The sequence below is a fragment of the Lolium perenne genome, chromosome 4, assembly GCF_019359855.2.
Source record: "Lolium perenne isolate Kyuss_39 chromosome 4, Kyuss_2.0, whole genome shotgun sequence".
NCBI classification, from domain to species: domain Eukaryota; kingdom Viridiplantae; phylum Streptophyta; class Magnoliopsida; order Poales; family Poaceae; genus Lolium; species Lolium perenne.
The window spans coordinates 186,307,441-186,379,529 of NC_067247.2; the positions used below are offsets into that span (position 1 = coordinate 186,307,441).

At 43.3% G+C, this 72,089-nt stretch overlaps 1 protein-coding gene across 3 annotated transcripts; it reads right to left on the reverse strand.

Annotated features, from left to right (window-relative positions):
* Positions 1–27,794: 27,794 nt before the first annotated feature.
* On the reverse strand, positions 27,795–40,850 carry LOC127295414 (nuclear pore complex protein NUP107). 3 transcript variants are annotated; one of them, XR_007847813.2, is made up of 25 exons: positions 40,616–40,850; positions 39,507–39,874; positions 39,069–39,138; positions 38,605–38,720; positions 38,426–38,457; positions 38,199–38,324; positions 37,145–37,303; positions 36,690–36,782; positions 36,444–36,611; positions 36,169–36,267; positions 35,829–36,046; positions 35,699–35,756; positions 35,155–35,243; positions 34,935–35,075; positions 34,471–34,593; positions 33,962–34,060; positions 33,664–33,855; positions 33,180–33,348; positions 32,893–33,049; positions 29,409–29,611; positions 29,073–29,214; positions 28,821–28,981; positions 28,583–28,699; positions 28,357–28,500; positions 27,795–28,063 (listed from the first exon to the last, which is right to left on the reverse strand). XR_007847813.2 is itself a non-coding variant. In XM_051325357.2 (25 exons), the coding sequence occupies exons 1-24, from the start codon at positions 40,717–40,719 to the stop codon at positions 28,423–28,425; spliced, it is 3,273 nt and encodes a 1,090-aa protein (XP_051181317.1). In that variant the 5' UTR covers positions 40,720–40,850; the 3' UTR covers positions 27,795–28,063; positions 28,400–28,422. The 3 variants fall into 3 exon arrangements, 2 of the variants coding, with proteins under 2 accessions (XP_051181317.1, XP_051181315.1); XM_051325357.2 differs by having other exon boundaries at positions 28,400–28,500; positions 34,935–35,066; XM_051325355.2 differs by having other exon boundaries at positions 28,400–28,500.
* Positions 40,851–72,089: the final 31,239 nt, after the last annotated feature.

Below are 72,089 nucleotides of genomic sequence, written 5' to 3' on the forward strand. Positions count from 1 at the left end.
GCAAGAGAGGAGAGCATGGCAACCAATTAGATTAGGAATGCTTGCACAGTGGGTATAGCTGAACAACAACCAGCAATAGCACACGCCATCGCAGGCAAGCACAGCATAGTAGCAAAGCGTGAACATGAGCATGAGCATCAGTACAAGCTCAGAAACTAGAACTAGGTAATGGTAGCAGCAGCATACGCACACACAGTGGGTTAGGCGCAGCAGAGCTACTGGGGGAAGAAGAAGAGCAGGCTAGAATGAGAGAAAGGAGGGGAATCGGAAGAGGCGTACCTGGAGCAGCAGCACAAGGCGTGCCATGGCGGCACGGTGGCACGGGCCACCTACAGCAGCGCCAAGCCGCGCCTGGCCTGGCGACGCTGAGCGTGAGCGCCCCACGGCAGCACCACAGCAGCACCACGGCGGCGCCACAGCACCTGGAGCATCGGCGGCGACCAGATCGCCGGGGCACTCCACGCCAGGAGACCAGAGGAGAAGGGGGCGAAGCGAGCCAGCGGCGCAACACGAATCACCGCGGTGGATCTGAATCGCCGTCAAGTGGCGGTTCAGATGCGCCACATCTCACCGGCGGCGATGGCCGTAGTCGGCCGGAACAATTCGGCGAAGGGGCGGCGACGCGCGCGTCGCCAGAGCTCAAGGATTAGGGTTAGGACACGCGCGAGAGAGAAGGAGAGACTGAACGGGTTGGGCCGGACCAGGTGGGTCGGCCAAACCTGACCCTTTGGGCCACCTGACAGGTGGGACCCAGGGGCATTTAGGTCATTTCACAATTCATATAAATATAGAAACTTTGAAATTAAATAAGAAATGCTTAGAAGCTCAGAAAAATAAATTAAAAATATGAAAATGGATCAGCATAAAATTCTCTATTTAAATAAAATACTAAACATAATTTTTGAAGACAATTAAAAATAAATCTTATTTTGATGATTTAAATAATAATTTAAATCACACATACTATTTTCAATAATGAAAATAAGTCCATTAATACAAATGGACTATCAAAAACACCTTGACAATATCTCAAGGTTGTATTTACCCTAAATCGAGTATCTCTAAGATGTTCTTAGTATTTAACCTCTCATAAAATAACAACGACATCGGAAGGGGGAAAACAAACCCTAAAACTGGAATCATGCATAATTGCTTCTTTAACCATTGCCCTTATCGGACAATGATGCTATTTTTCAGAGACAGAGGACAAGGGTCAGTCCACACCTTCCAACTGCAAAACTTTGCAGTGTTCAGGCAAGTTCATCACTTGCGCATGTCATTCGAGTATTTCTATCAAATTACTTGCAAAGTATTATGGTTATCACTATTGCATAAAAATCAAAACCACTACTTTCATAACTATGAATATGACTATGTGGTGGGCAATGGAACCATGGATTGTGTTGATATGGTGGAGGTTCCATTGCACGGGTTATATCCATCTAGGATTAAACAACAAATGTCGCCAGTGATTCTTGTGCCGTAATACCCGTGTTAACCATAAGATCCGGAGTGGGACGGAGTAGTCAAAAGTGTTTCCACCTCTCGTTCATCAACGGATGCGCTTTACCGTAGTACACTTGTAATCCAAGGGGGCAAGCGGTGAGGCTGGGGAGTCCTAAGTCCCCACGGCATAGTCCGTAGTACACTTGTCGCCGAAGGAGCAAGCGGTGAGGCTGGGGAGTCCTAAGTCCCCACGGTATTGCGGTCTATGATGGGTTGCAGCTACCGGCGTAGGAGTGTATGGTAGAGCCCAGCACTGACATCGTGGTCGGGGTCCACCTTGAAATCTACAGGAACAATGGGACCGGCGTGGACCCAGGGTCGGGGCATGCAACAAAGGGTGGGTGTTCGAGGTAGCGGAGGAACATGATTGGCTAGACCTTATACCGGGCCTCACACCGAAGGAAGTGTGGACGGGAAAGCTGCCCGGTTGGCACCAAGGTTAAGATCTCTTATGGGTAAAGCAACACACCTCTGCAGAGTGTAAAGAACTGTGACCTGTCACTCCCTGTTCCGGGATAAGGAACTGCGAACGCGGTCGGAAAGGAGCTCCATGAAGTTCTAGTAAACCGGTGAAGGCTGACGGACATAGTTCTTTGGAATAAAAGCAATCTCTTAAAGAAATGTTTATCAAAACTTGCATTGGTATTAGACTTTCTAGTCTAATATCTTAGCTAGAGCATTAAACACCTCTTATCTATAATGAACTTGTTGAGTACGCTCGTACTCATACCACTCTTAAATCCCATGCTTAGATTGTCTGAATCGTCTGGAGGAGGACTACGACAACAATGAAGGGGCCGAGATCATCGGCTATGAAGAACCAGACCTCTCTGGAGGTATAGAAGGCGTAGACTACCTCATCGTCTACGGATCCGGGGAGGCTTCCGTAGGAGATCAAGCCTAGAGACATCCAGTAGTAGTAGTAACCGAGCAGCCCGAACTCTTACTATTTAGCTGCTCGAGGAAATAAATGTATAACTTAATGAGACTCTTATATTGTAAGCTAAGTTGGGTTCGCCTCGAACCCAGGAGTATTCCTCTTAGGACCCAAGAGGAGCTCCAAGATGGCATGTGTATGATATTTGTAATAATCAATGAATGAGTTATGGACCTGCTATGTTCTGTTGTACTACTCTGAGGGATGTAATATTTGCGGAATGGTACTTCGTGAATGTTATATCTATGACTGGCATACTACAACATGCAGTGGTATGCCGGGTCACCACAGTTGGTATCAGAGCAAAAGCTTTGACCTTAGGTTGGAACCTAGTAAATGGGACCAAACGTTAGGAGTCAAATAGGACTAGTAAAGAATTCTCTAAAAATATGGTGTATATTCAATTGAGAATACAACAATCATATGTTTTAGTGCGATAATTCTTTATTATCTCTATTATGATGCATTATTACTAATCTTATAATCTTTCTATTTCTACAGCCAACATGGCAAGTTCACGTCCAGGACGAAACGTGAAAGTGATGGATTCCACACTGAGTGAATACGAAGGAGGACTTGCAGATATTCTACGAGCCATGTTACTTGAATTTGGGTGTGATCCCCAGATCCAAGTAAAGAAATACATGTACTACGATGGTACTGTATTGGCCAAGTGTAGGGTAGGACTGCGACTTCCCGAATCTTTGGGAATGAGCGTAGTAATGCCAGCAGGGGAAGCCAGAACTATCAATATAGCCTACCATATAGCCATTATGAGAGCCATCACTGATATTCGGGAGCATAAGACGAAAGAGCTTATGGGTTCCGAATTTACCCACATTCCTCATATGCAGGAGGAAGAAGATCCCATGCTTAACCACTACAAATATGCAAAACGCAAACCAATAGCAGCTGCAAAATACATGGACAATAGCCGCAACTTCATATCATTACTCTTTCAGTTGAACCATCATCTGACGGGAGCAATTGATACGATGCTAGAGGAATTTAATGAAACCAAGGAGGAGATTAGGGGGAAAGAACCTATGGAGAATGTGGTGCACACACCAGCTTACTCAGCTGGTGACTACATTAGTATTGATCCTCTTGAGCGTGAAACTACACCTGTTACACCTGGGAACTATCTGGGAAGTTCCTATGGGGGATATGAGGGTGGAGAGGAATCCGGAAACAATCAGCGTTCCGTGACTCCTATAGAAAATTCCACGGGTTGGCGTTGGGGATCTGATACTGGAACCCATAGTGCTTCAGTGTATTATGACGGAGAGATGAATGATGACGCCACAACCCAGAACCAGAGTTATCCTAGTAATGAAGGAGTTGATGGAGGGTATCCGACACAGGTTGAGTCGGGTACGAGCGTTGGAAACACCTATGGTGGAGCTACAGGGGAGTACACCCGATGGGTGGACTATGATGCACTTAACGATCAGTTTGTGAACACTGATTTCTCCCTAGGATCATCATCTGATTCGGATTACCAGCCGACGGGGAGACCTTATGTTCCAGGGTCTATCAGGAGGACGACACGTTCGACCGGATGGAAGCCTGGGATGTACCGGGAGTGAAGATCGACTAGAGTCCACCAAGGGAGGCGAGGCTATGATACACAAGTACCACGTGTATTATAGTATGTAATATTTTTGTACATATACTTTAATAAGTGAGTTTGCATACTCACATCGACTTGAGTATTGTAATAAAACCACTTAAGTATGTATATACATGGTATATGTTTTGTATGATTTGGATTTGCTTTTTGATTTCCATTGCGTGACTAGTTCTGTGCACAAAGTTGAGCTCAGAAAACTTGCGCATGGAGTAATTATGAGTATCATCTTGTGTTGCAGAACTAGGGGGTTATGTCGGGAGCGTTAGGAGAGGAGACCGAAGCGCAGCGCATGGAGCGCGAAGCAAAACAAAAGGAAGAGGCTGAGGGAGCAGCCAGAGATCAGTTTCCACCACCACCACCACCCATGACGCAGCAGAATTTTGTTCAGTACATGCAGCTGGTAGAGGAGAGACAACGAATAACGTTGGAGCAGCAGAACAAATTCTTCCAAGAATTGCTGCAACAGAACAGGGTGGAGAGACCCGAGAATCCGGGAGTCACCTTAGCAGACTTCCAGAACACCAAGCCTATATCTTTCGCATACGCGCCCGAGCCAATGGACGCGGAAGATTGGCTTATGGATACTGAGCGAAAGCTCAATACCGTTGGATGTAACGACCAAGAGAAGGTTCGTTATGCTACCCACCTGCTGTGTGGACCTGCCGCATCCTGGTGGGACAATATAGTAGCCGTTTATCTGGCTGGAAAGGTATTTACCTGGGAGGAATTCGCAAGGAAGTTCAGGGAATCCAATGTCCCTGAAAGTATCGTGGAACTGAAGCGTCGAGAATTCGAAAGTCTCGAGCAGAAGTATAAGGCCATCCTGACCTATGTCAGGGAATTCTCAAAGCTGTCCAGGTATGCGGTTGAAGAAGTCAACACCGAGGACAAGAAGAAGAAGAGGTTTCTGAGGGGGTTAAGTCCCCAGTTCAAAGTACAGCTCCGTATGATGAGAGCAACAGAGTTCCAAGAGTTGGTGGATGCAGCCATCACTCTGGAAGATGATTTCAAACAACTGCAGGAGGAGAAAAGGAAGAAGGCCAAGTTTGAGCCTAAGCGGTTTGTTAGTAACAAGCCTAATACCAGCTTGAGTTTCAAGCCCAGATATAACAACAACAACAACAGCAACTACTATGGTAGTAGGAAGAATCAGGCATTTCAGACTGCAAATCAAATCGTTTGCAGGAGTTGTGGACTCACAGGGCATATCGCCAAGGATTGCAAGAAACCAAGGATTATATGCTTTGGTTGTCGTCAGGAGGGGCACATGATGAAAGACTGTCCCAATAAGAAGAATGGAGGAGGTCAGTCAGGAGGAGGAGGAAATCGAGGAGGAAACACCGGAGGGAACTGGAAGAATAAGAAGCCCTTCGGCAAGCTGAACTGCACTAGTCTGGAGGAGGTGGTCAACTCTGACCAGGCGGTGATAGGTACGCTCCAGATACTCACTCATCCTGGCAAAGTACTTTTTCATACTGGTGCAACTACATCATTCATTTCTCAACAATTCATTATCAAACATGGGATTAGTTGCACTAAGTTAGATACACCCATAACCATACTTTCTGCGGGGGTAACGATAGTAGTAACCCATACCAAACAAAAACAAGTCATTATGATCAATAAGTGCGCATTTGACGCGGACCTGTTCATTTTACCGATGAAGGACATTGATGTCATTCTTGGTATGAACTGGTTAGAAGCTAATGGAGCATTGATCGACTGTGTGAACAAGACGGTATCTTTGAAAAGCCCCGATGGAAGTAGAATGATCTACCAAGGCGACAAACATACACAGATTGAAGTTGAGCTACAGCTGAACAGCATGAAGGAAGTGAAATTGGAAGATATACCTGTAGTGAATGAATTCCAGGATGTGTTTCCTGCGGAATTACCTGGTATGCCACCAGATAGGGAGATAGAATTCACTATCGACCTAATTCCAGGAACAGCTCCGATTGCTAAGGCACCATATAAGATGGGGCCCAAGGAGTTGAAAGAACTTAAGGAGCAACTGGATGACTTGGAACAAAAAGGATTCATACAAGAGAGTGTTTCACCATGGGGATCACCTGTAATCTTCGTGGATAAAAGGGATGGAGGAAGAAGGATGTGCGGAGACTACAGGAATCTGAACAATGTCACAATTAAGAACAAGTATCCACTTCCAAGAATACAAGATCTATTCGATCAAGTTAGAGGCGCGGGAGTCTTTTCCAAAATTGATCTAAGATCCGGTTATCACCAGATAAAGATCAAGAAGGAAGACGTTCCGAAAACTGCCTTTGTCTCAAGGTATGGACATCATGAATACCTTGTAGTGCCTTTTGGATTAACCAATGCCCCAGCAATATTCATGAATCTCATGAATAAGATTTTCATGCCATATCTAGACAAGTTTGTCATCGTATTCATCGATGATATCTTGATATATTCCAAGAATAAGGCCGAACATGCTGAACATCTGAGGCTAGTGTTGCAAACACTAAGAGAACATCAACTCTATGCCAAATTCAGCAAGTGTGAATTTTGGCTAGATCAAGTGGAATTTCTTGGTCATGTCATTAGCAAAGATGGAATAGCTGTTAACCCGAGCAAGGTAGCAGCAGTTCTAGAATGGGAAGCACCCAAGACTGTCAAGGAGATCCGAGGATTCCTAGGAATGGCAGGATATTATCGGAGATTCATTGAAGGATTCTCCAAGATAGCAGGACCCATGACCAAGCTGTTAAGAAAGAACACACCATTCGTGTGGTCAGAGGAGTGTGAGAAGATTTTTCAAACTCTGAAGGAGAAACTCACCAAGGCACCGGTGTTAGCAGTTCCTGAAGTTGGCAAGGATTACACCGTATACTGTGACGCATCCAAGCACGGATTGGGTTGCGTACTCATGCAAGATCGGAAAGTGATATCTTATGGATCGAGGCAACTTAGACCTCATGAGGTGAACTATCCAACACATGATTTAGAGCTAGCAGCAGTTGTATTTGCACTCAAAATATGGAGACATTTCCTTTATGGAGCCAAGTGTGAGCTCTATACAGATCATAAGAGTCTCAAATATTTCTTCACTCAGAAAGAACTCAACATGAGGCAGAAAAGATGGCTTGAACTGATCAAGGATTATGATCTGACAATCAATTATACTCCAGGAAAGGCCAATGTTGTAGCAGATGCCTTGAGTAGGAAGAGCACCGGAGGAGTGGAACAAGAAATATCACCGGAATTGAGGAAGGAAATAAGTCAAGCCCAAATACAACTTTGGGAGAAGGAAGCTCATGAAGGACTATCGGCTTTACAAGTAGCCGATGAGCTAAATGTCAACCTGAAGAATGAGATAATGATGGGTCAGCTGGACGATCCATTCATCGTGGAGGAGATGAGAAGAATAGATGAGGGAAGACCATCAGAATTTCACCGCGGAGAATCTGGATCATTATGGTTCCAGAAGAGAATTTGTGTTCCGGATATTGCTGAAATCAAAGAAGTAATACTCCGGGAAGCCCATCAAACACCATACTCCATTCATCCGGGAAGTACAAAGATGTACATGGATCTAAAGGAGTTATTCTGGTGGAATAATATGAAGAGAGAGATAGCACAATATGTGGCGAAATGCCATACCTGCCAGAGAGTGAAGGCTGAACACCGCAGTCCTGGCAGAAAGTTACAACCTTTACCTATTCCAAGAGTGGAAATGGGAGGAAATAGGGATGGATTTCATCACCGGACTACCCATGACTAATAAAAAGAAGGACATGATATGGGTAATCGTGGACCGGTTGACCAAGAGTGCACACTTCTTAGCGGTAAATCAGCAGGATAAAGGAGAAAAACTCATCGATCTCTACATCAAAGAGATCGTGAGTAAGCATGGAGTGCCCAAGAAGATCGTGTCGGATCGAGGATCCGTGTTCACATCAGCATTCTGGAAGCAACTACACGAAGCTTTAGGATCCAAGTTGGACTATAGTACCGCTTATCATCCCTGCACCGGTGGACAAACCGAGAGAACCAACCAGATCTTAGAGGATATGCTCAGGGCTTGTGCTCTAGACTTCGGAGGATCATGGGAGGAGCACTTACCACTAGCAGAGTTCTCATACAATAATAGCTATCAAAGCAGCATCAAGATGGCACCATTTGAAGCTCTTTATGGAAGAAAGTGCAGATCACCGATATGTTGGTATGAAGCCGGAGCAAGCAAAGAGTTCAACCCTGATTATGTCAAGGAAAAGCAACAAATAATTGACATTATCAGAGATCGGCTCAAAATAGCCCAGAGCCGACAGAAAAGTTATGCCGATCAAAAGAGGAGAACATGGGAGCCACGAGTTGGAGACATGGTATACCTTAAGGTGAGCCCGATGAAAGGACTCCAGAGGTTTGGAGTGAAAGGAAAGCTAAGCCCTAGGTATATTGGACCTTTCAAGATTTTGAGTCAAAACCGAGGGTTAGCCTTCGAATTGGAATTACCGGGAAGGTTATCTCAGGTACACAACATATTTCATGTGTCGCAACTCAGAAAATGTTTGAAGACCCCAGATGAGCCAGTATCACATGAAGAGCTCGAGCTGCAACCAGACTTGACCTACATCGAGAAGCCAGCAAAGATTCTCGAGGAGAACTGGAAACAACTCAGGAATCGAGCCATAAAATACTGCAAGATACAATGGAAGCACCATCCCGAGAGGGAAGCTACCTGGGAAAAGGAGGAAGACCTGAGGAAAACATACCCCGAACTTTTCAGGTATTACAACCACAACTTCGGGACGAAGTTTTCTTTAAGGGGGAAAGGCTGTAATGTCCCAGGTTTAGAGACGATCGAGGGGTAGATTTTAGAAAGGGATGTGCATTGCATTGTAATTTACGGGGAAATTTCACGCTTTTAAACAAAAACTGCATCGAAGGGGGACAGGTTTCTCTCTCGACACCTTACAGGGTTAGGGTTTCGAGAGTGCGATGAACTTGTTTCTACTTATCTAAATTAGGGTTTCGAGAAGAGAGAAGGGATATTTCATTGAAATCTTAAGTTGCATGATTGAATTACAAGTGAAGTGGTTTGATTGAATTCAAACCTAATTTGAATTTGAATTTCAAATTCAAACATTAAATGATCATCACATAATTCAAATTTAAGATAATTTCCCAAACAATTATCATTAAGCAAGAACATTAGTTATACAACAATTAAATTAAGCTCATGGAGAGAAACTTGAGCTTTATTGATCAACACACACATAATACATTGTCTTTACAACATTCAGATTTGAATTATGGAATTACAACACATAACAAGAATTGAACAAAATAGAAAATGAAAAGAAAAGAAAATTACAATTTAATGTTCTATCCTAGCACTACAAGCTAATCTCCATTTAGCCTTGTACTTGATGATCTCCATGATCCTTGGAGCATCAGGTTGTTCCCTGCACACAAACACAAAGAAAATAAAAACAAGTGTTATGCCAAGTGGCATAGCCACTTGGCAGGTTAGAAATCAAATAGAATTGGAGAGGATATGAACAAGGTTCTGCCGAGCTGATCCTCTCACATCCAAGTGCAAAGTATCAGGTACACACACACACAGGCAGCTTACACAGCATGTGTGCATGCTAAACAAAGACACCAAAGACCGAGAGGAGTCACCAAATGAAATCACCACTGCTGTCGACCAGAGAGAGCAAGGGAGAAGCATATATAACCTTTTTTGAGCCAAACCCTAGCTGTTCCTCGGCAGCAACTCCACAAGGGTAAGCACACCAAGAACAGCAAGAACAGGTGAACAGCTAGAGCTGTTTCACCTATCCCATAATCACCAGAATCAAACCAAGCATCAAGCTTGCAATGAGGAGCAGGGCAAGCCAGGAAATCAACACAGCAGCTAAACCTCTACACCAACAACCTTTCTAGGAGCTGGAGTGAGGTATATCAAGCATCATGAGCAAACCATGGTTTTGCTCATAATTAAGCACACTCATGCATCACAAAAGCAAATAAGGGTAGGAAACCCTGGATATATCATCACTTGGTTGCTAAACCAATTGGTGCCAGCAAATACAACTAAGGCTAGAAGGAAATCAAGCCAGGGAACACTGGTTTTGACAACACAGTGTCACAACCAGAGAAATCCAACAAGGATTTGATCTCATGTAGCCATCCAGATCCACCAAGCACCTAATAGCCTAGCTAACCATCAGATTGATAGGCAGCATGTGCCTATCTTGTTTGTCAACACCAAAGCTACTGGTAATTCACCAAGTGATTGGCCAGTGAGCATCTATTCATCACAGAAAGCTAACACAGGTGGGAGCTACCCTAACAGCAATGAATTACTATCAGGGCTACCTCAAACACATCACAAAACCCCACAGTTAAGCTCAGCACATCTATCATTACCCAGATGGGTTCAAAAGAGAGCCAGGGTACCCAACAGAAGTTGGCATCCCTCTAACTCTACTAAATCAAATCTTATGATCATTACTGCTCAGCAGTTCACATCATTTATCCATCAAACAAAGCAAGGTAATACAGATAAATGAATTATACAAGTAACCAATTCATCAGAACCTTGCACATGATCCAGAGGATCACTGCAAGTAACAGATAAAGCTTGAGTAAGTCATAAACCTCACTAGCACAAGTATATGTGACACACAGATAACAGAATGAGCACCAGATAGGTATTGCCAGAAGCATAACAAACTAATCATCAAGCAAATGATGATCAGAAGCTCACCAGAGCTTGCTAACACTTAGTACAAATGGCTACAAGCAAGCATAGTATCAGAAATGAGCTAGTCACTGAAGATTTACACCAAAAATTATAACTGCATAAACAAATACCACAGTAATAATCATATGATTGTATCCAGAAGCACATCAAGGGCTTGATGAACCCTGGATCTTGCTAAACAGATAAATCACATACCAAGAATCACCGAATCATGCGATTACATCAACAAGAATGCTCAATTGAGCATACTCATGAATTTGAGCACAAGGAACAAGATACTAATGCTTCGGAACTTGCCAAATTGCAAGTAATGCACAGAAACTAAGCCAGAGCAGCAAACATGAACACACTTGATATCTAGCAAGCTCAGTAACAAGAACAGAGCCACAGAGAGGGAATTAAGCAAGAGAGGAGAGCATGGCAACCAATTAGATTAGGAATGCTTGCACAGGGGTATAGCTGAACAACAACCAGCAATAGCACACGCTTACTGCAGGCAAGCACAGCATAGTAGCAAAGCGTGAACATGAGCATGAGCATCGGTACAAGCTCGAAACTAGAACTAGGTCATGGTAGCAAGAAGCATACGCACACACGGTGGGTTAGGCGCAGCCAGAGCCTCTTGGGGGAAGAAGAAGAGCAGGCTAGAATGAGAGAAAGGAGGGGAATCGGAAGAGGCGTACCTGGAGCAGCAGCACAAGGCGTGCCATGGCGGCACGGCGGCACGGGCCACCTACGGCAGTGCCAAGCCGCGCCTGGCCTGGCGACGCTGAGCGTGAGCGCCCCACGGCAGCACCACAGCAGCACCACGGCGGCGCCACAGCACCTGGAGCGTCGGCGGCGACCAGATCGCCGGGGCACTCCACGCCAGGAGACCAGAGGCGAAGGGGGCGAAGCGAGCCAGCGGTGCAACACGAATCGCCGCGGTGGATCTGAATCGCCGTCAAGTGGCGGTTCAGATGCGCCACATCTCGCCGGCGGCGATGGCCGGAGTCGGCCGGAACAATTCGGCGAAGGGGCGGCGACGCGCGCGTCGCCCGAGCTCAAGGATTAGGGTTAGGACACGCGCGAGAGAGAAGGAGAGATTGAACGGGTTGGGCCGGACCAGGTGGGTCGGCCAAACCTGACCCTTTGGGCCACCTGACAGGTGGGGCCCAGGGGCATTTAGGTCACAATTCATAAAAATACAGAAACTTTGAAATTAAATAAGAAATGCTTAGAAGCTCAGAAAAATAAATTAAAAATATGAAAATGGATCAGCATAAAATTCTCTATTTAAATAAAATACTAAACATAATTTTTGAAGACAATTAAGAATAAATCTTATTTTGATGATTTAAATAATAATTTAAATCACACATACTATTTTCAATAATGAAAATAAGTCCATTAATACAAATGGACTATCAAAAACACCTTGACAATATCTCAAGGTTGTATTTACCCTAAATCGAGTATCTCTAAGATGTTCTTAGTATTTAACCTCTCATAAAATAACAACGACATCGGAAGGGGGAAAACAAACCCTAAAACTGGAATCATGCATAATTGCTTCTTTAACCATTGCCCTTATCGGACAATGATGCTATTTTTCAGACACAGAGGACAAGGGTCAGTCCACACCTTCCAACTGCAAAACTTTGCAGTGTTCAGGCAAGTTCATCACTTGCGCATGTCATTCGAGTATTTCTATCAAATTACTTGCAAAGTATTATGGTTATCACTATTGCATAAAAATCAAAACCACTACTTTCATAACTATGAATATGACTATGTGGTGGGCAATGGAACCATGGATTGTGTTGATATGGTGGAGGTTCCATTGCACGGGTTATATCCATCTAGGATTAAACAACAAATGTCGCCAGTGATTCTTGTGCCGTAATACCCGTGTTAACCATAAGATCCGGAGTGGGACGAAGTAGTCAAAAGTGTTTCCACCTCTCGTTCATCAACGGATGCGCTTTACCGTAGTACACTTGTAATCCAAGGGGGCAAGCGGTGAGGCTGGGGAGTCCTAAGTCCCCACGGCATAGTCCGTAGTACACTTGTCGCCCGAAGGAGCAAGCGGTGAGGCTGGGGAGTCCTAAGTCCCCACGGTATTGCGGTCTATGATGGGTTGCAGCTACCGGCGTAGGAGTGTATGGTAGAGCCCAAAGATCGACATCGTGGTCGGGGTCCACCTTGAAATCTACAGGAACAATGGGACCGGCGTGGACCCAGGGTCAGGGCATGCAACAAAGGGTGGGTGTTCGAGGTAGCGGAGGAACATGATTGGCTAGACCTTATACCGGGCCTCACACCGAAGGAAGTGTGGACGGGAAAGCTGCCCGGTTGGCACCAAGGTTAAGATCTCTTATGGGTAAAGCAACACACCTCTGCAGAGTGTAAAGAATCCGTGACTGTCACTCCTCGTTCGGGATAAGGAACTGCGAACGCGGCCGGAAAGGAGCTCCATGAAGTTCTAGTAAACCGGTGAAGGCTGACGGACATAGTTCTTTGGAATAAAAGCAATCTCTTAAAGAAATGTTTATCAAAACTTGCATTGGTATTAGACTTTCTGGTCTAATATCGTAGCTAGAGCATTAAACACCTCTTATCTATAATGAACTTGTTGAGTACGCTCGTACTCATACCACTCTTAAATCCCATGCTTAGATTGTCTGAATCGTCTGGAGGAGGACTACGACAACAATGAAGGGGCCGAGATCATCGGCTATGAAGAACCAGACCTCTCTGGAGGTATAGAAGGCGTAGACTACCTCATCGTCTACGGATCCGGGGAGGCTTCCGGAGGAGATCAAGCCTAGAGACATCCAGTAGTAGTAGTAACCGAGCAGCCCGAACTCCTACTATTTAGCTGCTCGAGGAAATAAATGTATAACTTAATGAGACTCTTATATTGTAAGCTAAGTTGGGTTCGCCTCGAACCCAGGAGTATTCCTCTTAGGACCCAAGAGGAGCTCCAAGATGACATGTGTATGATATTTGTAATAATCAATGAATGAGTTATGGACCTGCTATGTTCTGTTGTACTACTCTGAGGGATGTAATATTTGCGGAATGGTACTTCGTGAATGTTATATCAACGACTGGCATACTACAACATGCAGTGGTATGCCGGGTCACCACATCATCCAAGTACTCCTTCACCCCAGGTTTTTTGTTTATACAACACATCCAAATGAAACAGATGCTTCCTAGAGATGCATGTGTATGAAGCTGGCCATAGGTTGTCAGTAAAAACTTTACCCTTGAATTTCTTTGTAAAATTCTGTACCAAGTGTCGCATACATTCCCTATGCTCCACTCCAGGGAATACTGCTTCTACCGCAGTCTCCAAACCTTTGCAAGCGTCTGTGTGGATAACAAGTCCTGGTGGATGACCTATAAGGTCACGCAAATTCTGCAGAAACCAAGTCCAACTTTCCTGTGACTTGATACGTCTCCGACGTATCGATAATTTCTTATGTTCCATGCCACATTATTGATGATATCTACATGTTTTATGCATACTTTATGTCATATTTTTGCATTTTCCGGCACTAACCTATTAACGAGATGCCGAAGAGCCAGTTGCTGTTTTCTGCTGTTTTTGGTTTCAGAAATCCTAGTAAGGAAATATTCTCGGAATTGGACGAAATCAACGCCCAGGGGCCTATTTTCACACGAAGCTTCCAGAAGACCGGAGAGCTAACGAAGTGGGGCCACGAGGCGGCCAGACGATAGGGCGGCGCGGCCCAAGCCCTGGCCGCGCCACCCTATGGTGTGGGCCCCTCGTGACGCCCCTTGACCTGCCCTTCCGCCTACAAATAGCCTTCGTCGCGAAACCCCCAGTACCGAGAGCCACGATACGGAAAACCTTCCAGAGACGCCGCCGCCGCCAATCCCATCTCGGGGGATTCAGGAGATCGCCTCCGGCACCCTGCCGGAGAGGGGAATCATCTCCCGGAGGACTCTACGCCGCCATGGTCGCCTCCGGAGTGATGAGTGAGTAGTTCACCCCTGGACTATGGGTCCATAGCAGTAGCTAGATGGTCGTCTTCTCCTAATTGTGCTTCATTATCGGATCTTGTGAGCTGCCTAACATGATCAAGATCATCTATCTGTAATGCTATATGTTGTGTTTGTTGGGATCCGATGGATAGAGAATACTATGTTATGTTGATTATCAATTTATATCTATGTGTTGTTTATGATCTTGCATGCTCTCTGTTATTAGTAGAGGCTCTGGCCAAGTTTTTGCTAGTAACTCCAAGAGGGGGTATTTATGCTCGATAGTGGGTTCATGTCTCCGTGAATTTGGGGGAGTGACAGAAACCTCTAAGGTTATGGATGTACTGTTGCCACTAGGGATAAAACATTGATGCTATGTCCGAGGATGTAGTTATTGATTACATTACGCACCATACTTAATGCAATTGTCTGTTGTTTTCAACTTAATACTGGAAGGGGTTCGGATGATAACCTGAAGGTGGACTTTTTAGGCATAGATGAATGATGGATAGCGGTCTATGTACTTTGACGTAATGCCCAATTAAATCTCACAATACTCATCATATCATGTATGTGCATGGTCATGCCCTCTCTATTTGTCAATTGCCCAACTGTAATTTGTTCACCCAACATGCTATTTATCTTATGGGAGAGACACCTCTAGTGAACTGTGGACCCCGGTCCATTCTTTACATCTGAAATACAATCTACTGCAATTGTTCTACTGTTCTCTGCAAACAATCATCATCCACACTATACATCTAATCCTTTGTTACAGCAAGCCGGTGAGATTGACAACCTCACTGTTTCGTTGGGGCAAAGTACTTTGGTTGTGTTGTGCAGGTTCCACGTTGGCGCCGGAATCCCTGGTGTTGCGCCGCACTACATCTCGCCGCCATCAACCTTCAACGTGCTTCTTGGCTCCTACTGGTTCGATAAACCTTGGTTTCATACTGAGGGAAAACTTGCCGCTGTACGCATCACACCTTCCTCTTGGGGTTCCCAACGGTCGCGTGTTGTACGCGTATCAAGACTGTTTTCTGGCGCCGTTGCCGGGGAGATCAAGACACGCTGCAAGGGGAGTCTCCACATCGCAATCTTTTTACTTTGTTTTTGTCTTGCTTTACTTTATTTACTACTTTGTTTGCTGCACTAAATCAAAACACAAAAAAATTAGTTGCTAGTTTTACTTTACTTGCTATCTTATTTGCTATATTAAAAACACAAAAAAATTAGTACTTGCATTTACTTATTTCAACATGTTTCTTTTTAATTTCACTGTAAAAGATATACCTGTGGGACAAGGGTCTATAATTGGGGGAGATAATATAGAAGAATTTTTCACCCATGTTAGTATGCATGAAGATCTTAAAGATATACCCCTTGCAAAAGCTGTCCCTACTTATGAAGATGCCTCTATTTGTTTGGTACGCATGATGGAAGCTAGATTTATTAGTCTCAACCCCATGATACAACACATGTTTCTTACACTTTCTGATATGGAGAGGGGAGAGAAGAGAGATTTTGTTCTAAAAGTCTTAGTGCGAGAATTTGCGGATATAGCTAAAGAAGCTAGAAAAGTTTTTAGTAAGCATGATAGGCTTGGTATGATCACCGATTTTAAAAGAACACTTGAGAAGATGGATATGGATAGAATTAAGTATACTAATAATGTTAATAATGGTGGGGAGATTAAATCACCAATACCATGTAAGCTCCTAGCAATGCATGAGGCACTAGAAAATAATTATGCTTGGCTTGTTCCTGAAAATTTGTTTGATAAGAGTAGCAAGCCCAAGATTAATGAAAAGGGAGCCGCTGAAACTTATGTATCCAATATACTATGCATGGTTGAGAAAACTCCACACCCCGCTGTAGATGCATCGTCTCTCGATAACACTTGATATACAGTTTCTGCGCCTAGCTGAAAGGCGTTAAAGAAAAGCGCTTATGGGAGACAACCCATGTTTTTACTACAGTACCTTTATTTTTATTTTGAGTCTTGGAAGTTGTTTACTACTGTAGCAACCTCTTCTTATCTTAGTTTTGTCATTGTTGTGCCAAGTAAAGTCGTTGATAGTAAGGTTCATACTAGATTTGGATTACTGCGCAGAAACAGATTTCTTTGCTGTCACGAATCTGGGAAAAATTCTCTGTAGGTAACTCAGAAAATTATGCCAATTTACGTGAGTGATCCTCAGATATGTACGCAACTTTCATTCAATTTGAGAATTTTCATTTGAGCAAGTCTGGTGCCTCAATAAAATTCGTCTTTACGAACTGTTCTGTTTTGACAGATTCTGCCTTTTATTTCGCATTGCCTGTTTTGCTATGCTTGATGGATTTTTCGATTCCATTGACTTTCAGTAGCTTTGTGCAATGTCCAGAAATGTTAAGAATGATTATGTCACCTCTGAACATGTATATTTTGATTGTGCACTAACTCTCTAATGAGTTGTTTTGAGTTTGGTGTGGAGGAAGTTTTCAAGGATCAAGAGAGGGAGATGATACAACATGATCAAGGAGAGTGAAAGCTCTAAGCTTGGGGATGCCCCAGTGGTTCACCCCTGCATATATCAAGAAGACTCAAGCGTCTAAGCTTGGGGATGCCCAAGGCATCCCCTTCTTCATCGACAACATTATCAGGTTCCTCCCCTGAAACTATATTTTTATTCCATCACATCTTATGTGCTTTGCTTGGAGCGTCGGTTTGTTTTTGTTTTTGTTTTGTTTGAATAAAATGGATCCTAGCATTCTTTGTGTGGGAGAGAGACACGCTCCGCTGTTGCATATGGACAAATATGTCCTTAGGCTTTACTCATAGTATTCATGGCGAAGTTTCTTCTTCGTTAAATTGTTGTATGGTTGGAAACGGGAAATGTTGCATGTGGTAGTGTATAATAAAATACTTGTAGAACATTGAGCTTTGATAACTTGATTCTTTGCAAATGTTTTGAGGTATTTAGATGGTAAGGCTTGCTGGATAAATAAGTTAAAATTAGTAGTGGATTGTTGTCTTTAAGCTTGTGCCGTACTACAAACTCTATTTAAATAGTTGAAGGCGTAGTCGGACTTGATAGCTTTCCATGTCTGAGAGTTCATCATAATAACTAAGTTGTGCTGAAGGTCGAGGGAGCTAGCGGGGTACTTGTGCCACCGTGAACGGCCCTCCTTGGAGTAAATTTTAATCATGCTCTTAATGATGAACCTGCTAGTTGTTTGCAATAAGCTTGTGAGTTCTTTTTGACTAATGTTAAGCTACGGTTTTTGGCACTTCCACCATCCAAATTTGCTAGCCTCTTGATCTTGTGCATTGCCTTTTGCTCACATTGAGAATTGTGCATACTTCGCTAGTACATCCAAACCCGTGGGAGGACTTTCTCTTGTTCTCCTACACATAAGCCCATACATCTCCTCAAAACAGCCACCATACCTACCTACCACGGCATTTCCATAGTTGTTCCGAGATATATTGCCATGCAACATCCATTTTACATTACATGCCATGTTGTCATTTATTATTTATATATTGCTTTGCATGATCATATACAGCTGATGTGTGGTTTACTCATGTTACGCTAGATCATTGCACATCCTGCTACATTGGCAGAGGCATACAGTTTCATACATCATGTTTCATTCATTATGAGTTATTTGTACCAGAAAGTGTGTGTTGTCATATTAGGATGTTGCCCCTAAAAATGAAAAGAGCCATGGAGGCCATCAAAAAAAGAAAAAAAAAGAGAAAAGAAAGAAAAAAAAATGAAATGAAAAGAAAGAAAAAAAGAAAAAAAAAGAGAAGGAAAAAAAGAGAGAACAAAGATAAAGGGGGCAGCATTACTATCTTTTATCCACACTTGTGCTCATGTTTTAGCACCCGCATTATTCATAGTCATCATTTGTGCTCATGTTTAGCACCTACACTTCATATGAGAGAGTTTTCATGTTTTATTGGTATAACTATGTGGGGAATTTACACTATAGAACTTGGGTTGTATATTCCAATGATGAGCCTCCTCAAAAGTGCTCTAGGTCTTCGTGAGCAACCAAGTTGGATGCACCCCCACTAGTTCCATTGGAGAGCTTTCATACACATATAGCTCTATGTGCATCCGTTGCATGGCAATCACTACTCCTTGCATAGCTTCGATCATAAGGCTTCCTCTTGTCTAATGGTCATTTACAGCTTTGCAAGCCTTTCTTCCATTTGGCCTTCCAAACCCCCATTAACGTTCTTTATGCCATAACATCCTGGTGCTAATACCAAATGCTTGCGCTCACCGGTTGAGTAGACTTCGAAACAGTTGATTCATGACGTTCATATTTATGTTTACTTGACTGAATCCTTCTTATGTTGTGAAAATTTACTTGATGCTTGGAATGAAGGATAGAACTTCTATGCTGAATACTTAATACATCCTTAATGAACTTTGTACGGTTGCATGTCTTTAAAGCAATAGTTCATGAAAACTTCTAGCTTGTCTAACTCTTGCATTATCATCTCTTATATCAATATAGATACTTGGTTTGAATGATTTGATCTCAGCTCATATGCTTTACAATAGTATGATCAAGGTTATGATGGCATGTCACTCCAGAAAATATATTTGTTATCGTTTACCTGCTTGGGACGAGCAGAAACTAAGCTTGGGGATGCTGATACGTCTCCGACGTATCGATAATTTCTTATGTTCCATGCCACATTATTGATGATATCTACATGTTTTAAGCATACTTTATGTCATATTTATGCATTTTCCGGCACTAACCTATTAACGAGATGCCGAAGAGCCGATTCTTTGTTTCTGCTGTTTTTGGTTTCAGAAATCCTAGTAAGGAAATATTCTCGGAATTGGACGAAATCAACGCCCAGGGGCCTATTTTCACACGAAGCTTCCAGAAGACCGGAGAGCTAATGAAGTGGGGCCACGAGGCGGCCAGACGATAGGGCGGCGCGGCCCAAGCCCTGGCCGCGCCACCCTATGGTGTGGGCCCCTCGTGACGCCCCTTGACCTGCCCTTCCGCCTACAAATAGCCTTCATCGCGAAACCCCCAGTACCGAGAGCCACGATACGGAAAACCTTCCAGAGACGCCGCCGCCGCCAATCCCATCTCGGGGGATTCAGGAGATCGCCTCCGGCACCCTGCCGGAGAGGGGAATCATCTCCCGGAGGACTCTACGCCGCCATGGTCGCCTCCGGAGTGATGAGTGAGTAGTTCACCCCTGGACTATGGGTCCATAGCAGTAGCTAGATGGTCGTCTTCTCCTAATTGTGCTTCATTGTCGGATCTTGTGAGCTGCCTAACATGATCAAGATCATCTATCTGTAATGCTATATGTTGTGTTTGTTGGGATCCGGTGGATAGAGAATACTATGTTATGTTGATTATCAATTTATATCTATGTGTTGTTTATGATCTTGCATGCTCTCCGTTATTAGTAGAGGCTCTGGCCAAGTTTTTGCTAGTAACTCCAAGAGGGGGTATTTATGCTCGATAGTGGGTTCATGTCTCCGTGAATCTGGGGGAGTGACAGAAACCTCTAAGGTTATGGATGTACTGTTGCCACTAGGGATAAAACATTGATACTATGTCCGAGGATGTAGTTATTGATTACATTACGCACCATACTTAATGCAATTGTCTGTTGTTTTCAACTTAATACTGGAAGGGGTTCGGATGATAACCTGAAGGTGGACTTTTTAGGCATAGATGCATGTTGGATAGCGGTCTATGTACTTTGACGTAATGCCCAATTAAATCTCACAATACTCATCATTTCATGTATGTGCATGGTCATGCCCTCTCTATTTGTCAATTGCCCAACTGTAATTTGTTCACCCAACATGCTATTTATCTTATGGGAGAGACACCTCTAGTGAACTGTGGACCCCGGTCCATTCTTTACATCTGAAATACAATCTACTGCAATTGTTCTACTGTTCTCTGCAAACAATCATCATCCACACTATACATCTAATCCTTTGTTACAGCAAGCCGGTGAGATTGACAACCTCACTGTTTCGTTGGGGCAAAGTACTTTGGTTGTGTTGTGCAGGTTCCACGTTGGCGCCGGAATCCCTGGTGTTGTGCCGCACTACATCTCGCCGCCATCAACCTTCAACGTGCTTCTTGGCTCCTACTGGTTCGATAAACCTTGGTTTCACACTGAGGGAAAACTTGCCGCTGTACGCATCACACCTTCCTCTTGGGGTTCCCAACGGTCGCGTGCTGTACGCGTATCATGACTCAACCTCCAAAACCCCATAAGCAACAGGGAACATCCAATTATGTCCATCAACTGCAGTAGCAGCAACTAGCTGTCCTTTAAACCTGCCATGAAGAGCTGATGCATACACGGCCAAATAAGGCCTGCAACCTTCCAAAAAGCCTTTCCAGCAAGCTTTGAAACAAACAAAAGCCCTTCTAAAACATTCCTTGTGCATTACCTTCCCGCTTTTCAATTTGTAGGGAACTGTATGCTTGTCTATCGCTACAACACTGCCTGGACTAGCCATCTCCACTTCAGCTTTGAAAGTGTAAAGCAATTGAAAGCTTTCATTCCATGGACCATTGATCTTGTCAAGAGCCATTTCCTTTGCATAGAACATCCTCATGTAAGGTACTTCCATTTTATACTTCTCAACCACCTTTTTTACGAGTGCTGTTGGACAAAGTGAAGGATTTTCTCTCAGCCAATCTAGGATTATATCTGCCAACCACCTAGTCTTCGCTAGCTTTGTTTTCAGCTCTGGCTCTCCCCCTAGAGGTGGACACCTATGGATCTCCTTATTCTTCTTTATCTGAAACATAATGATAAGGGATGTCAGTAATAGATAACAAATTTTACACCGTGATCTAAATACACAACTGGTTGGCGTAGTACTGAACCAAGCGCCAGCGCATTGTGGATGCATGCAGCCTAAACCTACACCTTGGGTATGGGCATTTAATTGTGAACCTACCTGGCTCACTTTTAATAACCTCATAATTATTCTTAGTGAGAATGTGATATGTAGTAATTGCATTACGGCAGTCCATCATCGTTTGAAACACGGTGCCTTCTGCAAGCTTGGGATTCTCCCTGTTCCACTCAATTGTTGGCAAGTCTTCACCTTCATAATCGGCTAAAACGAGGCTGTCATCATTCTCATTCTTCTCTTCATCATCAGTGTCATCAAATCTGGCACCAAAAGCAATATCTTCCATGTATTGATCCTCCATTGCCTACTTACTGCATCGATCTACCAATTCAGGAAACATCAACTCATCCTCATCATCTTGAGGACACTGATCCTCAATGTCTGCATCGTCCTCCACATCGACCGTACGAATGATCTGGCTACCACTAGCACTGGGGACAGATGGTGCTGCTGTGGACCTACAAGGAGCGCCACGGCGCACACTATTAGCAAGAGGCAGCGGTAGAGAGACATGATGCCCGACCACCGATGATGCCCCAAAGACTGATGATGCCCGGCCTCGTCCACATGGATACGAATTTTACCGAACCGGCAAGAAGCATTCAAAGAAAAAAGAATTCCCAGGTCGTCTTCGGAAATTAGTGGAACAAATCTTCCCTCCGGGCTGTTGAAATATTCGAAATGAACTGCATCGAAAGAGCTCCAGCTGTACTTATCGCAGATGTTAGCTTTGAAATCCCTTAACGAGATGGTGGTTGCAACCACCGCAGGGAAGTCAAACCCAGTCTTACAGCGTTTAGAATCACGCGTAAATCTAGAATCCAGCCTAACCACCAGCCGAAAAGCGGTATTTGGATCCATCCTATTCGAAAAGCAACGCAGTTAGTTGAGCAACAACGATTGGCGCTCAAAAACTGCCTACTGTTAATTCACATAGGCAGACGATGCTTACCCAGATGGAATCCATGCGTTAGATCCCTCCGATTCCCAATCTTCTCCACGGCTGACGGGAATAGGCGGCACACCAGACGGAATTTCAAAGAGGACAGGGGTAGATCCAGATCTGGTGGAGGCGGAGCCCGGGGGTGGTGGTGGGGGCGGGGCCGGCTCGCCGGCGGACGACGCCATAAGGTAGGTGGGCAGGATGGCGTGGCGGCAGAGGGGCGGTGTGTGAGCTCCTCCAGTCTCGGGCGGAGGGGAAAGCTTTGGGTCAGCTCTTCCGGTCAATAGTCAACACATTTCGAAAGCAACGGTCAAGTCAAAACCACCGCGGCTCCCTAGCCGTCACCGGTAACGGAAGGCCTCTGACCTGACGGCAACCCTCCCGTCCGAGGCTCTGCGAGGGGTTTCAAACTAGAGGGAGGGGAAAACTGAGGAAAAGTTAATAGGCTGGGGAAAACTGAGTACAACTAACGAACCAGGAGCACGAAAATAGAAATCCCAAATTATTATTGATTGATTCATGATTGGGCTATTGCTTGTTCTCAAATTACTTGTATCTAGTCACCCTCTAGACTTTAAAGGTGTCCTAGAATTTTTGTTTTGCTATTCCATAAAGGACATGTTGAGTGCCACTTTGTTATGTTTACTCTATGCTCATAAACAAACAGTTGCTTTCAATGCCCTATTATTCATGATCCTTTGTTTGAGTTACTTCTCATGTTATAACATAGTTGCTAAGTTCTATTGAATTATATCTATCATGCCTATGTTTAGAGTACTTTGATCCCACCTCATAATGCTTTACATGCTTGATCAAGATCGTGTTGGCTGCATGTCATCTAAACAAACAAAAATTATCACTTACCTACTCGAGGACGAGCAGGAGTTAAGCTTGGGGATGCTTGATATGTCTCAAATGTATCTATAATTTTTTATGCTCCATGCTTGTTTTACACCAATTCATATATGTTTTGCTTACACTTCGATGCACTTTTATATGATTTTCGGCACTAACCTATTAACAAGATGCCACAGTGCAAGTTCTCTGTTTTCTGTTGTTTTTGTATTTCAGAAAAGTTGTACAGGAAATATTCTCAGAATTGGACGAAACAAAAGCCAAAGTCACTCCAAAGGGGAGTCGGAGAGGGGCAGCAGGGTGGCCACACCTACCCCTAGGCGCGGCCTAGCCCTAGCCCGCGCCTAGGGGTGGTGTGGGCCCCCCTGGCCTCCACCGACATGGCCCCTCCGCCTATTTATTCACGATCTCGGGAAAACCCTGGATACCCGAGCCTCCATCCACGAAAAGTTCCGTCGCGGCCGCCATCCAGAACCCATCTCGAGGGGTTCTAAAGATCTTCTCGGCACCCTGCCGGAGGGGGAAATCTTCGCCGGAGGCGTCTACATCGTCATGCCTTCCTCCGTAGTGATGTGTGAGTAGTTCATCCCTGGACTATGGGTCCGCAGTAGTAGCTAGATGGTTGTCTTCTCCAATTTGTGCTTCATTTATAGATCTTGTGATACCCTACATGATCAAGATCATCTTTATGTAATCCTACATGTTGTGTTTGCTGGGATCCGATGAATATTGTATACTATATTGAGGTCAATTATATATTCATGTCATATGTTATTTGTGATCTTGCATGCTCTCTGTTGCTAGTAGATACTCTGGCCAAGTAGATGCTTGTGACTCCAAGAGGGGGTATTTATGCTCGATAGTAGGTTCATGCCTCTAGTTTTCCGGAAGAGTTACAAGAACTTCTAAGATTGTAGATGTGTTGTTGCTACTAGGGAGAAAACAACAATGTTTTATCCGAGGGTAATTCTATTTTTTACTTTACACACATTGCTTAATGCAATAATCTGTTGCTTGGAACTTAATACTGAAAGGGGTTCGGACGATAACCGGAAGGTGGATTATTAGTCATAGACGCAGTTGGATTACGGTCTATGTATTATGTTGTAATGCCCAAACAAATCTCATAGTAATCATCTTGTCATGTATGGTCGATATTCTGTCAATTTTCCAGCTGTAATTTATTCACCCAACATGCTATTTATCTTTATGGAGAGACGCCTCTAGTGAACTGTGGACCCTGGTACTTTCTTTTACACTGATACAATCATCATGTTTTCTTTACTTACTGCAATTCATGTTCTTTTTAATTACTGCAAACATATCTTTCCACTCGATGCGTCTAATTCTTTGTGTTCAGCAAACCGGTGAGATTGACAGCCTCACTGTAAGTTGGGGCAAAGTACTTTGGTTGTGTTGTGTGCAGGTTTCACGTTGTTGCTGACGCCAGTAGTGCGTCCTGCCACTAGTCAGCTGATAACAACTTTAGAAGTCACGCATTTCTCCTACTGGTCGATTAAACCTTGGTTTCGTACTGAGGGAAAACTTGCTATTGTGCTCACCACACCTTCCTCTTGGGGTTTCCCAATCGCTTCCACAACAACGCTCAGCAATATTGTATGGCGCCATCACCGGAGCACCATCATCGGTTGATCCATAACTCGGATCATGCAATAACTTTAGGTCTAAGGATTCATTGATAGAGACATGCAAATGACGACTTTGCTCGTTGCGTCTCACGGTGGGTCAGTCTGACTCGCCAAACGCTTTAGCCAAGTCCGTGTAAGCTAGATTAGCACCACCATGCCCATAACAAGTGAAACGGAGTCATCAGCCGACTTGCACATTAGTCTAAGTCGTGTTTCCAAGACAACCTCGATGACTAAGGACAAAATATCTTGAACAACACAAGCATATAGTTCCACAACTGAATCACCTAATATATTCGATGATATATGCAAGAGTTCATACAAGTACAACCTTACTTTATGAATACATTACGAAATACACCATCCATGATTGTCTCTAGGGCATATTTCCAACACATCAATCATCCATGTAATGAACATTTCGTCGAGCAGGTGCAGTGCGTAGCCAATTCATACCGGGGTGGGGGTGGTTGGGGGTGGTGCGGAGTAGCGGGCGAGCTCGACTGCAAGGACGATGAAGGAGAAAGGAGGTGACAGTGATGGCGTGGTGTGGTTAGAGGCGACGGATCAATGCATGGGCGCGGTCGGTGGCGTCGAGGTCAAGCACGTGTGGCCGTCGAGAGATTGGGGAAATTGCTTCTCAGCACGTGGACTGAAATTTGGTTAAGTCCAAATAATGGCAGCGGGCCGCACAGACCTATGCTGCGAGTATTTGGCGCCCCATCGATCCTAAACTATTGGCAACGAGTGGCACCAAGGACACGCACCCCATAAGGACGTACTAGTCGTGTGTCCCTAGCAGCGCCCGCTACGGATAAGTTTCGTGCTCAGGCGCATCCGTGCCTCACATAATAGCCGCATGTCGTTGGCACGGGTACACTGCTAGTATGTCCGTACGCCAAACAAGAGCAACCGCGTGAATTTCAGATGGTCTGCTACCAATAAGCTTGCCTCTGTTGACTTTTCCCTACTAATGTTACTATGAGGCCCAATTTGCTTGTTCATATCTCATGTGTTATTTGATTGATGATTAAATCATGGACAACATGATCAAGGGATGGACCTACTGAACCATATGCATTGCACAAACGTAAATGGCGTGCAATGTACTAGGTTCACCAACTTCATCTCTGAGGTATGTGTTTACAATATAAGTATGATGCTCTAAATGTGTTCATTATGTTTCTGTTTTCTTGCAGTAGTCAATGATTAAATTCAATAGCACAATGTGAGCTAAGGATTATCTTATAATATGTAGTGTCATGCAAAAAAAATATTAGTATTGCATGCTCCCTGACCTTGCAGGATCGTATCTTGGCTTGTAGTCATGCTATGTAAATATGAAGGCTCCCAAGTATGACTTATGTGAGATGCTTTGTGTCGATGATTACAATAATAATCCAGAATCTAGGGGAAGGAGATCTCCACAGACCTTGTTCTATGTGCAAGCACATTGCTTGTGCACTAGACTTGGTCTGGGGATAATCTCTTTGCTTTGTGGGTGCTATTTTATATGACGCACCAACTTAGTAATGTATGAGGGAGGCCAATGATTAACCTATGGCACTTGATAATGACAATGTTGGTGCAAGCACATTATGGTTCCTATGACACCATCTTAACCAGTGTATGTGCAACATGTGTGTGAGGCTCTTGCTTTTTTGTATAGGCTATAGATATTGGCGCTCATGCGGAGGCTCCTAGCGTGTGGTCGAACAAGAGGCCACGAGAAAGGCTGGCCAACGTTGGCCACTTTCACGATGAGGAGGGTCTGGAGTACTTCATCAAGGTGGTCTTCAAGCCTACCATGGGTATGTGTCCAGTCCCTAAGGTCTTCTTACCATGGTTCCCTAAGGCCTTCTTACCGTGGTTCAAGAAGATCCCTTCGACGATCACCATGATCTTCAAGCTTATCATAGGCATGTGTCCAATCCCTACAGCCTTCTTACCATAGTTCGAGAAGATTCCTTAGACGATCACCCTAAAGACAAACACTAGATGCAAGTGGGACGTGAAAACCAGGTATATTGATGGCAAAAGCGTATTCGGTTACAGTGGGCAATCTTTGCTATTGCCCATGATCAAAGGGTTGGCTACTTGGTCACATCCACAATGAATCTCCATGCATCTTCCAAGCGGTCATCTTTGACTACTCATCTGTGAGGTGATGACAAGGTACCCGCACTATGGAGATGCCACTAGGAGGATTGTCTGCACTCTGGAGATGCCACTAGGAGGATCGTGGAAGACAGTGGTCATCGCTTACTTTCGTACTCGTACGTGAACTCTGTCCAATTTGGCACTCTGCTAAGTTAACTCAGTGATCATCGCTTTCTTTCGTATGTCCAATTTGGCACTCTGCTAAGTTAACTACTATATACAACGATTGGTATTAATTGTGAACTTATCATTCAAATACGATAGTCTGCAAAGTTATCGTTCTAGTATGCTTCCTTGTGTGCTTTTCTTAGTGTCTGGTAACCTCACCTCTTGTAAGAAGAGGTTAGTATACTCCCGCTTGTGGTGACAACCAAATAGCTGGAGCTGAAATCCCCACATGTCCCAATAAAAAACTTTGAGCAGCAACCAAAGGAAGTGCAAAATTTGGCCTGGAGCTCATTTTGGACGGGCACGCCCTTATACAGTAGATCATTACGATAAAGACGAACTGAAGTGAGTTCATTCTCATCTGCTGCTGTTATCAGCTGAGAGTAACAGACTTGCAGTCAGAGATAACACCTATACAGAAAATTTCATCTACCCTTTTTCCCACAGGGTCGTAATACATTACAGCTAGTTCTTGGCCACACAACAGATAGTATGCCATGTTGAGACTATCAAATCCTGGCTTCTCATTCAAGTCAGCAAGTAGAGCATGTCTGATTCTGCATGTACAAGAAAAGAAAAAACGAAAACTGTCAGTTTTTTTTTCACCAATTAGAAAGCAGTAGTAAAGCAGCATGGTAAGGGTCAGATAAGTTGAGAAGCATAAGCATTGTGCAGTCAGCATCATTCTACATAAATAATAATATTAGCTCTGTTCCAAAATATAAGCCTTTTTTAGAAAGCTAAACTCTAGCTCTCTAAAAAAAGGCTTATATTTGGAACGGATGTAGTAATAAATATATGCTGCATAATACAATTTGCAAGCAGGAGTACATAATGTGCTTCAGCATACCCATTCCACTAGGAACTGGTGAATAAGATATCAGGTGTCACACCTGATAATGTAAACTCAGATGAATTAGCCATCAGTAGGTATCTGCTCTTCCTCAAGCTCCATTTTACATATGAAGCACTCCCTCTCAAAGATCAGAAACTCCTGAGTAACACATTAAAGATATTTGCTGATGTCAGGAAACTCTACAGTTACCAGATGAACAAACTAAAGAACGTAAAGTAACCTGTATCTGCTGCTGGCTGAACAAATGGATCATTCCGGAATCTGATGAAGCAACCAACTCAATGAGTTTATCACAATGATCTAGAGAATCGCCTGCTTCAGAAAGGGAGATAGATGCCTGCAAAATATTCTCGTCAGATATCAATACACCATGTATACTGAAGCAGCAAATTAGTGACTGTTTCGTCTATAACTCAATCTAGTAACCAGATACTTGTAGAATCTATTTACAAGATCACCTGCATGGATCGTAGAATAGTTTCTGGTAGACAGCATCTCCGACAGAGCCCTCGGATGATATAAGCAGCAGTACTTTCAACTGAACCATGACCATCAGAATACCAAGCATCAAGTCGTGAAATTTCCATCGAAACTCCAGGCTGAAACCGATTGAGTTCACCTATCACGGTAAATCATTATAACTATCACATGAAATAGTCTTTACATTCGAAAGAGAGCTGAATCGTACTATCACTTAAAATTGTAGATACCTTTAAACCCAGCGGCCATTATTGCAGCAAGAAGACCTCCATCATTGGCTTCATGAAGTCCAAACCCATCACCTTCTGTTGCTAAGCAGCGAAGCGCGACTTCAATACAACAAGGATCTTTAGACGAGACCTTGACATCAACCTGTCCATGAACTGTACAGTCAGAAGTTGCAGAAGTAGCCATGACAATCTATTACTAGAAATTGAATGAAACTTTGAATACTCCATCATATAATCCCCTACAGTCCATAATAAATGATGAATAACAGGCCAAAGATTCTATATGTTGAAGTGTAACATGCAAGCAGAATTTGGGAGAAGAGAAATGAACTCAACCTTGAGCTGGCGATGCAGCACCTCCTCTTCGCTAACAGTTGAATAAAGTGCGCTTGTAAGAGCCGTGCATGACGTTGCATCTGGTGGCATGCATTCTCCAGACGGTAGACAGAGTATTGCAGTTGCATGCAACTCAAGGAAAACAAGCTCTGACGACTCAAATGGACTAATCTCGACAGCATTTAGCCATGGTCTTTCCTCCCCTGATTACCGAAACAAATAATATATATTAAACGCTGCCAAAGACATTCTAGAAATAGCCTACTCATGCTATCACAAGTTTTGCAGTTAAAGAAAAATATTTGTAGTCTAATGCACCACGATGAAATCTATACCTAATAATAAAGAAAATAAGGCTTCTTGTTCGTCCGTCAGAATTTGCCCCTGTTTTTCGCTGAAATTACAGGACATGCCACCGCCAAGTCATAAAAACGCTTCATCCGACCTGTTCCCTTCGTCCCCGCCTCTCCTGGGCCTGGCCCAATCCACAACCCGAACAAACTTTGATAAGCTACTTCCGCAACAGGCGGCCGCCCCTCGATCTCCCACCCCACGCTCGAACCAACACGAGTTCTTACCGAACTCCACTACTGAATCAAAATCAGAATTGATTCTTTCCCTGTGCACGAGAACACGACCATATATAGCCAGCAAATAGATCGCACAAATTCGCTGGATTTCGTCCACATAAACTCGAAATCGAGTTTCCAACACCCGCCCAGGATCCCCATCCTACGGCGCCGCCGCCCCAGCCCCCCGTCGATCCGTGCTTTCTTAACGCACTTCGCCGATCAGATTTAGTCAAAAAAAAAAAGAGATGGGAAGATCGGGAGAAACCGAGGCAATTTTAGCCCAAATCTACGCAGATGAGGCACAAATAATCGCCATTATCCACCCAGCATCCTGCTCGGCCGCGGCAAGCACGCAAACGACCATGTACTGGCAGGAGGGGATCATCACGACGGTTGGAAGAAGACGGGAATGACTTAACACAACTCCCTGGGTCAATTCTTCGGCCATATCCTTAGATGCTCGAAAGAGATCGTTGAGAATTGATGTACACATAGAATAGAAGCAGAGAAAGGACTGACCAAGTAAAAAAATAAGGATCGTGTGCTCGTGGCCGGCTGTGGTTCTCACCTAATCACATGGCTAAAGAATGAATGGTAAGAAAATAAGAAGAAATCTTGGGCGGTGGAGTTACATGACTATCGATTTAACCAGCGACGGAGCTGTTTGTTAATCTGCCGTGATGCCGATCTTTGACAACAACCTGACCGGGATCGCCGATAAACACCGCGGCACCTTCAAGCTTGCCTGATATGATGGTCCAGCATCGCCGCCTGCCGGGCGCCTATCCGCTCCGTGGCTGCTCTACAAGGCACATGCGTAGGAGCGGCTACACTTGACCTAGGCGCACCATAAGGAACGAGGTCGTCATGGAATGTCAGGAGGAGTACCCAGCCATGGGGTTTAGAGACCTCCCGACAGCCGCCTTCCTATCCTACGCGGCATTCGGCAAGTCGCGCGTGCAGGTGTCTACACGGAGCAGCGGCACCTAATACCTCGACAAGGTGAACAGCTGACCATGGAGTCGTCCGCCCGAACAGCTTATGCCTTATGGGTCACGGTGGTATCGATGAGCAGGAGGGCAAGGGCCAGGAGACAGATGAGGAACCGGACGACGTCCCTGGCCACCTGCACGATATCTACGTGAAGCTTCAGGTGGCGCTCCCAGCTGTATTGGTTGCCATTGTAAGCTTCAGGTGGCACTCGCAGCTGTATTGGTTGCCATTGTTGAAAACAAGAAACAGACATAGCGACCGATGACAGCAACATCCATCACGATGCCAAATACTGAAGCGGTAAAACGATATAAATCTAAGTCTGTAAAGTCCAAGGCGCTTTCATGAAAGATTAGATTCAACCTCATCTAAACAGGGCATTGAAGTTTACTAATACATCAATGCATGATAATTGTTCTTGGTAACCAAAATTGTGTTGAGGATTTTTTTTTTATTCCAGTCCTTCAAACCCTATCCATTGAAAGGAATTTTTTTAAATCTATATATTGATTATGTTTAAAAGTGTTACTGCATCAAATATAGTTGATGATGGTTCTTAGTATTATTCATGTATCATATGATGTATTGAACATATATTCAGATAGCTAGGTGGTAGAAACGATTTAAAGTACTCCTGGAGAGCAACACAAACACCAAGGCCCACTTCCACAGCATCACCAGCTCCTCCACGACGAGTTTCTATGCTGGCGTATATGCCCGCCCGCACGGATGCGAAGGGTCAAGCGCTGTCTAGGCTATGCTGATCAAAGCGACCGTTGCAGCAACACAAAGATGGAATTCGCCGGGACTTGGATCACTGCTTCATCACCCCACCGGTGTCGCTGTCAACGACTCCTTCGACCAGGCGAGTGGATCCACGGTACAGTACAACGCAGGCGTCATGGAGGATGCGGACTTCTTCAAAAGAGAGGACGCTCTAACTCAGTCCCGTTCTAGCAGCACCTACAGCTTGTACTGAGTGTTGATGTTTTTCTACCGGCCTAATGCAACGTGGGTGTGTTGGTGTGATCTTCATTTACTTCAGCTGATAATTAACTATATGGGTCCACAATTGCTATACCATGGAGAATTTCTGGCAGAAGCGCATTTTCATTCGCCTCGGATGTAATCCATAAATTCACTATTTCCTACTGACCGCCAGTACACCGTGTGAGACGTTCAATGTGAACTGATCAGATTTTTTGTTTTATTCAAACAAGCACTACTAAAAGGGCTATTGATGGTTTTCGACATGTGCGGAGAACCCAAATTAACTAGGAACAAGAATTAAGTTTTCTTTTTTTCATTGCCTTGTGGATTAAGACTTTTTGAATAACTGAAATAGTACGCAGTGAGATGGATAGGTCCATGATGTTCATCAATTCTTTGTTCAGTTCGTGGGAAGGCTATTTAACGGCTGCGAAATTTTGTTGGGCTCTTCAATGCAATTATTTTTATCTACATGCATATCTTTACTTTATTGCACACTGTTGGTGTAATGTATATAATCAGAATGATGCATCATTTAGGTTTAAAAAAAAGTAAATGGCCAGGATTCATTGGGAAGCATGATCTGATGGCCAATGTCTCAAATCTATGTGAGAAGCCCATGGGGATGCATCATATATACCCCTTGGATGCAATATTCTCTAGCTAATTTTAGTGCCATTTTGGTGGGTCTTGAATTTTTGGTGCAAATGAAATCGTCCCAATTGTTTTAGTTTAACTTTTTCATAGAGACCTTGAGATCTGTTTATGACATTTAGCGAACGGATGCTATTAAATTGAGCATATTATGTAGTCATGTTTTCAATCACCCGTAGCAACGCACGGGCAAATTTACTAGTGAATATTTAATTGTTCTTCAGGAAAATACAGAGGCTTTGTGTGTTGATGAAGCAAGGAAAGTTTTAACTTACTGAGTAATAACAAGAAAGCCAGCTCCAGTGTTTGTGTCGCTGCAGCAACAGCTTGATCCTTTTCTTCTGCTGAAAGCATGTCAGGAGGAACAGAAGAATTCTCCATCTCACATCTAAGCCAACCCCGGTAAGTTGCATCCAGGGAGTAATATTCATGCTGTTTCGCCACAATACAGCGATACTTTGTCAAGAAACTAACGTACTAAGTAAATTCAAAGCGGGAATAAAAGTACTAACAGCATTAAGAGAAGATGCACATCACATTAGGACAAAAGCAGAGATCTTACCCAATCTTCAAACTCTTGTAAGTTATCAGATATCTCTTGATCTTCCAGCGAAAAGTTCTCCTTTTGTTTCAATGGTTCAGCAAGGATGGCAAGCAATTTATGTGGTCCTATTGGTAGTTCAGAGCCTCTCCTCATTGATATCAGGGAAAACTCTCTAAATAGTGTGTTGCTGATGATACAAAAATTAACTATAAGTTCCATGGATACGAAGTAAAAAGGGAATAAATGAGTATTATTTCAACAACGTAAGTTCCACACCCATAAAGTAAGAAATATAAATTAGTACTATTTTCAATGAAAGGAAAATTCAAAGAGTGAGCAACAGAGACTAAAGGGTATTGTTCAATGAATATGGTATTTCAGCAACGAATATACAGATGGACTGCAAGAAGATGAACAAAAGCGTTTGTTTCAAGACCATGCAGGACTGCGTGTATGGTAAACAAAGTTTTCTATGGCACAAGGATAAATTTAATATATTTACCTATGCATCAATGCCCGCATCAGAAGCTTCCCTGTGATCATCTGAAAGCCTGGAATTGAGGATGGCGGGGTAAAGCAAAGCCACTGAATGACCATTGCCTTGTGAAGTGCTTGCACATGATGCCGTTCCGCAACATCGGAAAAATCTTCATTGTACTTGTTGGGTTTCGTTTCCCGAGATCTTGAAAGAACTCTGCATTAAATTAAAAACTTGTCTGAAAATTTCCATAAATGAGATGGGCTAAATATCTGAAATTTGGTGTATTCCAATGTTATATGTAACCCGACAATTACCAAACCTCTCAATTATCTCTTCAAAACAGGCCTTGGACACATCTCCAGACGAGAATGGCAGATATTCCACAGCAGAGAGGAAAAGCTTGTACATGGTATGCAAGCTGCGGTATAATAAATTTAAGTAAGGCCAGCTAACTCAAGTCTTGGAATTGAGCAAAATAAATCATTGGCAATAGCAAGTTTGAGAATGTTTTGTGTGAAACAAAAAAAAAAAAATTCCAGTACTCAATTTTGAAGGATAAACATATAGTTCGGAATGCAAATATTTTTACTAACTATAGTATTTCTATAGAGAGATCATAATTCTAAGATTAAATATAGGATTTGAAGACACATAGCTAGCAAATTATAATCCACCAGAAATATGGAGAACAAACATGAACAGCCAATAACATTTAACATACATTGTGCACTAATATGTCACAAGATGAACAACCGAATGGAACTGCCAATATTGTGACATTTCCCAGACTACAAAACATTAAAGGGTATAAGCATATGATAGCAATACCTGCTATTTAACCTTAGTTCCATCATTTCCACAAACAAATCGATGCAAACATCACGTTCAAGCTGAGAGGCATACACTCCAACTAACTCTTCTTGCTGCTCTGAAAATAAGTACCTCACATACCTGGAACGAATCATTAGTTTTTTTACTATTTCAGAGATAAAAGTACATTGAAAAGCAAGGTGCCAACATTCTGGAGAAAGATAACAATAAAAGATTCTACTGAAGATAATGGTTTAAAATGTATGTAAGACAACAGTAGAAACATAGGATTAAGCCCTTGACATGATGAAAAGAAAGAATGCTATATATGCAACAGAGTATTGTGACAATTATTAAGTTAGCCATCACCAAACAAAGTTGATATTTCAAACCAAACAGATACAATTGGAACATTGGATGAGGTCCAAGAGAATAAAAAAGAACCACACAAAAACTTAGTATTTCAATGAAACAATACTTACATGTTGATAATGAGATCACCAACAGTAACCAGCTTCTCCTCCAACTCATCTTCCATTTCCTCGCTGAATAAGTATCTCATGACAAGAACAATATGTGCCCCAAAACGTATCATCTCAGGATCATCACGGGACCTAAGTGGGCTAAGAAGTTATACAAACGTTAGATGGTAAGAAAATAAAGTGTTTGGAGTTATCTCCATTAAAGTCATAAAAGCAATACCTCGAAACGTTTTGATCCTCCTCAGAGGGTGATATCCATGACCATAGAAGGTCAAGAAGATGAGCTACATTTCCACTCATGAGATTCATCTACCGAATAAACAAACATGAAATGGTTAGACAAGCAATCATAAATTCAATTGGATAATGATTGAACTATTGGGTCCATGGAATGCGAATATTTGAAACATGTGTGTACTCCAGATTTCCACTTATTATTGACATGAATCACCAGAATGATCGATAAATTATTGAGTAACAAAGATGTTACATATTTCATTAATATGAATAGAGATAACAAAGATGACATCATAATGCTTAGGTTTTTGAACAACAGTCTACAAAATTGAAAAACATCTCTAAACTCTAGACTAGTCAGCAAACTGACAAATTGTACAATAACAGAAATTGCTCCCAGTTTTCAGCTACACGATGTCAAACAATATTGGTAGCTGCACTAATCTAAATTATGTTAGAACTTAGTAGACAAAATGCATAAGGAATAAGGAGTAAGTTATTCTTCATTTCTTGGAAATGTAAATTACCTCAATTTGTCGATGCTGCTCCCGACATGCTCGAGAAACAGTTTCATGCACAAGGTCACTGCATCACAAGTGAGACGTCAAATAAGTAGACAAGCAGTGGATACAAGGAAGTACTGAATAATGTTCATACCTTGAGTGGAGTTTCTGCAAAAGTGCAGTTATATCACGAGGTTGCTGATCAAGAACAAGGTATGGCCAATTTTCTGGGCCCACTGAACTGAGCATAGGTTGGGTTCCATTCATATCATCATCATACTGTTTCTCTTCTTGTCTGCTGGTATGGTATTGAGATAATTCCAGATCCACTTGAACATCCAGCCAAGATTTTGCCATTGCCCAACAAGCTGACTATGAGATGGGAAGGAACAGGATGCATCACATGGAGGTACCACAACAGCATCAAAGAAGAGAATATAACATAAAATCAAATTAAAAGACGGGCTTAGGAACGAGTTGAATAAGCAGCATACCTCCCAGTCAGTACAGATTGGCAAGGTACGCTTCAAGTTACTACACTGTATAGCATATACAGCCATCTCATACCGGCCACCATCGTGTTCAGCAATTTTCTGCAATAGCATTAATGATTTGGAGTTAAGTTTAACAACTTGAGTATTGGCTACATACACAAACATACGGAGTAACTGAATTTAAAGAAAGACAGAACAGTTGTAACATACCAAACCACATTAAATATAACTGCAAAGAAGCATTTCAACAACATGAGTACAGTACGAGAGTTCACCTCTGAAGCACAATAAGATGCCCATTTCCAAAGACGCCACTGACGTCCAATACCACTTTCCAATTCAATGGCTTGTAATGTTCTAGCCTGTCCATTGCTGAGCATGGCCTCCAGGGAAGGAAACATATCTACGCCACCAAAGGGGCAAAGAGTGGCAGCTCTCCATGCCTTTAATATACCCAAGGCGTATCACAAATAAGTAGAGACGATATAGCATAAGAAATAGGCCTATACAAGCTGACCTACCTGTCCAGCAGACCGGCACAATTCACATGCCTCTTCTAATCTCCCAGCCCTCAAGAGAGTCCAGATATCTTCTAAAAGCAATTCATCTTGCTTCTGCTTACACAGCAAGGAAAAGTGAATTATGGTTTTACTTAGGCAAATTTTAGTTACTTCACCAGAAATACTTGATGAGAAGGGATCTTTAGAACAAAAAAAAGAGAACCGATTTGTCTTCTTTGTAATGCTGTTAGTCCACAGTACTTTTTGCTTTCATTTAGTTGAGAAGTAAACTTCAAAGGTCAGGTAATGAGATTAAAAGGTGAACGTTGCTGTGCTATCACACGAAGAGTATCAAAAGGCCGAACGGAACCAATTATAATGCATATTTGCAACATTTACATATTGTAACAAATGATTAGCACCTTTCTGAAAGGATCTTTACACTGTATTTGAGAATGATAGCAATGATAGCCTACCTTGTCATCAGGAAGAAGTTGGGCTCCTTCACGAGTTGGAGCATCAAAATCCACATGCTTCACTATATTAGAATCGTTGTTCTTTCTTTTTAAGTACCTCTGCGTACGATGCCAAACACCAGAACTTGGTAGATATGAACCAACATGAGATCCTCTCACCTACAAAACAGAAATAAACAGCAAAACAGTACGTGTCATCAATTTGCTTGTGAGTAGTTAAAAGATCACCTATTTATTAAATACTAAATTACTCTCTGGCTCATTCTGTGATTAATACCAAACCAAGGCAATTCAAGGGAGATAAACAACTACTATTAAAATTAAGACGGTAAGGGCAATCCTTATAAGGGCCAATAAAGAAAGCCAGGACTATTTTATGAAACAGCCATGTCTACATGAGAATTACTCCTCCGCCAAGCTTTATTAGACATCTTTCATTTTGGCTACTGTCCAGAATTCAGGGAAGGCACTTCTTTCCTTATATTTTTGTTCATTTTTCTTACCTCCTGGGGGGATGACATTAACGTTATTCGAGTTCGGAAGAAAAAGTTGGAACTAAACTCGCAAGCACTTAGCCTTTACTACCCCTGCCCTGGCTGCCTGCATTCTGGGTTCGATGCCCCTCATGCAGTGCCTGGAGGCAGTATTAAACTAGTACACTAATTGTGGTGCATGCTATGCATATTCTTTCAGGTATTACTTGATGCTGCTGGAGTTAATTGATTAGGATGGCGTAGAAAACAGTTGAAGTGAATGCAATGAGAAGGATTAACTAGGAGTAGTTTAGATAATTCTAGTATCATATTGGTCTGTGCCTTACATTCCTGGATTGAGGGAGCACATTGTAGCTTAATAATATTCAACTCAAATACTTATGTTAAAATATCATGTGGAGATGCATCTCTTTATTTTCCTCTAATCATGGAACTTCCTATATAACTTAAGGCTGGCTCCTCCACTCCATCAATCATGTGCCACTACAGGAATACAGAATTTAGAACAGGAAATAGAAAAGACTGAAGTCCTAATTAAAAACCAGCATTGGCTCTCTTACCTTTTTCTCCAAATCAAGAGCTTCCGAAGCAAGTCCTTCAAGCCAAAGCACAATCCGAAGACACAATTGTGCTGTGAGATCTGTTGCAACATACCGGCAAGCCTCCTGATGGGATGTAGTTGGTGACTGTAAACAGAAAATATCATCCTTTAGATGAAACTACATACAAAAGAACAAAGCGCACGCAAAAAAAATTTAATATATTCACAATTAGAACTGCAGCTTACCACAAATAGCTCTCCAGGAAGCTCCTCATTTGCTGTGATGTAGCACATAGAACATGAAATATCATACAGGATACAACAAAAAGTTTAAGAAAACGAAAATTGATTACAGCCACTGTTGCTGCAAGGTGAAAGGATATATATAACAATATATTTAAGTGATTCATCATAAAAGCTATTACCTTTCCCATAGAGATACCAAAGAAGTGACCAAGAAGCAGCTTCATCCAGTAACAGTTGTGCTTTTTGCTGCATAAGTTTATCTTCTGCCATCCGAAGCTTTCCTGTGGCAGCATACCTGAAAATTCAAAGCCTTAGCCGCATAATCCCATATTGGCATCCAACCTATGGTACATGCCCAGGACCACGTTACTATTGTTTCTTTCTCCTCCTAAATATTTACCTTTTCTACTTTTCCCAATAAATGATTAGCTACAAAAGGATTCATGCATCTACTACATTGGAAAAAAAGTACTTGGAGCATAAGAACCATGCATCTTTGTGAAAAATAATGGTTGTAATGTGTAGCAGGAAAGTTTGATGTGGCAAAGAGCTGCATCTAGGAGTTGGTGAGAAGTAGAATCTATCCAATCACAGAAAGTTATACAATGGAAGATATTACTACTAGTGTAAGGCAATATAAAACCTTATCGACTCTGAAGCGTTTCTGCATGTCCTCTCAAACTGTAAAATCACATCTGGGAAGGGCATCAATCCTGCAACAAAAGAACATATCCGTTTACATAATTGACACCTTGAAAATCTAATCAGCTGGAATGACAGTAGAGGGGATTAGATTACTATATGTCATGCAAATCAAGGATACAACTACATATTATGGATTCATCGAATTCAGGTTTCAGGTCACCAACCAAAAGTGCACTTTTCTGGAGTGATATTAATCTAGTTGGTAATAAATAGATCATCATGCTTCTGTGCTGTCAGGAAACAGAAGAAGGAAAATAGCAAACTTTGTAAAGCGAACTGACAGCATGACTCAAGCACCCACTACTTCACAGTTAGCTAGCAAAGAGCATGATAGATAATAAGGATGTCACTAGCCAAATTACATTGCTACACTGACCTTGTATCGCAGAATCAAGAAGGGATGCAAACACTGTAAAAGTTGTTTCTCCTTGTTGTAGCATATCGCCCTCCATCTTGACCGGATTCATAGACGACCTCACCGGCTTTCTACCAGAAACGAAGCCTGCATCTGGTGCAGAACCGCCATCCAACGATGTCCTTCTTTTCGCTGATCCAAAGAGTTTTGATCCATCGAAACCGTCAATGTCAGAATAATCAGCAGCCTCCTGCTTGATTTCCTCAAGGAGTAGACCAGCGTTGGGCCGCCTAGGCATGCTGCTACCATCATGCAACACCCTTGCTTCTGAGAATCTGGAGACTGAGGTCCCCAACAGCGGGGAGTCATTTGAAGAAGATAGTCTCTTTCTGCATAAGTTGCAAAAGAAAATCAGCTAGTGTAGAAACTACTCCCAGTAGAAGTACCAAAGTAGCACGTTCTCGCATTTGACACAAGTAGGTTACATTAACCCTTCCATGCATCTTTTAGGTGCAGTAAGTATCCCGCCATACACAAAAAGGAACTTGGTGAAAATATATGAGCTAGAGTGCAAGTCCAGGCATCAGGCAGTTGCAAGCACATAGGGGGTGATTCTGTGGTCGCAAACACCACATACACTTATTGTGCATTGCCATGTGATGCCACCAATTGGGTTGTCTAATCTCTAGAGTGTTCCTGGCCACCACATAACCGAGTCTCGACCATGTCATGCTTCACAGCTCCATTCAATTAAATGGTCACATCAGAACAGAGCTACTCTAGTAAAATATTTGAAAATTACGAACAGTAAGTAGCATATGGCATGATTCAGTAGCATACTTGAGAACGTGACACAATTCTCCAATCACAACGGAATATTTGAAAATTGATGCCCAGGTGAGACGAGCAGCAAGTAGCATATGGGCTGACACAGTGACGTATCAACCCCATTTGTTCTAGCAGCTAAGAATCAACGACTGAATTCTATCGACTTCTCCGCTCACACTCGCTCCATTCCCCCACTGGATTCCTGGCGAGCCACGACGCTCACCTCGAAGCCTGTACCGAACCATCCCAACCAGCCAACGCCGGCGTACGAGGTCGAGATGCGGAAGGGGAACATTTCTCACCTGTAGCGGCGGTACTCCTCCCGGAGGCGGGAGGACTCCGGGTCCAAGTAGCCCGGCGTCGACGACGGCGGCCGCCGCGGGGACGACGACTGGTCCACGTCCATGGACGGGCGCGGCGCGGCGCGGATCGGTTGGCGCCGGAGCTTTGGTCCGTCCTCCAATGGCTGCGCAAACCCTAGCGGCGAGCGCCAAACCCTCCCTGATATTTTTTTCCCCTCCTGTTTTTCGGGGTAGAGTGGAGTTCCTGTTCGAAATTTTCCCAATTTGACCCCTTCATTTTATGGGCCTAGCGTATGAGAGAGGCCCAGTGAGGCCTTGTTCGTTTTTTCCGGATTGAATCCACGGATCAATCCCGATTCATCCCTCTCAGCTCCCGGCATAAGAGCATCTCCACTCGTCTCCCCGACGAGGCCCCCGAGCGACGTTTTTTCCATCCGGACGGCGAAATTCGGTCCAGTCGCGCCCCCGGTTCCTCGTTTCCGTCCGGATTTGGCCCTTCATCCATCCGGCGAGCCCACGCCATCCCCGGCCCCCCGAGGACCTATCGGGGACTCCGGACGAGTGAAAAGCGGGGAAGGGCCCGATCTGTCGGTGACTCGACACACGAACCCTGATACGTCTCCAACGTATCCATAATTTCTGATGTTCCATGCTTGTTTTATGACAATACCTACATGTTTTGTTCGCACTTTATAATGATTTCATGCATTTTCCGGAACTAACCTATTAACAAGATGCCGAAGTGTCAGTTCCTGTTTTCTGCTGTTTTTGGTTCTAGAAAGGCTGTTCGGGCAATATTCTCGGAATTCGACGAAACGAAGACCAAACATCATAATTCACCGAGACGGACCAGGACACCGAAGGAGAGTCGGAGGGGAGGCCTGGGGCCCCCACACCATAGGGTCGCGCGGGCTCAGCCCTGGCCGCGCCGGCCTATGGGGAGGGCGCCCTGGTGCCCCTCCTGCGCCGCCTCTTCGCCTATATAAGCCCTTTCGACCTAAAAACGCGATACGGATTGACGAAACTCCAGAAAGACTCCAGGGGCGTCACCGCCATCGCGAAACTCCAATTCGGGGGACAGAATCTCTGTTCCGGCACGCTGCCGGGACGGGGAAGTGCCACCGGAAGCCATCTCCATCGACGCCACCGCCTCCATCATGCTCCGTGAGTAGTTCCCCCATGGACTACGGGTTCTAGCAGTAGCTAGTTGGTACTCTCTATCCCATGTACTTCAATACAATGATCTCATGAGCTGCCTTACATGATTGAGATCCATCTGATGTAATAGGTGTTGTGTTTGTTGGGATCCGATGGATGATACATTATGATTAGTCTATCTATAAAGTTTGTGAAGTTATTGTTGCTGCAATCTTGTTATGCTTAATGCTTGTCACTAGGGCCCAAGTGGCATGATCTTAGATTTAGGCTCTATACTTATTGCTTAGATTATATCTACAAGTTGTATGCACATGTCTATGTCCGGAACCAAAGGCCCCAAAGTGACAGAAATTGGGACAACTGGAGGGGAAGGCGTAGGTATGAGGATCACATGTTTTCACCAAGTGTTAATGCTTTGCCCCGGTGCTCTATTAAAAGGAGTACCTTAATAGCCAGTAGATTCCCTTGAGGCCCGGCTGCCACCGGTTGGTAGGACAAAAGATGTTGTACAAGTTTCTCATTGCGAGCACGTATGACTATATATGGAAAACATGCCTACATAATTAATAATCTTGATGTTCTATCTTAATGCTATTTCAATCCTATCAATTGCCCAACTGTAATTTGTTCACCCAACACTTGTCACTTGTTATTGGAGAGTTACCACTAGTGTAGATCGCTGGGAACCCTGGTCCATCTCTCATCATCATATACTCGTTCTATATGTCATTGGAAGTAGTATCAACTATTTTCTGGTGTCATCGCCTCTGTGTTATTGCTACCGCTGTTGTGTTAATGTTACTATTGCTCTCATATTACTGCTACTTTCACATCACCCCTGTTACTAGTGCTTTTCCAGGTGCAGCTGAATTGACAACTCAGTTGTTAAGGCTTATAAGTATTCTTTACCTCCCCTTGTGTCGAAACAATAAATTTGGGTTTTACTTCCCTCGAAGACTGTTGCGATCCCCTATACTTGTGCGTTATCAAACCCCACCGCCACCTCGCTCAAAATCTCCCCCACCCCTCGTAACTCTCTCGCCGCCGGCACCACCCCGTCGGCTTGTTTCCCAGATTTCGCCGTCCCTCCTTCCCCACCTGCCTATATTCCGCCGTCTTTCGACGACGGCCTATCTGGCTGCTCCTCCGCCGGCCTGTTTTCCGACTTTGGCCTACTCCTCGTCGCTCGCGGCTCGGGTTGCCTCGACCACGCCCGTCAGGTGTTCGTCCATTTGCCTCGCCGGCCATGGACTCAGACGAAGAGGAGGAGCAGATGTTCGTCGAGCTTATGCAAGAAGAGATGGCAGCAGCCGCCCAAGACGAGGAGCACATGATGATCCTCGGTTGCTTGTCAAGCATGTACGCCGGACTGGCAACTGGTCGACGTGGTGGGTCGGCACCAGGTCGCCGGAAGTGCAAGCCGAGACAGCGAATGGAGGGCTACTGCATGTTGTACGCCGACTACTTCGCCGACAATCCATTGCACGGTGAGAGTGTTTTCCGGCGTCGTTTCAGGATGAGCAGAAAGCTATTTCTGCAAATTGTGTATGCCATCCGAGACTTTGATCCCTACTTCAGATGCAAGGCGGATTGCACTGGTTTGGTAGGATTTTCGTCACTGCAGAAGTGCACAGTGGCTATGAGGATGCTGGCGTATGGAGCTCCCGGTGATAGTGCAGATGACTATCTTCGGATGGCGGAGTCCACCGCCCTTGATTATTTCTACTGGTTCTGCAGGGCCGTCATAGTAGTGTTCGGGGACTATTACTTGAGATCACCCACTGTCGAATACACTCAGAGGATCCTTGCAACAAATGAAGCTAGGGGTTTTCCAGGGATGCTTGGAAGCATTGACTGCATGCATTGGCAATGGAAGAACTGTCCGTTTGCGTGGCAGGAAATGTACAAGGGTCACAAAAAAGGCTTCACTGTGATACTTGAAGCAGTGGCTACCCATGATCTCTGGATTTGGCACTCTTTCTTTGGTATGCCTGGATCCAACAATGACATCAACGTCCTAAACTGCTCCCCGGTCTTTTCCAAGCTTGTTGAGGGTCATGCTCCCCCGGTGGACTATGTGATCAATGGTCGGCACTACAACAAAGGATACTACCTTGAAGACGGTATCTATCCAAAGTGGGCAACATTTGTGAAGACTATCTCGAACCCTAGCACCCCCAAACTTTGCGAGTTTGTCAAGAAACAAGAAGCTTGCCGAAAAGACGTCGAGCGTGCATTTGGTGTCCTCCAGCAGAGATTTGCTGTCGTCCGGTTCCCCGCTATGACTTGGTCCAAAGATCAGATGTGGGAGGTGATGAACTGCTGTGTGTGCCTACACAATATGATTATTGAAAATGAGCGAAAGCATCCGGTTCCTCTGGCTGAGCAAGAAGCACCATATGAGAGAGAGGGTCCTCTTGCACAGCCTAATCACCAGGTGCCTCCATCATGGGCCGCCTTCATTGCTATGTGATACGTCTCCAACGTATCCATAATTTTTGATGTTCCATGCTTGTTTTATGACAATACCTACATGTTTTGTTCACACTTTATGATGATTTTATGTGTTTTCGGAACTAACCTATTGACGAGATGCCGAAGTGCCAGTTGCTGTTTTCTGCTGTTTTTGGTTTCAGAAATCCTACAAAGGAAATATTCTCGGAATCGGACGAAATCAACGCCCAACATCTTATTTTTCCCGGAAGCTTCCAGAAAGTCAAAGGGGGACCAGAGGGGAGCCCTGGGGGCCCCACACGTGTGGGCGGCGTGGCCCAGGGGGGGCACGCCCCCCTAGTGTGAGGAGGCCTCGTGGCCCCTCCGACTCCGCCTCTTCGCCTATAAGTTGCCTCCTGGCCTAAAACATCGAGACGATTGACGAAACACCAGAAAACCTTCCAGAGCCACCGCCATCGCGAAACTCCAATTCGGGGGACAGAAGTCTCTGTTCCGGCACCCTGCCGGGACGGGGAATTGCCCCCTGAAGGCATCTCCACCGCCATCTCCACCGCCATCGCTGTCTCCATGATGAGGAGGGAGTAATTCACCCCCGGGGCTGAGGGCTCTGATACGTCTCCGACGTATCGATAATTTCTTATGTTCCATGCCACATTATTGATGATATCTACATGTTTTATGCACACTTTATGTCATATTTATGCATTTTCCGGCACTAACCTATTAACGAGATGCCGAAGAGCCGATTCTTGTTTTCTCGTTTTTGGTTTCAGAAATCGTAGTAAGGAAATATTCTCGGAATTGGACGAAATCAACGCCCAGGGGCCTATTTTCACACGAAGCTTCCAGAAGACCGAAGATGATACGAAGTGGGGCCACGAGGTGGCCACACAGCAGGGCGGCGCGGCCTGGCCCTTGGCCGCGCGGCCCTAGCGTGTGGGCCCCTCGTGGCGCCCCCTGACCTACCCTTCCGCCTACATAAGCCTTCGTCGATAATAACTCCAGTACCGAGAGCCACGATACGGAAAACCTTTCAGAGACGCCGTCGCCACCAATCCCATCTCGGGGGATTCAGGAGATCGCCTCCGGCACCCTGCCGGAGAGGGGAATCATCTCCCGGAGGACTCTTCACCGCCATGGTCGCCTCCGGAGTGATGAGTGAGTAGTTCACCCCTGGACTATGGGTCCATAGCAGTAGCTAGATGGTCGTCTTCTCCTAATTGTGCTTCATTGTCGGATCTTGTGAGCTGCCTAACATGATCAAGATCATCTATCTGTAATGCTATATGTTGTGTTTGTTGGGATCCGATGGATAGAGAATACTATGCTATGTTGATTATCAATCTATTACCTATCTGTTGTTTATGATCTTGCATGCTCTCCGTTATTAGTAGAGGCTCTGGCCAAGTTTTTACTCTTAACTCCAAGAGGGAGTATTTATGCTCGATAGTGGGTTCATGCCTCCATTAAATGGGACAAAGGACAGAAAGTTCTAAGGTTGTGGATGTGCTGTTGCCACTAGGGATAAAACATTGATGCTATGTTCGAGGATGTAGTTATTGATTACATTACGCACCATACTTAATGCAATTGTCTGTTGTTTGCAACTTAATACTGGAAGGGGTTCGGATGATAACCTGAAGGTGGACTTTTTAGGCATAGATGCATGCTGGATAGCGGTCTATGTACTTTGTCGTAATGCCCAATTAAATCTCACAATACTCATCATATCATGTATGTGCATTGTCATGCCCTCTTTATTTGCCAATTGCCCAACTGTAATTTGTTCACCCAACATGCTTATTCTTATGGGAGAGACACCACTAGTGAACTGTGGACCCCGGTCCATTCTTTTAATCGAATACAATCTACTGCAATACTTGTTCTACTGTTTTCTGCAAACAATCATCATCCACACTATACATCTAATCCTTTGTTACAGCAAGCCGGTGAGATTGACAACCTCACTGTTTCGTTGGGGCAAAGTACTTTGGTTGTGTTGTGCAGGTTCCACGTTGGCGCCGGAATCCCTGGTGTTGCGCCGCACTACATGTCGCCGCCATCAACCTTCAACGTGCTTCTTGGCTCCTACTGGTTCGATAAACCTTGGTTTCTTACTGAGGGAAAACTTGACGCTGTACGCATCACACCTTCCTCTTGGGGTTCCCAACGGACGCGTGCTGTACGCGTATCAGGCTCTACCGTAGCTATGTGGTTCATCTCTCTCTTTGTGATCTAGTTGAATATCATCTATGTGCTACTCTAGTGATGTTATTAAAGTAGTCTATTCCTCCTCCATGATGTAATGTTGACAGTGTGTGCATCATGAAGTACTTGGTATATGCTATGATTGTGATCTCTTGTAGATTATGAAGTTAACTATTACTATGATGGTATTGATGTGATTTATTCCCCCTTTCATAGTCTGACGGTGACAGTGTGCATGCTATGTTAGTACTCGGTATAATTGCGTTGGTTTATCATGCACTCTAAGGTTATTTAAATATGAACATCGAATGTTGTGGAGCTTGTTAACTCCGACATTGAGGTGCTCTTGTAGCCCTACACAATTAATGGTGTTTGTCATCCAACAAGAGAGTGTAGAGTGGTTTTATTATGTGATCATTGTTGAGAGTGTCCACTAGTGAAAGTAGGATCCCTAGGCCTTGTTTCCACACATCGAATCTCCGTTTGTTTACTGTTCTGTTGCATCTTTACTCGCTGCCATATTTTATTCAGATTGCTATTACCACTCATATTCATCCATACCACTTGTATTTCACTATCTCTTCGCCGAACTAGTGCACCTATACATCTGACAAGTGTATTAGGTGTGTTGGGGACACAAGAGACTTCTTGTATAGTGATTGCAGGGTTGCTTGAGAGGGATATCTTTGACCTCTTCCTCCCTGAGTTCGATAAACCTTGGGTGATCCACTTAAGGGAAAACTTGTCAACATTCTACAAACCTCTGCTCTTGGAGGCCCAACATTGTCTACAGGAAAAGAAGTGTGAGTAGACATCAAGCTATTTTCTGGCGCCGTTGCCGGGGAGGAAAGGTAAAAGGCACTCACACTCCGGTCCCAGGTAACTAAGTTATTTTCTGGTGCCGTTGTAAGTGCTCGAAGCTATTTCCTTTAGATCCTGCAATTGCATCTTTTTGTTTATTGTTTTACACTAGTAAGGCATAATGGAAAACAACTGTGAGCTTTTTAATTTATTTCCTAAGTTAAGACATGAATTGTGTGATGCGAAAATTAAAAAACCTATGGAACCTTATTTGCATGCTAGTAGCAATGTTATTAGTATGAACGCAATCACTGCTAATGCTATGGAGAAGTCTAAGCTTGGGGAAGCTAGTTTTTATGATCTTTTTAGCTTCCCATCTTTAGGGGAGAAAATTTGCTCTGATAATACTTTATCCCCCATATGCGATAACTCTAATGGTGCTTGTGATATTTTAAATCCACCTACTGCAAGTACTGCTTTCGAGATACCCATGAAAATTATTGAACGTGTTATGGATAACCACTATGAAGGGGATGGAACTGTCCATCCTGGAGATCATTTACTGTTTTTGCATGAATTATGCGGGTTATTCAAGTGTGCAGGTATCTCTATGGATGAAGTGAGGAAGAAACTATTCTCTATTTCGTTGTCTGGTAAAGCGGCGCATTGGTATAAATTGCTAAAGAATAGTCATTCTCTTGGTTGGGAGGAAATTGTACCTCTCTTTTATTCTAAATTTTATCCTCCTCGTGAAGTGCATACTGATAGAAACTACATTTATAACTTTTATCCTCGTGATGGAGAGAGTATTTCCCAAGCATGGGAGAGATTGAAGTCACTAATGCTCAAATGTCCCATTCATGAGCTCCCCCGTAATGTTATTATTAATAATTTTTATGCAAGGCTTTCAGGACACCACAAGGACTATCTAGATGCCTGTTTGGAGGGATCTTTCACAAGCAAGGAGGTTGAAGCCAGGTGGGATCTTCTTGATCGGATTGAGGAGAACGCTGAAGATTGGGAGAACGACAAAGGTAAAGAGTCAGGTATAAATTATGATTATGAATGCATTGAAACTTTTATGGACACTGGTAAATTTCGAAATATGAGTGCTACCTATGGTCTTGACTCTCAAGTTGCTGCGAATCTTTATAAAGCTTTTGCCTCTCATTTTGAATTGCCTAGGAAGAATTTTGATAAGTATCATGAACCTTTTAAAGAGTCTTGCATGAAGGATGAAATTGTTGTTAATGATTGCAATAAACATGCTCAAACTCCTAAGAATGCTATTTCCTATAAGCATGTTAATTTTTGTGGAATGCATAGACCTTGTGGAATTAATCAAATCGAAGATGAATATTGTATCCATCATATTAATGAAAAAACTAGAAAGTGGTCTAGGGCTCTAGATGATCTTGGTAAAAAAGTGTGTGCCCTCTATCCTTTTATTTGTGAACTTTGCCATAGAGTGGGTCATTTTAATTTCCAATGCTCCTCCAATGATTATTTGAACCCCATGAATGCTGCAAATTTGTATTGTGATGACGAAATTACTCCTAATCAGCATGATGAACTTACTTTATTTTTGTGGTGTGAAGAGTTATCAAGAAAAATCTCTTTGTTACATATGAGTGATCTTGATATTGATGATGTCCTGCATGGGTGTTTTTCTTATTGCATTGATAATTGCCGTAAATACTTACATACAAAATATTTTAGAAGATGACACCTTTCCAAAATATGATAGGACCCCTGTGTGTTTTGAACTTATTAATGAAAAGGAGGAATCCTCCCAAGTTTCTTCTATTGTTTCTGGAAATAAATCAGGTTATGTGGAGAAGCCTCCCTTCAAGCCTCTTCCTCCTGAAGAAGGGAACGAGGAGAAGGAAGAGAAGAAGGAGATGAAGGGAACGAAGAAGAAGAAGAAGAAGAAGAAGAAGAAGAAGAGGGGGGATAAAGAGAAAGAGGTAACGGCATATCCCCGCGTGAATGAGATAACCATAGGTAACCGTAAGTATGTTGCTCCTAATGACTATTATGATAATGAATCTGAATACAATGATCTTCCTATGCCCTTTACATACATTAGTGATCATGATTTGAAAGAGCACACTACTTTTGATATTGCAAATATCTGGGAAACTAATTCTGAAAATGATGATGTTAATAATTGCCATAGTATCAGTACTATCCATGCTTCCTCCCATAATGATATAGAAAGCTCTAAGCTTGGGGATGGGGTGTTTGAAAATCCTTTTGCTACTGATCATTATATGTTTGATACATCTCCTTCTAGTAACAAGGATGGTATGGTCACAGATGAACCTACTGTGAAAGATAACTATTCTATTTCTTATGATGACACTATGCCTCCGACCTTTGATGATTATTATAAAGAATGCTATGATATAGGTTATAACTATCCTTATGAAACTTGTCATAGTTATGATTGGATTGCCAAAAACAATTCCCTTAATACGCAACTTTCATTCAATTTGAGCATTTTCATCTAAGCAAGTCTGGTGCCTCTAAAAAAATTCGTCTTTTGACAGATTCTGCCTTTTATTTCGCATTGTCTGCTTTGCTATGTTTGATGGATTTCTTTGTTCCATTAACTTCCAGTAGCTTTGGGCAATGTCCAGAAGTGTTAAGAATGATTGTGTCACCTTTGAACATGTGAATCTTGATTATGCACTAACCCTCTAATGATTTTGTTTTGAGTTTGGTGTGGAGGAAGTTTTCAAGGGTCAAGAGAGGAGGATGATATATGATCAAGGAGAGTGAAAGCTCTAAGCTTGGGGATGCCCCGTGGTTCATCCCTGCATATTTCAAGAAGACTCAAGCATCTAAGCTTGGGGATGCCCAAGGCATCCCCTTCTTCATTGACAAAATTATCAGGTTCCTCTAGTGAAACTATATTTTTATTCCGTCACATCTTATGTGCTTTACTTGGAGCGTGTGTGTGCTTTTATTTTAGTTTTTTATTTTCATTCTCTGAATAAATGCTTGTGTGGGAGAGAGACATGCTCCACTGGTTCATATGAAGACATGTGTTCTTAGCTCTTAATGTTCATGGCGAAGGTTGAAACTGCTTCATTAATTGTTATATGGTTGGAAACAGAAAATGCTACATGTGGTAAATGGTATAATGTCTTGAATAATTTGATACTTGGCAATTGTTGTGCTCATGACTAAGCTCTTGCATCATATACTTTGCACCTATTAGTGAAGAAATACATAGAGCTTGCTAAAATTTGGTTTGCATGATTGGTCTCTCTAAGGTCTAGATATTTTCTGGTAAGGATTTGAGCAACAAGGAAGACAGTGTAGAGTCTTATAATGCTTGCAATATGTCCTTATGTGAGTTTTGCTGTACCCGTTCATACTTGTGTTTGCTTCAAACAACCTTGCTAGCCTAAGCCTTGTATTGAGAGGGATTACTTCTCATGCATCCAAAATCCTTGAGCCAAAAACTATGCCATTTGTGTCCACCATACCTACCTATTATGTGGTATTTCTCTGCCATTCCAAAGTAAATTGCTTGTGTGCTACCTTTAAAATTCTATTCTTTGTCTTTGCAATATATAGCTCATGGGAAAAATAGCTTAAAAACTATTGTGGTATTGAATATGTACTTATGTATCTTATTTCTTATTAAGTTGCTTGTTGAGCGATAACCATGTTTCTGGGGATGCCATCAACTATCCATTGTTGAATATCATGTGAGTTGCTATGCATGTTCGTCTTGTCTGGAGTAAGGGTGATTTATCATGAGTTGAATGGTTTGAGCATGCATATTGTTAGAGAAGAACATTGGGCCGCTAACTAAAACCATGATCCATGGTGGAAGTTTCAGTTTTGGACAACAATCCTCAATCTCTTATGAGAATATTATTTGTTGTTGAATGCTTATGCATTAAAGAGGAGTCCATTATCTGTTGTCTATGTTGTCCCGGTATGGATGTCTAAGTTGAGAATAATCAAAAGCGAGAAATCCAATGCGAGCTTTCTCCTTAGACCTTTGTACAGGCGGCATAGAGGTACCCCTTTGTGATACTTGGTTAAAACATATGTATTGCGTTGATAATCCATGTAAATCCGAACTAATTAGGACAAGGTGCGGGAACTATTGGTATACTATGCATGAGGCTTGCAACTTGTAGGATATCTTATACATAATACATATGCTTTATTACTACCGTTGACAAAATTGTTTCTTGTTTTCAAAATAAAAGCTCTGGCACAAATATAGCAATCCATGCTTCCCTCTTCGAAGGGCCATTCTTCTACTTTTATGTTGAGTCAGTTTACCTACTTACTTCTATCTTAGAAGCAAACACTTGTGTTAACTGTGCATTGATTCTTACATACTTGCATATTTGCATTCATCATATTACTTTATGTTGACAATTATCCATGAGATATGCATGTTGAAAGTTGAAAGCAACCGCTGAAACTTAATCTTCCTTTGTGTTGCTTCAATGCCTTTATTTAGAATCTATTGCTTTATGAGTTAACTCTTATGCAAGACTTAATGATGCTTGTCTTGAAAGTACTATTCATGAAAAGTCTTTGCTATATGATTCAGTTGTTTAATCATTGTCTTTACCATTGCTTTGAATCGCTGCATTCATCTCATATGCTTTACAATAGTATGATCAAGATTATGTTGGTAGCATGTCACTTCAGAAATTATTCTTTTATCGTTTACCTACTCGAGGACGAGTAGGAACTAAGCTTGGGGATGCTGATACGTCTCCAACGTATCCATAATTTCTGATGTTCCATGCTTGTTTTATGACAATACCTACATGTTTTGTTCACACTTTATGATGATTTTATGTGTTTTCCGGAACTAACCTATTGATGAGATGCCGAAGTGCCAGTTGCTGTTTTCTGCTGTTTTTGGTTTCAGAAATCCTACAAAGGAAATATTCTCGGAATCGGACGAGATCAACGCCCAACATCTTATTTTTCCCGGAAGCTTCCAGAAAGTCAAAGGGGGACCAGAGGGGAGCCCTGGGGGCCCCACACGTGTGGGCGGCGCGGCCCAGGGGGGCGCGCCCCCTAGTGTGAGGAGGCTCCGTGGCCCCTCCGACTCCGCCTCTTCGCCTATAAGTTGCCTCCTGACCTAAAACATCGAGACGATTGACGAAACACCAGAAAACCTTCCAGAGCCGCCGCCATCGCGAAACTCCAATTCGGGGGACAGAAGTCTCTGTTCCGGCACCCTGCCGGGACGGAGAATTGCCCCCGGAAGGCATCTCCACCGCCATCTCCACCGCCATCTTCACCGCCATTGTTGTCTCCATGATGAGGAGGGAGTAATTCACCCCCGGGGCTGAGGGCTCTACCGTAGCTATGTGGTTCATATCTCTCTTTGTGATCTAGTTGAATATCATCTATGTGCTACTCTAGTGGTGTTATTAAAGTAGTCTATTCCTCCTCCATGATGTAATGTTGACACCGTGTGCATCATGAAGTACTTGGTATATGCTATGATTGTGATCTCTTGTAGATTATGAAGTTAACTATTACTATGATGGTATTGATGTGATTTATTCCCCCTTTCATAGTCTGACGATGACAGTGTGCATGCTATGTTAGTACTCGGTATAATTGCGTTGGTTTATCATGCACTCTAAGGTTATTTAAATATGAACATCGAATGTTGTGGAGCTTGTTAACTCCGGCATTGAGGTGCTCTTGTAGCCCTACACAATTAATGGTGTTTGTCATCCAACAAGAGAGTGTAGAGTGGTTTTATTATGTGATCATTGTTGAGAGTGTCCACTAGTGAAAGTAGGATCCCTAGGCCTTGTTTCCACACATCGAATCTCCGTTTGTTTACTGTTCTGTTGCATGTTTACTCGCTGCCATATTTTATTCAGATTGCTATTACCACTCATATTCATCCGTACCACTTGTATTTCACTATCTCTTCGCCGAACTAGTGCACCTATACATCTGACAAGTGTATTAGGTGTGTTGGGGACACAAGAGACTTCTTGTATCGTGATTGCAGGGTTGCTTGAGAGGGATATCTTTGACCTCTTCCTCCCTGAGTTCGATAAACCTTGGGTGATCCACTTAAGGGAAAACTTGCTGCTGTTCTACAAACCTCTGCTCTTGGAGGCCCAACACTGTCTACAGGAATAGAAGTGTGAGTAGACATCACTATGCGTCAGGAGATTCGAGACTCTACAATGCATCAGCTGCTGCAAGATGATCTGGTGGAGCACATATGGACGCTCCGAGGCAACGCCAACGCCGACGCCAACTAGTCTGTCATAATTTGTTTGAAAAATTGTGAAATTGTGTGCTTCATTTGTTTCAGCACTTGTTAAACATTGTACTGATTATCGCCGAATTTGTTTCAGCAATTTTCATAATCTTGGTCGCCGAACTTGTTAAATTTTATGTTAAATTTGTTTAAAATATGTCAAATTGTCAAGGTTGGGGGTTTCCTGCCGGGGGGACGGCTGGAACTTCGGCGCTTCCCAGGCCAAATCTTCCTCCAATCCGGACGAAAATTTCGCCGGATTTGGGCGTGGGGAGCGCCAACGAGTGGGGATGCTCTAAGAGCATCTCCAACGGACCCTGTAAAAAGCGCGCGCGGCAAAAAAACCGCCTGTTTGGCGCGCGCGGGTGCCCGCGCGAAGCTCCAGCAGACGCGGGAAAAGGGCGCGCGCGGTAAAAAATTTGCCGCGCCCACGCGTTTGCCACGCGGGAAAGTTGCCACGCGCGCTATAAACGCGACACGCGCGAACGCGCCAACTGCCTGAAACTTCCGCGTGTCGCTCTGCCTCGCTCTCTCTCCCCTAGCGCTCTGCCTCCGCGCCGACGGTCCGCCTCCGCCTCCGGCTACAGCGGCGTCCGCGCGCGGCCGAGCGGCCGCTTCGACGCGGAGATCCGCTCCGGCGAGGAGCGGATCCGACTCGAAACCTTCGACATCGCGCATGAGGCGGCGCGAGCCTACGACGCCGTCGCGTGGCGCCTCGGCCGTCCCCGCCGGCACATGAACTTCGACGACGTTTGGACGCGCGAGCAGGCGAAGATGCTCGCGCCGCCGTCGCCGATCATCACGACCGAGCAGCGGCGCCGCACCCGCGAGCTCGAGCAACGTCTGCGCATGGCTGAGCAGGACGAGCGCGTGCGCCTCGAGTGGGCGCGCGCGTTCTCGGAGGATGTCGCCGCCACAGAGGCATTTTACGCGCAGAAGAAGGAGGCCAAGGCGAAGGCGGCCGCGAAGAAGAAGGCCGACCGCGACAGGCGCCGCGCTGAGTGGCGGCGAGGAAGGCGGAGAGGGCGGAGAAGGCGGCGCGGAGGGCGAAGAGGGCGGAGGAGAAGAAGAGAGGCGCCGGACCGTCGACGAACATGCCGACCTCCTCCTCCTCCTTTGAGTGGACGATCACTCCGGTGTCCGACACGACTCCGACTAGCGGATCGTCGGACTTCGATTGGGAGGACTCCAAGTAGTTTAGTTTCAATAAAATGTCGGTATTTGTCGAACTTTTAATATATTTCGTAATTTTAGTTAAATTTTCGTAATTTTATTTGATTTGTTTGATCCGTTTCAAACGATATACAAAAAACTAGCCGTTCGCGTGGCGGCGCGCGCTGTATTTTAGAGCGTCCGAAGGAGGCCCAATTTTACCGCCCGCGCAGGCGCTGCATTTTGGCGCGTCCGGCGGGGCAAAGTGCGGCAAAGCGCGCGTCAAATGTTTACAGCGCATCGGAAGGGAGGTATAGCACGCCGAAATTTACAGCGTCTGTTGGAGATGCTCTAAGAGCATCTCCAGCCTGTCTCCAAGATTTCAGAACGCATTTTTTTATCTGGATGGACGAAAACGGTTCAGTAGCGTCCCCAGATTCTCGTTTTCGTCTAGATTTAGCCTTTCATCCATCCGGGAAGCTCAGGTCATCCCCGGCCTCCCGGGGAGCGTGATACGTCTCAAACGTATCTATAATTTCTTATGTTCCATGCTACTTTATTGATGATACTCACATGTTTTATACATACTTTATGTCATATTTATGCATTTTCCGACACTAACCTATTAACAAGATGCCGAAGAGTCAGTTGCTGTTTTCTGCTGTGTTTGGTTTCAGAAATCCTAGTAAGGAAATATTCTCGGAATTGGACGAAATCAACTCCCAGGATCTTATTTTTCCACGAAGCTTCCAGAAGTCCGAAAGGGAAAACGAAGTGGGGCGACGAGGCGACGCCACAGTAGGGCGGCGCAGCCAGGCCTGGGGCCGCGCAGCCCTAGCGTGTGGGCCCCTCGTGGCGCCCCCTGACCTACCATTCCGCCTACATAAGCCTTCATCGATAATAACTCCAGTACCGAGACGCACGATACGGAAAACCTTCCAGAGACGCCGCCGCCGCCAATCCCATCTCGGGGGATTCAGGAGATCGCCTCCGGCACCCTGCCGGAGAGGGGAATCATCTCCCGCTGGACTCTTCACCGCCATGGTCGCCTCCGGAGTGATGTGTGAGTAGTTCACCCCTGGACTATGGGTCCATAGCAGTAGCTAGATGGTTGTCTTCTCCTCATTGTGCTATCATTGTCGGATCTTGTGGGCTGCCTAACATGATCAAGATCATCTATCTGTAATGCTACATGTTGCGTTTGTTGGGATCCGATGAATATTGAATGCTATGTTATGTTGATTATCAATCTATCATCTATGTGTTGTTTATGATCTTGCATGCTCTCCGTTATTAGTAGAGGCTCTGGCCAAGTCATTTCTTGTAACTCCAAGAGGGAGTATTTATGCTCGATAGTAGGTTCATGCCTCCATTAAATGCGGGACGGATGTGAAAGTTCTAAGGTTGTGGATGTGCTGTTGCCACTAGGGATAAAACATCAATGCTATGTCTAAGGATGTATTTTTTGATTACATTACACACCATACTTAATGCAATTGTCTGTTGTTTGCAACTTAATACTGGAAGGGGTTCGGATGATAACCTGAAGGTGGACTTTTTAGGCATAGATGCATGCTGGATAGCGGTCTATGTACTTTGTCGTAATGCCCAATTGAATTTCACACTACTCATCATAACATGTATGTGCATTGTCATGCCATCTTTATTTGTCAATTGCCCAACTATAATTTGTTCACCCAACATGCTATATCTTATCGGAGAGACACCACTAGTGAACTGTGGACCCCGGTCCATTCTTTACATCGAATACAATCTACTGCAATACTCGTTCTACTGTTTTCTGCAAACATGATCATCCACACTATACATCTAATCCTTTGTTACAACAAGCCGGTGAGATTGACAACCTCACTGTCACGTTGGGGCAAAGTAATTTGGTTGTGTTGTGCAGGTTCCACGTTGGCGCCGGAATCCCTGGTGTTGCGCCGCACTACACTCCGCCGCCATCAACCTTCAACGTGCTTCTTGGCTCCTACTGGTTCGATAACCTTGGTTTCTTACTGAGGGAAAACTTGCCGCTGTACGCATCACACCTTCCTCTTGGGGTTCCCAACGGACGAGTGCTTTACCGTCACAAGCAGCACTTTTTCTGGCGCTGTTGCCGGGGAGATCAAGACACGCTGCAAGGGGAGTCTCCCACTTCCAATCTCTTTACTTTGTTTTTGTCTTGCTTTATTTTATTTACTTCTTTGTTTGCTGCATTATATCAAAACACAAAAAAATTAGTTGCTAGCTTTACTTTATTTATTATCTTGTTTGCGTTCTCTATATTAAAAACACAAAAAAAAATAGTTACTCGCATTTACTTTATCTAGTTTGCTTTATTTACTATTGCTAAAATGAGTAATCCTGAAGTTGAAGTTCGTTCGTTTAAACAACAAGGGGGAGAATGTTTAAAAGATGCTTCGTATAGAATTAGTGATGATCATAATAGGTGCACTAAGAAACACTCTACTATTATCCTACTCAGGAATTTTTATGTTGGTATCTCTAGCTGGAATAGGTATGTTCTTGATTGTCTCGCGGGAGGAAATTTCCTAGACACTCCTGCTTTAGAAGCTAGTTGCATTATTGAGAGTCTATTTGGAATACCACCTGTTAATGAAGTTAAAATTGAAATCTCTCTTGAAGATGTCATGAAAAAGTTGGAGACCATAGAGCAAAATCTTCCAAGTATTGAGACTAAATTGGGAGTATTACTTGATAGCACTGATAAACTTGATAAATCTTTAGGTGGAATTAATGAGAGAATTGCCATCTTAGAAGCTTGTGATATTCATGATAATCAAAACCAAAGGATTAGTGAACTTGAAGAAGCTATGGGAACCTTGGGTTCAACTTTTTCTTCTCTTAAGTTTAAGGAGAAAGCTTATGTGGGTAAGGAGCAAAGGTTCATGTATGTCTCTAAGGTGCCTAAACCAAAAAACCATTATAGACCTAAAATTGATAAAGCTCTTAATACCACTATAGATAAGGGAGCATCTAAGATACCTATTGTGACAAGTTGTGAAAATTATGTTGTTGATGCTTCGTCTCTTGATAACACTTGATTCACACTTTATGCGCCTAGCTGAAAGGCGTTAAAGAAAAGCGCTTATGGGAGACAACCCATGATTTTACTTCTGCACTTTTGTTTTATATTTGAGTCTTGGAAGTTGTTACTACTTTAGGAACCTCTCCTTATCTTTATTTTATTGCATTGTTGTGCCAAGTAAAGTCTTTGATAGTAAGGTTCATACTAGATTTGGATTACTGCGCAGAAACAGATTTCTTGCTGTCACGAATTTGAGCAGTAGTCTCTGTAGGTAACTCAGAAAAATCTTCCAATTTACATGAGTAATCCTCAGATATGTACGCAACTTTCATTCAATTTGAGCATTTTCATTTGAGCAAGTCTGGTGCACCTAAAAAATTCGTCTTTACGGACTGTTCTGTTTTGACAGATTCTACCTTTTATTTCGCATTGCCTGTTTTGCTATGTTTGATGGATTTCTTTATTCCATTAACTTTCAGTAGCTTTGTGCAATGTTCAGAAGTGTTAAGAATGATTATGTCACCTCTGAACATGTGAATTTTGATTATGCACTAACCCTCTAATGAGTTGTTTTGAGTTTGGTGTGGAGGAAGTTTTCAAGGATCAAGAGAGGAGGATGATACAATATGATCAAGGAGAGTAAAAGCTCTAAGCTTGGGGATGCCCCCGTGGTTCATCCCTGCATATTTCAAGAAGACTAAAGCATCTAAGCTTGGGGATGCCCAAGGCATCCCCTTCTTCATCGACAACATTATCAGGTTCCTCTAGTGAAACTATATTTTTATTCCGTCACATCTTATGTGCTTTACTTGGAGCGTCTGTATGTTTTTGTTTTGTTTTGTTTGAATAAAGTTGGATCCTAGCATTCATTGTATGGGAGAGAGACACGCTCCGTTGTTGCATATGGACAAATATGTCCTTAGCTTTATTCATAATGTTCATGTCGAAGGTTGAAACTGCTTCATTAATTGTTATATGGTTGGAAACAGAAAATGCTACATGTGGTAATTGGTATAATGTTTTGAATAATTTGATACTTGGCAATTGTTGTGCTCATATAGATCATGTTTAAGCTCTTGCATCATATACTTTGCACCTATTAGTGAAGAAATACATAGAGCTTGCTGAAATTTGGTTTGCATGATTGGTCTCTCTAAAGTCTAGATATTTTCTAGTGAGGGTTTGAACAACAAGGAGGACAATGTAGATTCTTATAATGCTTGCAATATGTTTTTATGTGAGTTTTGGTGTACCGGTTCATACTTGTGTTTGCTTCAAATAAGCTTGCTAGCCTAAGCCTTGTATTGAGAGGGAACACTTCTCGTGCATCCAAATCCTTGAGCCAATAACTATGCCATTTGTGTCCACCATACCTACCTACTACATGGTATTTTCTACCATTCCAAAGTAAATTGCTTGAGTGCTACCTTTAAACAATTCAAAATTTATCATCTCTGATTTGTGTCAATGTTTTATAGCTCATGAGGAAGTATGTGGTGTTTATCTTTCAATCTTGTTGGGCAACTTTCACCAATGGACTAGTGGCTTCATCCGCTTATCCAATAATTTTGCAAAAAGAGCTGGCAATGGGGTTCCTAGTCCCAATTAATTAACCTTCATAATTTTACAAAAAAAATAGACACTCCTCCATGGTATGTGATTGTTGGACGGCACCCGAGGATTCAGTTAGCCATGGCCTGAGAAAGCAAAGGTGGGGAGGAGTGTCATCTAAATAAAACTAAAATAAAAAGGCACTCCTTCATGGTATGAGATTGTTGGCAGGCACCCGAGGATTCGGTTAGCCATGGTTTGTGAAAGCAAAGGTTGGAAGGAGTGCCACCCAAAAATAAAAAATTTCATGGGAGCCGCTCTTTGAAGGTCTGTCTAGCAAGGGGGTTAGAGTGCCCATTACCATTCATTGACAACAACAAACACCTCTCAAAACTTTACTTTTATGCTCTCTTTATGTTTTCAAAATAAAAGCTCTAGCACAAATATAGCAATCCATGCTTCCCTCTGCGAAGGGCCTTTCTTTTACTTTTATGTTGAGTCAGTTTACCTATTTCCTTCCATCTTAGAAGCAAACACTTGTGTTAACTGTGCATTGATTCTTACATACTTGCATATCTGCATTCATCATATTACTTTATATTGACAACTATCCATGAGATATACATGTTACAAGTTGAAAGCAACCGCTGAAACTTAATCTTCCTTTGTGTTGCTTCAATACCTTTACTTTGAATTTACTGCTTTATGAGTTAACTCTTATGCAAGACTTATTGATGCTTGTCTTGAAAGTACTATTCATGAAAAGTCTTTGCTATATGATTCATTTGTTTAACCATTGTCTTTACCATTGCTTTGGATCGCTGCATTCATTACATATGCTTACAAATAGTATTGATCGAGATTATGATAGCATGTCACTTCAGAAATTATCTTTGTTATCGTTTACCTACTCGGGACAAGTAGGAACTAAGCTTGGGGATGCTTGATACGTCTCAAACGTATCTATAATTTCTTATGTTCCATGCTACTTTATTGATGATACTCACATGTTTTATACATACTTTATGTCATATTTATGCATTTTCCGACACTAACCTATTAACAAGATGCCGAAGAGCCAGTTGTCGTTTTCTGCTGTTTTTGGTTTCAGAAATCCTAGTAAGGAAATATTCTCGGAATTGGACGAAATCAACGCCCAGGATCTTATTTTTCCACGAAGCTTCCAGAAGTCTGAAAGGGAAATGAAGTGGGGCGATGAGGCGACGCCACAGTAGGGCGGCACGGCCAGGCCTGGGGCTGCGCGGCCCTAGCGTGTGGGCCCCTCGTGGCGCCCCCTGACCTACCCTTCCGCCTACATAAGCCTTCGTCGATAATAACTCCAGTACCGAGAGACACGATACGGAAAACCTTTCAGAGACGTCGTCGCCGCCAATCCCATCTCGGGGGATTCAGGAGATCGCCTCCGGCACCCTGCCGGAGAGGGGAATCATCTCCCGGAGGACTCTTCACCGCCATGGTCGCCTCCGGAGTGATGTTTGAGTAGTTCACCCCTGGACTATGGGTCCATAGCAGTAGCTAGATGGTTGTCTTCTCCTCATTGTGCTATCATTGTTGGATCTTGTGAGCTGCCTAACATGATGAAGATCATCTATCTATAATGCTACATGTTGCGTTTGTTGGGATCCGATGAATATTGAATGCTATGTTATGTTGATTATCAATCTATCATCTATGTGTTGTTTATGATCTTGCATGCTCTCCGTTATTAGTAGAAGCTCTGGCCAAGTCATTACTTGTAACTCCAAGAGGGAGTATTTATGCTCGATAGTGGGTTCATGCCTCCATTAAATCTGGGACAGTGACAGAAAGTTCTAAGGTTGTGGATGTGCTGTTGCCACTAGGGATAAAACATCAATGTTATGTCTAAGGATGTATTTGTTGATTACATTACGCACCATACTTAATGCAATTGTCTGTTGTTTCCAACTTAATACTGGAAGGGGTTCAGATGATAACCTGAAGGTGGACTTTTTAGGCATAGATGCATGCTGGATAGCGGTCTATGTACTTTGTCGTAATGCCCAATTGAATTTCACACTACTCATCATAACATGTATGTGCATTGTCATGCCATCTTTATTTGTCAATTGCCCAACTGTAATTTGTTCACCCAACATGCTATATCTTATCAGAGAGACACCACTAGTGAACTGTGGACCCCGGTCCATTCTTTACATCGAATACAATCTACTGCAATACTCGTTCTACTGTTTTCAGCAAACATCATCATCCACACTATACATCTAATCCTTTTTTACAGCAAGCCGGTGATATTGACAACCTCACTGTCACGTTGGGGCAAAGTAATTTGGTTGTGTTGTGCAGGTTCCACGTTGGCGCCGGAATCCCTGGTGTTGCGCCGCACTACACTCCGCCGCCATCAACCTTCAACGTGCTTCTTGGCTCCTACTGGTTCGATAACCTTGATTTCTTACTGAGGGAAAACTTGCCGCTGTACGCATCACACCTTCCTCTTGGGGTTCCCAACGGACGAGTGCTTTACCGTCACAAGCAGAGCGCTCGGGAACTTCGAACGAAACGACAGCGCGGGGTACGTCGAGAAAACTTCCCGCGCGGCTGGTGGCCCCGACTTGTCGGCGAGAAAGTTCGATCGTCATCCTCATCGCATCGTCTTTCGCGCGCTGTAAAAGCTGCCGTCGGTCAGTCTTCGCCGGATGCGTAGCTTCCACGCAGCGAGTTAATGTCGTCGCCTCGGTTTCATGCGCATCGCCCTCTATTTATCGCTGAACTACCGCGTCTAGCCGCATTCACCACGTTGTCTCCCTGTTCTCACAACACCTCTCTACCCCAATCTCATCGAACGAGAGCTAGCGGCGATCAATGGCTAATGACGGCGCGGCGAACAATGGCTTCGACCACCGCTCTCTCCACCAATGGGAGGGGCCGCCCCTGCACGCGGCGGGCTACCCCGCGCCGCCGGACTTCCGCGCGCCTGGAGGATGGCGACTCAACGCGAGCGGCGTCCCGATCCCGCAGCCGCCGATGGATCGCACCGCCCTGTAGGCGGAGATCGACGCGGTGCTCGTCACCCTCAGTGACGAGCAGCGCGCGGAGGAGAGGTTCTTCCCCGACAATTACGAGGCGTGGACGCACTTCTTTCGGCATAGGTACGAGTGCGAACTCGCCTAGTACGACGGACCTCCTCCTCCTCCCGCTAGGAACAACGCCGTCGGCCACCAGCGCTGGTGGAGCGCACCTGGCCGCACCCTCGAGAATGTGCTCGCGCACATCGGGGGTGGGAATTCCCCCGTTATGGGGATGCCGCCGCCGGTGGCTCCTACCGTGTCGCGTCGGCACGGTAGCTCCTGGTGGATGCCGAGGAAGATGGCGCCGTCCTCCTCCTCGTTTGGGTCGAGGTCGGCGTCCAGGTCCGACGGATCGGCTCCTCCGCCTTCGACACCGGCGTTCGTCAAGAAGGAGCCGGCGTCTCCACCGCCGACCAGAGGGCGCAGCAGCCTCCGCCCACAAAAAGTTCCTTAGCTCCGCCGCCATCGAGACAAGTTTCGGGGGATAGAAGTCTCTGTTCCGGCACCCTGCCGGGACGGGGAATTGGCCCCGGAGCCATCTCCATCGACTCCACCGCCATCTCCATCGCCATTGCTGAGTCCCATGATGCGGAGTGATTAGTTCTCCCCCGAGGCTGATGGTTTTACCGGTAGCTATGTGGTCTATCTATCTCTCCATGTATAATCTTTATGTGATCATGAACTTTGTAATCTAGTTGAATAAGTAGATGTTATGCTTTAACTATTGTGCTACTCAAGTGGTTTTATTATGTGATCTCCGGGGACACCTTGTCCAGCGGTGTGAAGGTGACAGTGTGCACACCGTGTTTGTTTCTTAAACTTAGTTTACAGAAATACTTATGAATTGTGGTGTCTATTTAGTACCATTTTTGTATGCTCAAAGTGATAACATGGGGTGTCCATAGATTGGGAATGCAAACTTTAAGGAATGCTTATGCAGCTCTACGCAGTGAATTTGTGTTTATTATCAAACCGGAGAGTGGTTCAGAGTAGCATAGTGAAGTGATAATATCTATGTATTCAATTATGGTATCATTGTTGAGAGTGTCCACTAGTGAAAGTATGATCGCTAGGCCTTGTTTTCAAGCATTGAAACACCGTTTACAACCAGTTCTGCTACATGTTTGTCTGCTGCCATTTTTATTTCAGATTGCAATTACCACTCATAATCATACATATTACTTGTATTTCACTATCTCTTCACCGAACTAGTACACCTATACACCTGACAAGTGTATTGGGTGTGTTGGGGACACAAGAGACTTCTTGTATCGTAATTGCAGGGTTGCTTGAGAGGAATTTCTTTGACCTTTACCTCCCTGAGTTCGATAAACCTTGAGTGATCCACTTAAGGGAAACTTGTTGTTGTTCCACAAACCTCTGCACTTGGAGGCCCAACACTGTCTACAAGAATAGAAGCATGTGTAGACATCACACTCACACACCAGCAACAGTACTAGAAGATAGCTTAGTAGCCAGAGGATGTGAATCCCTTTTACCTTACCTCCCTGGCAATGGTGCCATAAAAGAGCTTGATGTCTATGCACGATTCTATTCTTGTAGACAGTGTTGGGCCTCCAAGTTGAGAGTTTTGTAGAACAACAACAAGTTTCCCTTAAGTGAATCACCCAAGGCCTAGGGATATTACTTTCACTAGTGGACACTCTCAACAATGATGTCATAATTGAATACATAAATATCATCTCTTCACTATGCTACCCTGAACCACTCTCCGGTTGGATAACGAACACCAATTCACCGCGTAGGACTTCAAAAGCATCCCTTAAAGTTCACGTTCCAAATCTAGGGACACTCCACGCTGTCACTTTGAGCATCCGAAGATAGTACTAACAAACACCATAATTTCATAGAGACATTCAACTCAAATTATAACTCATGATAAGTATTTATGTAAACTTTAGCCTAAGATACACACAAGGTGCGCACGCTGTCACCTTCACACCGTGGGACAAGGTGTCTCCAGAGATCACATAATAAAACCACATGAGTAGCATAATAGTTGAAGAGTAACATCTACTTATTCAACCAGATTACAAAGCTCATGGTCACATAAAGATCATACCATGGGAGAGAGAGATAGAGCACATAGCTACCGGTAGAGCCCTCAGCCTCGGGGGATAACTACTCCCTCCTTATCATGGGAGTCAGCAAGAGCGATGAAGATTGCGGTGGAGTCGATGGAGATGGCTTTGGGGGCAATTCCCCGTCCCGACAGGGGTGCCAGAACAGAGACTTCTGTCCCCCGAAACTTGTCTTCGATGACGGCGGAGCTACGAAACTTTTCGTGGATGGGGGCTGATTCATTTAGGGTTTTCGTGTCGGAAGGCAATATATAGGCGGAAGGGCGAGGTCGGTGGCCGCCCGGGGGCCCACACCACCCCTAGGTGTGGCCAGGGGTGGCCCGCGCCTAGGCATGGTGTGGCCGCCTCCTGGCTCTTCCCCGTCTCTGCTTTGGGCTCCGTCTTCGGGTCGGAAAAAATAGGAGGTTTGGCTTTTGTTTCGTCCAATTCCGAGAATATTTCCTGTACAACTTTTATGAAATACAAAAACAACAGAAAACAGGAACTTGCGTTGTGGCATCTTGTTAATAGGTTAATTCCAGAGAATGCATAAAAATACCATGAAGTGTAAACAAAACATATAGAAATTGGTGTAAAACAAGCATGGAGCATCAAAAATATAGATACGTTTGCAACGTATCAGTGCCTCCGATGGCTCCATAATTCTATCAAACACCCCAACTCATTGACCATCCAGATCAGCTATAGGGCCTTCGATTCTACCAAAAACTGAATTAGTACGTTTCCTCTTCCCTGCAGATTGAGCGCTGCCCTCGCTGATCACCTGGACCGGTACCGGCACCCAAACTTTCTTTGGGCCTCTCTTTTTTATTTCTAGTACAAATGGTACCTCTTGGTTGCCCTGTGCCGATGCACCGCTCTGTGTCCTAGGACGCATGGTGAAGGTGTCCTTCAAGTTCTTCCTTTGAACAGTCGACACCAGAGCCTTTCCACGTTGTTGCTCCTGTTCCTGCGCCCTGTGGCGCTTGTCGGGGATCGAGATATATCCAACATCACGTCTTTGTTCGTACCTGCCAGTGCGGGACGAACACGAGGATTCAAAATCAGAAGACAAATTCCTCCTAGGTTGTACATCTCTGACTGTGACCCCTCCTTTACCCCTCGAATCATACCCAACGGACATGCTGCTATAGCTACTCATTGAAACACCCGGCCTGGGAGGTGCCTGTGGCTTCATGCTCCTGCTTGGTGAAGCCTGTTGACGCGTAAAGCACACACCCATTGGGAACCCCAAGAGGAAGGTGTGATGCGTACAGCAGCAAGTTTTCCCTCAGTAAGAAACCAAGGTTATCGAACCAGTAGGAGTCAAGGAGCACGTGAAGGTTGTTGGTGACGGAGTGTAGTGCGGCGCAACACCAGGGATTCCGGCGCCAACGTGGATCCTGCACAACACAATCCAAATACTTTGCCCCAACTTAACAGTGAGGTTGTCAATCTCACCGGCTTGCTGTAACAAAGGATTAAATGTATGGTGTGGAAAATGATGTTTGTATGCGAAGAACAGTAAAGAACAATGTTTGCAGTAGATTGCATTTCGATGTAAAAGAATGGACCGGGGTCCACAGTTCACTAGTGGTGTCTCTCCAATAAGATAAAGCATGTTGGGTGAACAAATTACAGTTGGGCAATTGACAAATAAAGAGGGCATAACAATGCACATACATATCATGATGAGTAGTGTGAAATTCAATTGGGCATTATGACAAAGTACATAGACCGCTATCTAGTATGCATCTATGCCTAAAAAGTCCACCTTCGGGTTAGCATCCGCACCCCTTCCAGTATTAAGTTGCAAACAACAGACAATTGCATTAAGTATGGTGCGTAATGTAATCAACACAAATATCCTTAGACAAAGCATTGATGTTTTATCTCTAGTGGCAACAGCACATCCACAATCTTAGAACTTTCTCACATCGTCCTGCATTTAATGGAGGCATGAACCCACTATCGAGCATAAATACTCCCTCTTGGAGTTACAAGTATCAACTTGGCCAGAGCCTCTACTAGCAACGGAGAGCATGCAAGATCATAAACAACACATATATGATAGATTGATAATCAACATAACATAGTATTCCATATTCATCGGATCCCAACAAACACAACATGTAGCATTACAAATAGATGATCTTGATCATGATAGGCAGCTCACAAGATCTAACAATGATATCACATGAGGAGAAGACAACCATCTAGCTACTGCTATGGACCCATAGTCCAGGGGTGAACTACTCACACATCAATCCGGAGGCGATCATGGTGATGAAGAGTCCTCCGGGAGATGATTCCCCTCTCCGGCAGGGTGCCAGAGGCGATCTCCTGAATCCCCCGAGATGGGATTGGCGGCAGCGGTGTCTCTGGAAGGTTTTCCATATCGTGGCTCTCGGTACTGGGGTTTTCGCGACAAAGGCTTTAAGTAGGCGGAAGGGTAGGGTTGGAGACGTCACGAGGGGCCCACACACTAGGGCGGCGCAGGCCCCTCCTTGGCCGCGTCGCCTTGGTGTGTCGCCACCTCGTGGCCCCACTTCGTATCCTCTTCGGTCTTCTGGAAGCTTCGTGGAAAAATAAGACCCTGGGCGTTGATTTCGTCCAATTCCGAGAATATTTCCTTTGTAGGATTTCTGAAACCAAAAACAGCAGAAAACAACAACTGGCTCTTCGGCATCTTGTCAATAGGTTAGTGCCGGAAAATGCATAATAATGACATAAAGTGTGTATAAAACATGTGAGTATCATCATAAAAGTAGCATGGAACATAAGAAATTATAGATACGTTTGAGACGTATCAAGCATCCCCAACCTTAGTTCCTACTCGCCCTCGAGTAGGTAAACGATAACAAAGATAATTTCTGAAGCGACATGCTATCATAATCTTGATCAATACTATTGTAAAGCATATGAGATGAATGAAGTGATTCGAAGCAATGGTAAAGACAATGAATAAACAACTGAATCATATAGCAAAGACTTTTCATTAATAGTACTTTCAAGACAAGCATCAATAAGACTTGCATAGGAGTTAACTCATAAAGCAATAGATTCTTAGTAGAAAGTTTTGAAGCAACACAAAGGAAGATATAAGTTTCAGCGGTTGCTTTCAACTTCAACATGTTTATCTCATGGATAATTGTCAACACAAAGTAATATGATGAATGCAAATAAGCAAGTATGTAGGAATCAATGCACACAGTTGACACAAGTGTTTGCTTCTAAGATAGAAAGAAGTAGGTAAACTGACTCAACATAAAGTAAAAGAATGGCCCTTCGCAGAGGGAAGCAGGGATAAAATCATGTGCTAGAGCTTTTCAAGTTTTGAAATCATATAGAGAGCATAAAAGTAAAGTTTTGAGAGGTGTTTGTTGTTGTCAACGAATGGTAGTGGGCACTCTAACCCCCTAATCAAACAGACTTTCAAAGAGCGGCTCCCATGAAGGACGTTATCTCTACCAGCAAGGTAGATCATCCCTCTTCTCTTTTGTTTACACATGTACTTTAGTTTAGTTCTTTTTTATTTCTGGATGACACTCCTCCCAACCTTTTCTTTCTCAAGCCATGGCTAACCGAATCCTCGGGTGCCTTCCAACAATCTCATACCATGGAGGAGTGTCTATTTGCAAAATTAAGTTGCTTACTGATGAATCAGAGCAAAACATGTGAAGAGAATTATTAATGAAAGTTAATTAATTGGGGCTGGGAACCCCGCTGCCGGCTCTTTTTGCAAAATTATTGGATAAGCGGATGAAGCCACTAGTCCATTGGTGAAAGCTGCCCAACAAGATTGAAAGATAAAACACCACATACTTCCTCATGAGCTATAAAACATTGACACAAATAAGAGATAATAACTTTTGAATTGTTTAAAGGTAGCACATGAAGTATTTACTTGGAATGGCAAAAAAATACCATGTAGTAGGTAGGTATGGTGGACACAAATGGCATAGTTTTTTTTTGCTCAAGGATTTGGATGCACGAGAAGTATTCCCTCTCAATACAAGGCTTTGGCTAGCAAGGTTGTTTGAAGCAAACACAAGTATGAACCGGTACAACAAAACTTACATAAGAACATATTGCAAGCATTATAAGACTCTACACTGTCTTCCTTGTTGTTCAAACCCTCACCAGAAAATATCTAGACTTTAGAGAGACCAATCATGCAAATCAAATGTCAACAAGCTCTACGGTATTTCTTCATTAATAGGTGCAAAGTACATGATGCAAGAGCTTAAACATGATCTATTTGAGCACAACAATTGCCAAGTATCAAATTATTCAAGACATTATACCAATTACCACATGAAGCATTTTCTGTTTCCAACCATATAACAATGAACGAAGCAGTTTCAACCTTCGCCATGAACATTAAGAATAAAGCTAAGAACACATGTGTTCATATGCAACAGTGGAGCGTGTCTCTCTCCCACACAAAGAATGCTAGGATCCGATTTTATTCAAACAAAAACAAAAACATACAAACGCTCCAAGTAAAGCACATAAGATGTGACAGAATAAAAATATAGTTTCACTAGAGGTGACCTGATAAGTTGTCGATGAAGAAGGGGATGCCTTGGGCATCCCCAAGCTTAGATGCTTGAGTCTTCTTGAAATATGCAGGGATGAACCACGGGGGCATCCCCAAGCTTAGAGTTTTCACTCTTCTTGATCCTATTGTATCATCCTCCTCTCTTGATCCTTAAAAACTTCCTCCGCACCAAACTCAAAACAAACTCATTAGAGGGTTAGTGCATAATCAAAAATTCACATATTCAGAGGTGACATAATCATTCTTAACACTTCTGGACATTGCACAAAGCTACTGAAAGTTAATGGAACAAAGAAATCCATCAAGAATAGCAAAACAGGCAATGCGAAATAAAAGGCAGAATCTGTCAAAACAGAATAGTCCGTAAAGACGAATTTTTATGGGGCACTTAACTTGCTCAGATGAAGATGCTCAAATTGAATGAAAGTTGCGTACCTATCTGAGGATCACGCTCGTAAATTGGCTGATTTTTCTAAGTTACCTACAGAGAATACTACTCAAATTCGTGACAGCAAGAAATCTGTTTCTGCGCAGTAATCCAAATCTAGTATTATCTTTACTATCAAAGACTTTACTTGGCACAACAATGCGATAAAATAAAGATAAGGAGAGGTTGCTACAGTAGTAACAACTTCCAAGACTCAAATATAAAATAAAAGTGCTGTAGTAAAATAATGGGTTGTCTCCCATAAGCGCTTTTCTTTAACGCCTTTCAGCTAGGCGCAGAAAGTGTGAATCAAGTATTATCAAGAGACGAAGCATCAACATCATAATTTGTTCTAATAATAGAATCAAAAGGTAACTTAATTCTCTTTCTAGGGAAGTGTTCCATACCTTTCTTGAGAGGAAATTGATATTTAATATTACCTTCCTTCATATCAATAATAGCACCAACAGTTCGAAGAAAAGGTCTTCCCAAAATAATGGGACAAGATGCATTGCATTCAATATCCAAGACAACAAAATCAACGGGGACAAGGTTATTGTTAACCGTAATGCGAACATTATCAATCCTCCCCAAAGGTTTCTTTGTAGAATTATCAGCAAGATTAACATCCAAATAACAATTTTTCAATGGTGGCAAGTCAAGCATATTATAGATTTTCTTAGGCATAACAGAAATACTTGCACCAAGATCACATAAAGCATTACAATCAAAATCATTGACCTTCATCTTAATGATGGGCTCCCAACCATCTTCCAACTTCATAGGAATACAAGTTTCAAGTTTTAATTTCTCTTCTCTAGCTTTTATGAGAGCATTCGTAATATGTTTTGTAAAGGCCAAATTTATAGCACTAGCATTAGGACTTCTAGCAAGTTTTTGTAAGAACTTTATAACTTCAGAGATGTGACAATCATCAAAATCTAAACCATTATGATCTAAAGCAATGGGATCATTGTCCCTAATATTTTGAAAAATTTCAGCAGTTTTATCACAAGCAGTTTCAGCAGTTTTAGCAGTTTCGGGCAGTTTTGCACGCTCTGCATTAGGAGTAGAAACATTACCAACACCAATTATTTTACCATTGATAGTAGGAGGTGTAGCAACATGTGAAGCTTAGCATTACTAGTGGTGGTAATAGTCCAAACTTTAGCTACATTATTCTCTTTAGCATTTTCTTCTCTTTCCCACCTAGCATGTAATTCAGCCATCAATCTAATATTCTCATTAATTCGAACTTGGATGGCGTTTGCTGTAGCAAATGACTTAATATCTTTAGTTTCATTAGGCATAACTTTCAATTTTAAAAGATCAACATCAGCAGCAAGACTATCAACTTTAGAAGCAAGAATATCAATTTTACCAAGCTTTTCTTCAACAGATTTGTTAAAAGCAGTTTGTGTACAAATAAATTATTTAAGCATGGCTTCAAGACCAGGGGGTACACTCCTATTATTGTTTTAAGAATTACCATAAGAATTACCATAACCATTACCATTATTTGAAGGATATGGCCTATAGTTGTTACCAGAATTATTCCTATAAGCATTGTTGTTGAAATTGTTATTTTTAATGAAGTTCACATCAACATGCTCTTCTTGAGCAACCAATGAAGCTAAAGGAACATTATTAGGATCAAAATTAGATCTACCATTCACAAGCATAGACGTAATAGCATCAATCTTGTCACTCAAGGAGGAGGTTTCTTCAACAGAATTTACCTTCTTACCTTGCGGAGCCCTTTCAGTGTGCCATTCAGAGTAATTAATCATCATATCATCAAGAAGCTTTGTTGCGGCGCCTAGAGTGATGGACATAAAAGTACCTCCAGCAGCTGAATCCAATAGGTTCCGCGAAGAAGAATTCAATCCTGCATAAAAGATTTGGATGATCATCCAAGTAGTCAGTCCATGGGTAGGGCAATTCTTGACCAAAGATTTCATTCTTTCCCATGCTTGAGCAACATGCTCATTATCCAATTGCTTAAAATTCATTATGCTACTTCTCAAAGATATAATTTTAGCAGGAGGATAATATCTACCAATGAAAGCATCCTTACATTTAGTCCATGAATCAATACTATTCTTAGGCAAAGATAGCAACCAATCTTTAGCTCTTCCTCTTAAGGAGAAAGGAAACAATTTTAATTTTATAATGTCACCATCTACATCCTTATACTTTTGCATTTCACAAAGTTCAACAAAATTATTAAGATGGGCAGCAGCATCATCAGAACTAACACCAGAAAATTGCTCTCTCATAACAAGATTTAATAAAGCAGGTTTAATTTCAAAAAATTCTGCTGTAGTAGCAGGTGGAACAATAGGTGTGCATAAGAAATCATTATTATTTGTGCTAGTGAAGTCACACAACTTAGTATTCTCAGGTGTACCCATTTTAGCAATAGTAAATAAAGTAAACTAAATAGAGTAAATGCAAGTAACTAATTTTTTGTGTGTTTTTAATATAGAGAACGCAAACAAAACAGTAAATAAAGTAAAGCAAGTAACTATTTTTTTTATGTTTTTGATATAGAGAACGCAAACACGACAGTAAATAGAGTAAAGTAAAGCAAGACAAAAACAAAGTAAAGAGATTGGAAGTGAGAGACTCCCCTTGCAGCGTGTCTTGATCTCCCCGGCAACGGCGCCAGA

Bases quoted from the DNA above. Each gene is read 5' to 3' on its own strand.
- LOC127295414 (XM_051325355.2), bottom strand. From the start codon at position 40,719: ATGGACGTGGACCAGTCGTCGTCCCCGCGGCGGCCGCCGTCGTCGACG. The intron at 36,783-37,144 runs GTAGGCTATCAT...CTGTGTAAGCAG, and splicing joins AACTTCTTCCTGATGACAAG to AAGCAAGATGAATTGCTTTT. The intron at 35,757-35,828 runs GTATGAACATTA...CTTGTGATGCAG, and splicing joins TTGCAGAAACTCCACTCAAG to TGACCTTGTGCATGAAACTG.